At 32.5% G+C, this 70,546-nt stretch overlaps 7 protein-coding genes across 22 annotated transcripts in view; 4 read left to right on the top strand and 3 right to left on the bottom strand.

Annotated features, from left to right (window-relative positions):
* The window catches only part of LOC112755753 (homeobox protein knotted-1-like 3), a 3,769-nt gene extending 130 nt beyond the window's left edge, over nt 1–3,639 (top strand). Inside the window, exons 1-6 of one of the 5 annotated variants that reach the window (XM_025804047.3) lie at nt 1–840; nt 1,669–1,789; nt 2,167–2,360; nt 2,470–2,601; nt 2,742–2,878; nt 3,131–3,639. The exon at nt 1–840 is cut by the window's left edge and continues 130 nt beyond it. In XM_025804047.3, coding sequence (XP_025659832.1) covers nt 196–840; nt 1,669–1,789; nt 2,167–2,360; nt 2,470–2,601; nt 2,742–2,878; nt 3,131–3,134 — 1,233 coding nt within the window. In that variant the 5' untranslated portion in view covers nt 1–195 and the 3' untranslated portion in view covers nt 3,135–3,639. Of the gene's footprint in view, nt 874–1,668; nt 1,790–2,166; nt 2,361–2,469; nt 2,602–2,741; nt 2,910–3,119 lie in introns of those variants that run through there. The other 4 variants (XM_025804046.3, XM_072197703.1, XM_072197701.1 and 1 more) reach the window with 4 other exon arrangements.
* A 17,954-nt stretch (nt 3,640–21,593) lies between these two features.
* LOC112755752 (hydroxyproline O-arabinosyltransferase 1) lies at nt 21,594–25,291 on the top strand. 2 transcript variants are annotated; one of them, XM_025804045.3, is made up of 8 exons: nt 21,594–22,227; nt 23,055–23,122; nt 23,236–23,437; nt 23,689–23,786; nt 23,873–23,942; nt 24,222–24,293; nt 24,393–24,506; nt 24,897–25,291. In XM_025804045.3, exons 1-8 carry the CDS (start codon nt 21,817–21,819, stop codon nt 24,954–24,956), a joined length of 1,095 nt encoding a protein of 364 aa, XP_025659830.1. In that variant the 5' UTR covers nt 21,594–21,816; the 3' UTR covers nt 24,957–25,291. The 2 variants fall into 2 exon arrangements, with proteins under 2 accessions (XP_025659830.1, XP_025659829.1); XM_025804044.3 differs by having other exon boundaries at nt 21,688–22,233.
* Nucleotides 25,261–39,781, bottom strand: LOC112755751 (uncharacterized). Of its 4 annotated transcripts, none has more exons than XM_029293711.2 (19): nt 39,415–39,781; nt 37,693–38,313; nt 37,509–37,597; nt 37,271–37,369; nt 35,146–35,764; nt 33,984–34,994; nt 33,759–33,870; nt 30,875–32,406; nt 30,650–30,725; nt 30,415–30,535; nt 30,233–30,319; nt 29,457–29,909; nt 28,520–28,615; nt 27,375–27,536; nt 27,081–27,263; nt 26,600–26,713; nt 26,341–26,523; nt 25,974–26,018; nt 25,261–25,587 (listed from the first exon to the last, which is right to left on the bottom strand). In XM_029293711.2, the coding sequence occupies exons 2-19, from the start codon at nt 38,258–38,260 to the stop codon at nt 25,453–25,455; spliced, it is 5,685 nt and encodes a 1,894-aa protein (XP_029149544.1). In that variant the 5' UTR covers nt 38,261–38,313; nt 39,415–39,781; the 3' UTR covers nt 25,261–25,452. The 4 variants fall into 4 exon arrangements, 3 of the variants coding, with proteins under 3 accessions (XP_029149544.1, XP_029149547.1, XP_072053801.1); XM_029293714.2 differs by having other exon boundaries at nt 35,146–35,805; nt 39,415–39,748; XM_072197700.1 differs by having other exon boundaries at nt 35,146–35,759; nt 39,415–39,715.
* A 4,847-nt stretch (nt 39,782–44,628) lies between these two features.
* Nucleotides 44,629–51,743, bottom strand: LOC112755749 (FAD-linked sulfhydryl oxidase ERV1). The gene is made up of 7 exons (XM_025804037.3): nt 51,107–51,743; nt 48,544–48,773; nt 48,248–48,325; nt 47,360–47,407; nt 46,603–46,667; nt 45,528–45,605; nt 44,629–44,907 (listed from the first exon to the last, which is right to left on the bottom strand). Exons 2-7 carry the CDS (start codon nt 48,760–48,762, stop codon nt 44,799–44,801), a joined length of 597 nt encoding a protein of 198 aa, XP_025659822.1. The 5' UTR covers nt 48,763–48,773; nt 51,107–51,743; the 3' UTR covers nt 44,629–44,798.
* A 345-nt stretch (nt 51,744–52,088) lies between these two features.
* Nucleotides 52,089–56,121, top strand: LOC112755748 (calcium uptake protein, mitochondrial). The gene is made up of 7 exons (XM_025804035.3): nt 52,089–52,675; nt 52,879–52,946; nt 53,625–53,848; nt 54,101–54,184; nt 54,514–54,727; nt 54,872–55,168; nt 55,308–56,121. Exons 1-7 carry the CDS (start codon nt 52,252–52,254, stop codon nt 55,518–55,520), a joined length of 1,524 nt encoding a protein of 507 aa, XP_025659820.1. The 5' UTR covers nt 52,089–52,251; the 3' UTR covers nt 55,521–56,121.
* Nucleotides 56,122–56,449: 328 nt separating this feature from the next.
* LOC112755747 (protein PHOX1) lies at nt 56,450–60,995 on the top strand. 2 transcript variants are annotated; one of them, XM_072197697.1, is made up of 4 exons: nt 56,450–56,966; nt 57,186–59,270; nt 59,378–59,612; nt 60,590–60,995. In XM_072197697.1, exons 2-3 carry the CDS (start codon nt 57,230–57,232, stop codon nt 59,512–59,514), a joined length of 2,178 nt encoding a protein of 725 aa, XP_072053798.1. In that variant the 5' UTR covers nt 56,450–56,966; nt 57,186–57,229; the 3' UTR covers nt 59,515–59,612; nt 60,590–60,995. The 2 variants fall into 2 exon arrangements, with proteins under 2 accessions (XP_072053798.1, XP_072053799.1); XM_072197698.1 differs by having other exon boundaries at nt 56,651–56,960.
* Nucleotides 60,996–61,697: 702 nt separating this feature from the next.
* LOC112755745 (subtilisin-like protease SBT4.8) lies at nt 61,698–69,648 on the bottom strand. 7 transcript variants are annotated; one of them, XM_029294086.2, is made up of 7 exons: nt 69,352–69,627; nt 68,887–69,046; nt 67,872–68,012; nt 67,697–67,741; nt 63,169–65,662; nt 62,941–63,029; nt 61,698–62,090 (listed from the first exon to the last, which is right to left on the bottom strand). In XM_029294086.2, the coding sequence occupies exon 5, from the start codon at nt 65,641–65,643 to the stop codon at nt 63,823–63,825; it is 1,821 nt and encodes a 606-aa protein (XP_029149919.1). In that variant the 5' UTR covers nt 65,644–65,662; nt 67,697–67,741; nt 67,872–68,012; nt 68,887–69,046; nt 69,352–69,627; the 3' UTR covers nt 61,698–62,090; nt 62,941–63,029; nt 63,169–63,822. The 7 variants fall into 7 exon arrangements, with proteins under 7 accessions (XP_029149919.1, XP_029149917.1, XP_072053794.1 ...); XM_029294084.2 differs by having other exon boundaries at nt 67,930–68,012; nt 69,352–69,625; XM_072197693.1 differs by having other exon boundaries at nt 67,930–68,012; nt 68,887–69,081; nt 69,352–69,581.
* Nucleotides 69,649–70,546: the final 898 nt, after the last annotated feature.

The raw sequence follows: 70,546 nt of genomic DNA, 5'->3' as shown, positions 1-70,546 counted from the left end.
GTGAGTAGCAGAAGAAAATTAACGAGTCCGAGAAAAGCACTGTGACAAAGACAAAAGGGCAGTACCTCATCCATTTGTCTCTCCGGTGTCCTTATTCCAACCATTAAATATAAACGTTTATAGTAACCCTCACCAATTACATACACACACCATCATCATCATTTTCCTCTCTCTTTCTCTCTTTTCTCTCTCTCTATGGCTTACCACAACCACAACCCTCTCTCTGTCTCTGACTCACACGACGACCTTCCTCTTCACCATTTCACCCACCAATCCAACACCTTCCCTTCCTCTCCTCCCCACCCTAACTCCAAACCTAACTCCGATCCTCTCCAAACCACCGCTCCCAGCTGGCTCAACAACGCACTCCTCCGAACCAACTTCACCGACACCACCAACACCACCGCCACTTCCAACGCTAATAACACCAACGCCAACTCCAATTTCCTCAATCTCCACACGGCCTCCGACTCCGCCGCATCCCAGCCATCTCCGTGGCTCGACGCTACCGGTGTCAACTTCGAACCGGTCGATTTGAAGACCGGAATTGCCAACGCCAAGGGGGACGTGACGGCCGCCGTCGTCGGAGATGGTGGCGGAGGTGACGGCGGAGGAGGAGGGATGGTGAATTGGCAGGTTGGAAGATGGAAGGCGGAGATACTGGCGCACCCTCTGTACGAACAGCTGCTGTCGGCACACGTGGCGTGCCTGAGGATCGCCACGCCGGTGGACCAGCTGCCGAGGATCGACGCACAGCTGGCACAGTCACAGAATGTAGTCTCCAAGTACTCTGCCTTCGGCCATGGCGTTGGAGATGACAAAGAACTCGACCAGTTCATGGTAACTCTCCCTCTCACTGTTTTGAAGAGTACGGTAACTATGGACTCTGAACTTTCCAGAACATTTTCTTTTGCTTCTTTTGCTTCCAAAGTTTTGGAAAGCAAATTACGTGGTGAAGCTTTTATTTTTTTTTTCCTCCCTCTAAAGCTGTGTCCAGGCAAACACGCCCTTAACAGAAGTGCTCTCTTCTCTTCTCTTTCTAACTCACGTAATAACCGTATTTGTTTGTTTAGACTTTATGATACCGAATCTTATTTTTCTTAAATGCTTGTACAGTAAAACAGACTTCCAGTTTTTGCAGTTATTTGATTGGTTTATTAATTCGTACGGAATTCTTCCTCTTTTTTCGGATTTAATTGAGTTTATCGCGTTCAAATTAGTGACTTCATGGTTTTAATAATTATGATTGTTACTATTACTGTTTTGGCTTTGATTATGGGATCGGACGATGAAAGATATTTCAGATTGCAGCTGAAATGAATTACTTGCTATGATTTTAGGGCTTTTGGGAATTAAATTAGGGATTTGATCCAGAGGTTTTGTTTAGCCGAACAGAGGAAATGAAGAGAATGAAGTTTGCTTGTTTATAGGATGTAAAACTGACGGGTTATGGAAGCAAGTGGATCAAATTTGACTTTTAGAGATGATTTTTTAGTTTTGTTCGACGCCGAATTCAGCAATTGAATGAATACATGCAGTTTTGATGATTCATCTTTGAAGTGCTGCAATATGTTTGATTCTTGATTTATTCTTTGATGGCAATGGTAGTTTGCTTCTTTCTTGGTTTATTCTTACCGGGTGGGTGTTTTTTCGTGCTTCTTGTTGCAGTCGCACTACGTTTTGCTTCTTTGCTCCTTCAAAGAACAATTGCAGCAGCATGTCCGCGTCCACGCAATGGAAGCAGTAATGGCTTGTTGGGAGATCGAGCAATCCTTACAAAGTTTAACAGGTGCCAAAATCTGTCTCATAATACAAGTTAAATGTCTCTGGAAAAAGCTAAAATTTACTTACAAGAATGAAACCAAGTTATGCTTGTAAGACAGTTATTTCTCTCTAAGACAGTTATGGGTTTGGATTTCTTAATTCCACATGCATTACAGGTTTGTAACAGATAAATGACATTTTCATGTGTTTGAACTTTGACAAAAGTGTTAAACAATTCATAATTCATTGGCCAGTTGTCCAAATTCTTAGCATGTTCTTTGATCTTTTGATTTAATTAGCCAAAAGACTTCATTTGCAGAAAACAAGAAAATAAACAGCAAAAGTAAATGTTTTTTATGAGTACTAAACTGATAATTGTTCTCACTTGCTGTATGAGAACAGGAGTTTCACCCGGAGAAGGTACAGGGGCTACAATGTCCGACGACGAAGATGATCAAGTTGATAGTGAGGCCAATCTGTTTGACGGTAGTTTGGATGGAACAGATAGCATGGGGTTTGGCCCTCTTATTCCGACAGAGAACGAGAGGTCCCTCATGGAGCGTGTAAGACAAGAATTAAAGCATGAATTGAAAAATGTAAGGGAATGATTTTTGCTTTTTAATGTACCTTAATTTTAAATATCTTCACATATGGTTAAAATCCTTTTATTCTTTTTAGTATAATTTTTTGGATTTTGTTATGTAGGGTTACAAGGAGAAAATTGTTGACATAAGAGAAGAAATTTTGCGCAAGAGACGGGCAGGAAAACTCCCCGGCGACACGACCTCTGTCCTTAAAGCTTGGTGGCAATCCCATTCCAAATGGCCTTACCCCACAGTAAGTTTGATAAATGAGAACTTAATAATGCCATTACATCTTTTTCTGGGGGAAACTCTTAAATTATTGATATGTGTTTTTTCCCACCTTCACATTGGATATTCTATAAAGATTGCTGAACATTTATGTGATTTCTTCAGGAGGAAGATAAGGCAAGGCTGGTGCAGGAAACTGGTCTGCAATTAAAGCAGATTAATAATTGGTTTATCAATCAGAGGAAGAGGAATTGGCACAGCAATCCTTCTTCTTCTACTGTCTTGAAGAGCAAGCGCAAAAGGTATTTTCTTAATTAAAGTACTTCATTTTTATTTTATGGTAAATTACACTGACCTCTCCTGAAATTAAGCGAAATTACATATAGCATCCTTATATTTGTAAAAATACACGCCAAATCCTCTTTTATTTAATGTGTAATATCACCTAATTACCTCACTTTATGAAAGAGTAGGGTAATTTTCTCATTTATTTTTTATTAAAATTTTGCATGAGCTTTGGAACCAACCTTAGTTTTTAAAAAGAAACAATGCAGGTGATAACAATGCTGATCGGTATATGTAAATGGAGCAAAGTCAGAAAACATTTTCTGGCTAATAATGTTGCATTGAAAGGGATTCAAGAGAAGAAGACATTGAGGAAGAACCACATTTGTTTCTATTGAAGAATGGTAATTAATACAAAAGGTGCTAATATTGTGAATCATTTTAAGCTATATCTGCTTGAAGGCCTGATGAAGATGGGTTCTTTTAGGGCTTGTGAACCTATATAATTAGGAATTTTATATACCGAAACCATATGGGGTATATTGAATAGGATTTTGAATTTTGTTTACATTTGAATGCTTGTGAAATATATATACTGAGGGGTTGTCGTGGGTGTACAGTAATAAGCTGTGCATTTTTTTTTCTCTTATAAACATACTAATTTTTATATTTTTTCTTCTTAAAATTGTTATTTGGGATGTAGATGACAATTTGTTGTAGAAATGGTATATCATAAGTTTATGCTTTTTTTTTTTAGTTATTATGGTTTAGTTGTCAATGCGTTGGTGGTGCTTGTCTTAAAATTTCGACCATATTTATTTTTATATTTTTCCGAAATTAGAGGTATATTGTTTTATAATAAATGTATGCGGATTAAACATTTGAAATAAATCTTCTTATATATTTTATTTGAATGTAAAATATTATATATGAGTTAAATTCTAAATAATTAATTTATTGCATTATTTTTATTTTTATGATATTATAAATTTTGAAAAATAATTGTTTAATTTCACAATATATTTAATATATGCTTCAGAAATTTATTTTTATTCAAAATTTAACTATATGTTGAATTAGTTAAATGTATAACTATTTTATATTAAAAAATGTAAAAACAAATCTATTATGCAATAATATAAAGACAATAGTTTATTCTCTAATTTTAGAGAAATAAAAAGCAATTGTCAATAAATTATTTGTATTTATTTTTGTTTAATATTTTATATAAGAATGTTATTTGTCCACTAAAATCAGTTATCAATATATTTGTATATAAATATATTGTGTGTATGGTTTAATTTATTTTTAATGTATATTTATATTTTGATATATATTTTATATTATTTATTGATGGTTTATTTTGATGTACACATAGCATAGTCATATATATAGATATATATTATGTTTATATTTTATTCAAGTATTTAATTAATGTAATAAATTAAAGAATTTAATTAATATGTGTTTTAAAAATATAAATTAAAACATTTTTATTAAAAAAACGTAAAATTGAGTTTTTAAATGTATTTATTAATTTAAATATTTAAAATTTTTTGTTTAGTGATGATCTTAATATGTTACATGTGCTCTTAGGGATACACAACTGTTAAATCTTTAATTAAATCAATATTAGTATGTTGCTTTTATGATTTGACTTGCCGATGGATTCATAGTGTGGAAAATTTTAGGTGGAATAGACACCATATATGGGAAAAGTTAAGTGATATTTTATTTTCTATTTAACAATTAACAGAATCTTCGGTTTCTGTCCCTTTGGGATCTTTGTCAGGTATAGATATTTGAAGAGTGCGGGTAATAAACACCAATATAATATGCATTGCACATATTTTAATAAAAAATATATGAAAAAAAATCAATGATTATATATTTATATATATTATTTTATAGATTTTTAATGTTTATTTTATTTTATAGTATATATTTTAGAAAAAATTTTAAGTATATCAGGAATACCGATGTCTTAATTGTTTTAACCGTTGATTTTAATTAATATATATTATATATATTTTATAATTCAGATTAACATTTAAAACAACTGAAATATCGGTGTTTTGGCACATTTAAAACTCTTACTATATTTTATACAAATACTACATTATATTTGAGGTGTATATATCGTGGTTGGTTGTTATTTTAAATAAATGAAATCATATACCAACTTGTTTGAAAGACAACCATTGGGCCTTGGATTTAGGTTTTGGAACAATTTTTAAATTTAAAATTGAATATTTCATGGATCATTATTCATTATTACCTATCAACAAAATGATCCCATCGGCAAATGATTATTGATATTTTGATAATGGTGGTGGCTCACTTTGATATCCACAAGAAAATGTGTTATAATAATTTTTTCCCCCAAGATAAAATATACACATGTTTCAGCTTACATCATCATCATCATCATCATTATTATTATTATTATTATTATTATTATTATTATTATTATTATTATTATTATTATTAAATTGACCTCCTTAAGATGCAAACCTTTTTTACTTTAATTTTTTTTAAAATGTTATAATATATGTTACTAAAGTAGCACATGAGATTTGTATCATACCAAATAGTGAAACTGATAATCACGTTTTGGCCGCATGCATGCAAGGCACTTATAAATGAATTATTTATCATTATTTGACAGATCCATATGAAATAAAAAAAAAAATCAGAAATAGGGTGAGGAATTTCCACGTAAAACTAGGCGTACAATTGAAATTTAATGAAATCTGAATTAACCTCAGAAACGTGTTGCTTTGTAGTTGTTGGTGTTGTTTTTTACCTTTTCTTTTTTACTCTCTTCTTCTTCTTCTCATTTGGTTAAATATTCATCAAATTTTACTTGTTAGCATAACATTTCTCAGTTACAAAGAGTAGAGTTGAGGTGATTTATTTCTTATTATTGTTAGTTGCTTGGTCAAGTGCTTCCACATCTTAGCTGAAAATCATTCGTGATATATAGTTCAGTCAAAGAAAACATATTCACTTAAAATGAGCCATTTTTCTTTCCTAAATGAATTGTGAAACTGAAATGTTGAGCCTATATAATATATATAGACATATTATACTATAGGTATAGGTATACACACCAAAAGAAATACCATATATAGGTATAGTAGAGTTTAATTTTAATGTTTGACAGTGTAAAATATTTTATAGAGTTCCGCTAGGGAGCCAATGGAATAAGTATACAATATGTACAATAGGCTGATTCTTTGACCCAATAAAAAGAAGTAACCATCCGTTATCGTACAGGTTCGAACATCCAGGGTAAAATACTACTAATTTATCAAACACAATACATCCATACTATCCGGAATAACCATCCGAATATCAGGGATAATAAACATCTGATATCCTACTGAATCCCTTTAAATAAACATTCGATACTTTAATTTTAATTTGAAATTAACCCCATTGTATGCATTGTACGGAACATGTATTGACTCCATATACTTCCTCTATTTTATTTTGAGTTTTACACCGCAATCATATTTATTTTTTTAGATGACTATTTATGGGTCAACGTGAAAGATAATTATTTTTACTGATATGACATTATATAATTAGATGCACGTGTAATATAGGTACAGGTATAGGTATACCTTTTATTATACTGAGAGTGCATCAAAAATAAATTAATATAAGTATAGGCATACCTTTATTTCTTTTTTAATTGTTTTTGGTCTTGACTCCTTCCTTTTTATTGGGCTTTCTTATTTTAATGCAGCCCTGTTAAATATTTTTCGTCAAAATGGAAACCAGTTTTTGTTTTATCTGTCTCAACTCTTTTGGGCTTATTAGGCCTGATGTTAAATGGAAAAAAGAGAGAAACTAGATATAGGGATATATACAAGACAATACAAAAATAACGGATATATTACAGGAAAACAACCTTCTTTGAACAAAAACAAAAAAGGAAAAAAGAAAACAACCTTCTAGCCCCCCCACCCAAAATATATATAACTTAAAAAATAATTTGAAGGGCTAAAATTAAAACTTTAGCTAAGTGGAGAAATTCATCAAATACTCTATATATGGATAGAAAAATTGGGAGTAGAAGAAATAAACCCCCAAAAAAAAAGAAAAGAAAAGAAAAAGTATGCACAAGAGAATTCTAAGAAAACCAAAGGAGAGCTAGGCTGTATTGGAAATGGGGGACTTGAATTGCTTCTTTGTTGAACAACAGAAAATAATTATTCAAATAAAAATCTAGAGAGTCGAAAACAAATCAAACACAAATCATATAGAGTAGAAAAGAGTGCAACATGAATTTTAAACTATACTGTCACTAGCAAGGCTTGAGATTTTTCTTTACTTGTTAAATTTAGTATTTTGTCCTCTTAAATTTAGTTGCCATTTTTTTCAGGTTTTGCTATTATGCTTCACTTCAGATCGATTCCTAACTGGTCATACACTGTTCAAACAAATAAAGTCAAATCCAATAAGAATAAAAGGTCCAATCTAAAGAGGTGGCTTCTATAGTGTATCCGACTTCTTTGAAGAAGTCGGACACCACCAAAAGGAGCTCTGTTCTACTTGTTCAAGCAAATAACTGTCTCTGTGAATCTCGTCAATTATTTCTATCTCCGTTAAAAGATAAATCTTAACAAACTCCCAAAATAAAGGAAACAACTATCTATCAATAAAGATGGAATTGACTTTATTATAAGTACACTGATACCCCTCAAGTATATTCACGTTCTACTCTACTAAAATCTGCCTAAAATCCTTGCTAACTTAAATATTAGAATCTCTTGCAGGTACCACCCCCACCTACTCACGAGGAACTCGGATGGGGGCACCTTGGCGCAAGAACAAGTTGGACGCTATTCCAGAAGGGATCTAGACCTTACATTCAGCCCCAAATCAACGTTTGAGGTAACACTCGAAACATTGGAGGAAGAAATGAAATCAATAATTTGATGCAAACAATAAGTAATTAAATTATGTAATAAATTATTTAAATAATAATAATACTAATTATATTTTAAATAGTCTTAATATTCGTATATATAAAAATAGAATTATTATTAATTAATTATATATTTAAATTATATTTTAATCAACAAAATAAAAAAATACGTGTTAGTTATTAAAAAAGTATTAATATCAAAATAATATTTACTATAAATATAAACATGTAAGGAAATTGTTTAAATAATATCTGATGTAACCTAAGCTTTTTTATGAATAAGACTACATATGTTACTATGTTTTATCTTAATCTTTTATCTTAATCTTTTGATGGTTATTGCTCCATTAACGACTTAACGTGACTACTTTTGGTATAGGAGATCAGATAGAACAAAAGGGGAGTTCTTTTGTTCTTAAAGTATCCATGTCTGTGCGCTTTTGATGTTGATTTCACACGGTAATGTAGTTTCAAGAGACTTACATGAATGAAATTCACGTTTACAAAAGTTGACGTGTCTTTTCTTTGTTTGGCAAAGCCGAAAAAAATTCATGAGTTGCGTTCACAAATACATTTTATTCTTGATCTATATATAATATTATATCATCAGTGTTCTAATTTTTAATTAGATACAATAACATCTAACAAATTATGCTATAAGGTTAACACAATAATATTTCATAAAATAAAAGATTTATCAACAAATATTCTATATATCATGAGTCAAACGTGATTCAGATTCAGACTTTCTTTGGTACAGGTGGCTTAGCAAATATTTTTAATGGCTGTTTTTTAATGTATATAATATACAAAGTATAATTGTATAATTTTTTAGATAATAAAATAATTATTGACTACCTAAATTTTTTCATTTCAAAATTGTCTATTTTCAATTTTTTTTTTTAATCATTGTCCTTAGTTTATTCAATTAAATGTGCATTAGACTTTTAGACGTGAATACTTACCTGATATATTTTACCATATCAATATTTGATTATCACTTTAAAAAGACAAAAAAAGCATGTATTATTTTCAAAATAAAATTAAACAGTCCTGCTTTACATTTATTTAAAAATTTATTATTCTAGCATGTTTATTTTTCTTGATTTAAAGTACAAAAGCAATTATTTCTTTTTGTTGTAGCAGTGGCTAACCTTCAGTCTACTGCAAAAAGTACTAATCCTTCTAAACCAACTATTAATTAAGAATGATGAAAAAAACTCTCAACAAGCTAAGTCAACAAGCTACGTGCCACGTGCAAGTTAAAAAAAAAATCCAAAGTCCAAAGCCTATGAATAGCTTAGGCACACAAACAAGGCATCATAGAAACCCAAATAATAGAAGAATGATTATTCTAATATTATTATATTATTATAAGGTGAATGTTATCATACCTTCTTTAAAATAAAAGATAAATTATTCCCTGATATATATAGTGCTTATAATTATAATTAAGTTGAATGTTAACTATAATAATTAGGTATATATTCTCTATTTTTCTTTTTCTCTTTTGTGATTATTTAAATTTAGTTTAGTACGCCATTCTATGGTGGTGGTGGTGGCTGTCACCACCAAAAAAATCTCTTTGCGATGAACTCACAAACTCATCAACAAAGTTATGTATTCAGCTCGTTACACGTGGCAATATTTGTGCTACTAAAGTACGGAGTATCTCTGCTATATAGGCGTCACTCCTTCCTAACCTCAACGTAGCCTCCTCCACTTTAACAATGGCAAAAAATTCTTACTATGGAGAAAATCTTCACTATCCCTTAATTAGTTAATTTCCAAGTCAAATCATATTATTATTTCATATTTGTTATTAGTTCAAACACACTTTATAATCAATGAGCTATAAGTTAAATGACATAGTCTCTACATACTTATTTAGACGTCGCGAGTTTAAATTTCTCTGTTTTTGAAAAAAATAAAACACTTTATAATTAAGATATCACAACCATAGTTATCAAATTCGGACCAAACCGACTAATTCAATTAAAAATTCAATAAATCGAACTCTTAACCAATCAGAATAACATTCAAACCGTACAAATAATTGAACCGATCCGTACAAATAATTGAACTGATCAGCCGGTACCCATTTCAAAAAATTGGCATTGATGAGGTTCGAACTAGAATAAAAGAGTCCTTGCAACCACCAAATTAAGATGTTCTTTGATAATATATGTGCATCTTTATAAATATATTATAACTTATCAGACTATCCTAATTAATAATTTCATCTTATTAATTTTTTTTAACTATAAAAAATTTAAAATCTCTTTATTCTTTTTTCTTTTTATTCTAATGAGTAGTTTTTATATTTAATTTAATTGAATTTTTTATTTTATATTTACTCACTTAAGTTAATTATTTTTTTAATTTTACATTATTATTATTAAAAAAACATTAAATGTTGTTAAATTTTTTTAAATTAAAAAGATAAAAAAATATTTTTATTAATTATATCATATTTTTATTATTAATAATTATATAATATTTATTAATATTAACTTTTTTTAACATATATTTTATTAATATAATTAATTAATGAATTATTGAAATCTTAAAATAGGTTGATTTAATATAAAAAAAATTATTATAACAAAATTAAATTTTATATAATCATTTTATTATAACTGATTAACCGGTTTAATCTGTAATTCAACAATTAAACTAATAATCTGATGAACCAATAATCTAATCGAATTAATTATTGATTCGGTTCTGATAACTATAAAACTAATCGTCATTGTCATTTTGAGATAAATCCCTAATTCAAGGATCAATGATCTCATCGGTATCATGGAAATCGTGATCTAACATTCAAGAAACTAAACAGTGTAAGTTTGACTACATTTGACCAACCAACCCATGTTACATATACATACATAATTCTCCAACGACAAGGCCTCCAACAACATGCACAATTTTCCATTATGTATACGTATTCTTTCTTGGGGGATCCGGAGGGAATTGATGATGAATTAGGGTTCTTCAAAGTGTTATGCTGTGCATGCATTTATTTGAACCCCCATGATGATGATTTGGAACATCTGATATATTCTGATCAATTCAACTTAATTTGCAACACCCAGTGGCGGAACTTGAAACAAAATTTTGGGGGGCCAAATAGAAAATAATTGTCAAAATATTTTTTTATATGGACCTCATTTAAGATAAGCTCGTCTAATCTCATCTCTTTGATTTGGGTGATACTGCCAAATTTAAAGCCATTTTTCAAGATCTCGTTCCAAAAAGTTAAAGTTAAAGTCATCAGATATAACTTTTTGAACTTTTGAAGGTTATATCTCACTTTCTTCGTGATTCATTAAAGTAGAAGAACTATCTACATGTGTTGATATTGTAAAAGTTATATGTTCTCCTTCTTAAATATTAGCCTTCCTCTTAAAAAATGTATCAATTCTTTGATTTTTCATTATTATTTTATATAAAAATTTGAATATATATCCTGTAAAATATATAAAGAAGAAGTTAGAAGGACAAATATTAAAATTTATAATATTTATTGAATTTTTTTAATCAATTTATACAAATACAATAATATTAATACTTATTGAATATTCTATTATTTTTTATCATATAAAAAATTAAATTAAATAAATAGTAAAATATAAAATAATATTAAATTAAATAAATAAAAAATATCTAATTTTTTATATTTGAACCTAAAGATAGAGAGAGTATTGTTTATTGAACTTATTAGATACTTTAAATCATAGTAAAGTATTTAAGTAAAGTGAACTATTTTTTATCTTTTGAAAAAGTACTACTAAGTTTTTTATAAAAAGTTTGGGGGGGCCATGGCCACCCCTTGTCTGAACTAAGCTCCACCACTGGCAACACCCCTGCAACAACCATAACACCACCATTTTTGTAATTTAAAACCTTACTTAGAAATATAAACCTCATTCACGTCATTATATTCCTTTTATTATTATTATTATTATTATTATTATTATTATAAGTTGAATATATATATATGTGTGTGTGGAATTGAAATTCGAGATAGAAGATAATCTTTTATTGAAGCACTCATGTTTATTGTTTAGTTATGAGGAAAACATGCCTTTGAGGGGTTGAAACAAGACTATTTAATTATAAATGAGAAACGAAATGAAACCCTTAAAATTAATATTAACAAACTTGGATAAAAAATTAAGCATTACCCAGACAAAATAGAAAACTGGGGATATATATATATAAAACCAAAACAAAACTATTAATTAATGGACATTTTGTATATCTCAATAACATCAACATTGATAAAAAGAGAGTTATGCAATTATCTATTATGTTGGTTAATAAAAATTTCATTTGTCTTATTCAATAATAACAATATAATTGTGGTTTAACTATACCCAACAATTTCTTTTGGCGCCGCCGTGGACACAGCCAATTCATCAGGATACTTCAATGGTACGGACGGAGTTCTCGGCGAAACCGGCAACCGGGCACTAAAGTTCCTAAGCGGGAACTCTCCGGAATCCTCATTCTCAAAATTGAGAGCATAGCTGGAAGCATCGTAGCTAAAATCCGCAGATTGCGTTTGGCGATGGCCGTGGTGGTGGTGGTTGTTGTTGTTATTATTATTATGCCTACGTAAACGACTCCTTTGGCTATGTCCACGGACACGTGGCAGCAGCTCGGCAGTCACGTGCTCCCCGGCTGCCGTCCACGGTTTTTTGAACCACGATGCCGAGCTGGATGGGGTGGTGGGTGATGCCGAAGACTTTGGCGTCCTAGACGTGTTAATATTCAACTTATCATAATTACATAAATCACCATGGTCTAATGATTCATGTGCCGTGCCCATGAAGCAACATATTGAAGATTTGAATTTCTCTCTTAGGGTAGATTGATGATGCATCCCACCTTGCATTATTATCACTAATAATAATAATGATGATGATGATGATACTTTTATTGGTGAGATGAAGACAAAACAAGAATTTTGTGAGATTTTTGGGTGTGAGAAAGAGAGAGAATTATTATTGTTGGTGGGGAGGTGTGAATTGTGTGAATTAATATTAATATTAATATATAGTAATATTATTTTAGGAGATGAATGTGAGTTATTGAGTTGGAAAAGTCCTAAATATAATGAGTGTAATAAGCGTGGTTGCGAATTTTGCGTGAAAAAACGTGTTGCTATGTGTAAATTTAAGCATTGACGGATAAAATATCCAATCTACCACACGATTTAAATTGAATCTTTTGTTGTTGGGAAATAAGTCAATAACTAAAAAGTAATTTAGTTTAGTCCAATTAGTTTCTTAGCCCATGGGTATCTATTTTGTTTCTCTTCGTGGCTCGTGGGTTAATCTATGGATAAGGTTGGGGTGGCTATTTTAGTGTCATTAATTCTAAACAAGATATATACGCCTTTTTTTTTTTTTAATTTGTTCGTCTTCTTTCTCTCTCTTTTTTGTTCTTTCTTTTTGTTATTTAATTTTTACTTTTTTTCTTTTATTTTTTCATTATTATTATCATTATTTATTTATTTATTTATTTATTTTTAAAAATTTTATGAAAAAGAAGAATAAAAAAATAAAACATAAAAAATGATGATGATGATAATAGTGATAGTAGTAGTAATAATACTGATGAAAAAGAATGACACCAAAAATTTTTATATAACACAAAAATAAAAGAGAAATGATATCAGAATTTGTTATATAAAATACAAAAATTTTATCACAATAAATATAAAATTTAAATTGATCTCCAGTTCTCTACACTACATTGCAAGACAGTTTATAATTGTTTAGGATTTAAAAGTATATAATTCAATTTTAAAATAAATTTGTTTAAATAAAATTCACTAGCTATGTTTAAAGTAAAACATAAGAAAATACATAAAAAAAATGTTGTATCAATAAAAACAATAAAAAAGAAGTATAATATGTTGAGAGAAAAAAAAAAGAAAAAAAATATAACGAAAAAGAAGTAGAAGAAGAACACATGGTAAAAAAAATTTCGGTGTTAAGGTTGAGAAATTTTAGTGTTATTTTTTTTTGATAATTTTTAATTAGTTAAAAAATTTTCTATGTTACTGTTAAAAATTTTGGTGTCAAAATTTAGAAATTTCATGTGTCAAGTTTAAAAAATGTCCGTGCTATTTTTTCTGATAAATTATACACAATTTAAAATTCTATTCTTCCTCTTATTTACCATAGTCATCATCTTTTTCTTTTCTTTCTTATTTCACTTTTTAATATTTTTTTTTGTTTTTATCTTCTTAAAAAGAATAAAAATAAAATAAATATTATAATAACACCAAAAGAAGAAAAAACAGAAAAAAGTGGAGAAAAAATAAAAAAGTATAGCAACAACAATAATAATAGAAGAACGACAAAGAAAAAAAAACATACTAAAAAAATAAGAAAAAAGATATGTGATTTATATGCATCTTAAGTGAGTAATTTTTGTTTAATTTAAACTAACTTAATTATTAATTTTAATTGATAAAAATATTTAAATATATAATAAATTGCAAAACTTTTTTAACATAAGAATTTGTAATAGCGTTTAAAAATTGATACTTAATCATTAAAAAAATTAAATAATTAATATTTTATTTAAAATAAAAAAGTTAATAAATTTAAAATATTTAAAATTTATTATAAAAAATAAATTAGATAATAAATAAAAACATTATAACATAACATCGGCCTTTAATATATCTTTCCCTAATACAAGTAAGATGTTATTGTTTTGTTTAAATATAGAAAAAATACATTTCAATTATACTCCTAATATTTGTATTTAATTTTAGTTCTACACTTAAATTTTATTTTATTACGCCTAGACATTTCAAAAATTACCCTTTATTTATTCTATCTTTTTAAATTTTTTCTTTTTATTTTTATTCTATTTTTTAACACGATTACACTACTTCCTTCTCTCTTTTTCTTTCTCTTCATCTAGAGAAAAAATAAAAGAAAAATACAATTAAATTTAAAATAAACTATTATTTCTACACACCAAAATTTTAACAAATCTACCAAAAAAAAAAAAAATATCATTTTTATCCATAACAAATAATTTCGTACGATAAAATTATCCAAACACAGTAGAAAAATAACCTAAAAATTATAAATCATCATTTTTCTAACCCTAATCTCAACACCTCTTTTCCAAATCTCAATCTTTTTTTCATAGATTTCATCGTCTCCTTCATCAATACCACCATCTCCACCAACTGTAAGTCCCACCTTCCTATTTCAGCTTCAAGCTATGGTAGATGGCTCAAAAGATGGGAAACAAAGGAAGAGACATTCTATTAGAAATTCAGCGCCTTCTCGTTGAGATCAAGGACGGTTTCTACTTCGAATTTGACGACAGCGACGAGAGTAACCAGATCGGCTATACCATATTTTTTCCTCTCATTGAAGGAAGCTTCACAGCATGCCTTCAAGGCAACGACCGCGACGAGCTCAAGCTTTGCATCGAAAATAGCGATTTCCGACACAAATGTGTCCTCGCTTAGCCACGCACTCTTCATTAGGCTGTCACCGACTCCTTCAGGCCTTTGTCACCGTGCACGACGCATTCAAAGCTGTGAAGAATTGTGGATTTTTTCAGGTGGTGCACGTGACATGCTTGCTTTTTACCAGGAGGCGACGCAGGAAAGCATGGAAGACGGGATCTAGTCCCTGGCAGCAGGTGGTGCGCCGCCGAAGTTTCCTCTATCTCCAAAGGTGGAGCTTACGGTTGGTGATGGTGGTGGTGTTAGTAAAAGAGGTGGTGAAATCTATAAAAAGAATAAATAGAAGGTTGAGATTTGGGAGAAGGGGCGTTAAGATTAGGGTTAGGAAAAGAATAATTTAAAATTTTTAGGTCATTTTTTAGTGTTGGAATAATTTTGTCGTTCGGAATCATCTTTTATAAATAGAAATGATATTTTTTTTTATGGATAAATTTGTCAACATTCAAAACTTTTGTAGGTAGAAATGATAATTTACTCTTAAATTTATCTTATAATTATATAAAATAAGAAGTAGTTTATCTCCTAATATTTACAAAAACTAAAGCAATTACCATATTTTAATATCATCTTAGGTGTATACAAAACATTAATTATTAAAAAAATTATTTATATAAAATATATAAATATATAATACCTGATTTGATTATTAATTTTTTAAATACATAATATTTTTATTTAAATACTTTTAGATATTTTATCTACTGTTATGTTTATTTTTTTATTTTTGCGTTAGGTTTATGCGAAAATTGAGTTTAATAATATAATTAACATCTAATATGAAAAAAAAATAAAACATGTTGACAAGTTGAAATAAAATAAATTGACGACTTGAGGTAGTTTCATCTTTCAAGTTTCTACAACTGGAGACAATACGATCTGAGCCGCCACATTGTCCAAACTCCAACCACTCTCTCTCTATTCTATCTCATGGAATCTATACAATACTTTTTTTTTAAAAAAAAAAAGATAAACTGTAATTGTTCTCTTTAAAATTTATTAAAAAAATTTTAAAAATATTCTTAAATTTTATTTTATTTTAATTTTATTTTAAAAATTTAACACTAATTTAATAATAATTTTACAAAAATAATTTTTAACATAAACAAATTAAATATAGTTAATATGTATTATTACTAAACTAGTTCTAAATTTTTTAAAATTTAGCTATCAAAGATATATATTTGATATAAGTCGAAAACTTTAAAAATAAAATAAAAAATATACTTTATTCTTAAAAAAATTATAAAAGAATCTCATGTAAATCATCCATACCAAATGGCCAATCCTAATTATATTTTAAATAATTTGTTGGAGAACAAATGACTAAAAATAATTTTATAAACTTGATTTTTATGTAATTTTTTTAAAGTAAGAATGAGACTTAAATTTGCAACTTTTAAGTAAGTATAGAAAGACTACTTTACTATTTAAGCTATTATTTATTGGCTTAATTTATATGTAAACACTATAAGAGAAGAGTAACCTTTAATGTTCTATAATTTAGTGAACACCATAATATCTTCTATAATTTTAGTTTAAAATTATTTTTCCAAGTTTAAAAAATATATAATGTGATACTTTATAATTGTCGAATAACAATTAAAAATAGCTTTTACTAACTTTTAACAAACTTAAACGTAATTAGTGTTTGTGAGATAAGCCTCAATGTAGTTCATGAAGTTGCACTCGAGCCTCATAGTAGTCCCTGAACTTAAAAGTTCCTCAGAGTCATCCCCGAACTTGCACTTCGGGACTCAAAGTTGTCCTTCCGGCAATTTCTGGACACCTGGCGCAACTGAAAAGCTTAGCTGGCAGCGTTCGTGACACGTGGGACTTACTGAAACGACGCCGTTTTGGCTGTGGCGCCAAAATGAAATGAAACGACGTCGTTTCATGCTGAAATCCTCCTTCCCTCAACGTAACTCTACGTATGATCTCCCTCCTCTCAAAACACAAAACAAACACAATAGAGATTGAGGTTTCTTCTTCTCCGAGACAGTCACCAATGGTGCATGTGCGATTGCATTAACCGCACCGATTTCAGTCGAAAACTCAGGCCCTGGAGCATCGCTGTTGTCATCTCCTTCATACATAGAGTTGGGAAGGCTAGTTTCTCTGACACAGGTAAGCCGAAAATGAAAAAAAATGTGCTTTCTCTGTGTTTTGATGTTGTTATTAATTTAACATTCACCAAAGTTCAGGCCGTTTCTTTCGAATGTAATCTGTGGCTATGAACGCCTCTGTTTTGTGCTCTGTGCTAGGGTTTGATCAGTTACTAGGTTTGTTAGTGGTTTGACCAACAAAATTATAGACTGAGAGCGTTTCTTGTGTTTTGATGATATGAAAAGTTGTTCTTTATGTGTTAGGGTTTACTGCAGTTAGTACTAGAATTTTCAAATTGTTAATGTGTTTCAGGACAATGAATTTGATCAATGAACCTTTTTTTTCTTAAATTGCAGATGGGTGATCCGTTGATTACCATCATCTTTCACTATGGAGGGTCGTTTATGACAGAGGTTGATGGAAGTATGTCTTACCTCGGTGGAGAGATTTGTGAGTTGCCGGACATTGATACAGACACATTAGATGTATTTTTCGTCCGAGACTATCACAAGAAAATTAGGTATGACAAGGTTAGCCAAACTTAGTGGCTGGTGTCTAATAAGCCTCTACAAACTGGTTTAAGAGCAATAACAGATGATAAGGAGCTCATGGAGATGTGTTACTTGGCTTAGCAGAACAATGGGGTTATCCATGTGTACTACGAATATGGGGTATCTGAACCTGTGTATATTGAGGAAGCAGAACTAGTGATTTCTGGCAAGGAGCTGATGCTGATACCAACTATTTTTTCCACCCCAAAATCCACCACCAATGCCACAACTGAACCAATTCCTAGCACAACACCATGCACTTCAACTTCTGAACCAAAGAATGCTACTGAATCCGCAAAACTAAAGGAACCACCTACTTCATTTTCTGCTGGTAACTGAAACATACCAGAAAAAATTTCCCCCCAACCCACTGCAAGTCTTGGACCTAAGCCCAATCTACCACAAAAAATAATGGCCCAACTCAGTAAAAGCAAGCCCAAAATCCCACAAAAAAATGCCCCAACCCACTGCAATTCCGAAACCTTGGTCCAAAGGAAAAGAAACCAAGAAGGCTAAACCAAAGAGAGGCTATAAGAATGTAAAAATAGCAGCAGCATGTGGAAGGAGGCCACTGACAAGAGCTGCTGCTACTGAAAATATTGTAAGAACAATTGGTAAGGGAAAACAGCCCAAGATAGCCTTTGTTGCTTTGTCTAGTTCAGAGGAATCCTCAGACAGCCATGACAGTGATGATAGTGCAGAGAATGAAGCATATAGGCCTGGTGGTGATGAGGTGTCCAGTGAAGAAGACTTGCCTCTGGATAGATCAGCAGCAAAGACTAATGTGAAATTGAGAAGTAGGCCAGAGAAGAAACTTACAAAAGGAAAGAAGTTTGTTATGGTTGAAGATGATGGTCCTGTTTGTGCAGACTCAGATTCTGAGGATGATGAAATCATTTTTGGACCGATTCCTAAGTTTGGATCATCAGTTGCTCCTTATCATGATGTGCAGGATGATGCTTATAATGATTCTGATGGTGGAGACTCATGGCACTCGGAAGAAATGAAGACTCCTCCGAACTCGAAGGATGAATTGGAGGAAGTTGATTCAGATGACATCTTCCCTGCGTTTAGAGAAGGAGGGAGGTTTGGAGAGCTTAGGCTTGAGGTTGGAATGACCTTCACTACAAAGATAGAGTTCAAGGAGGCTATGCGTGAATATTGTATACAAGAGGGTAGAAGGATTTGGTTTAAGAAGAACGATAACGTGAGGATGAGAGCTGTGTGTAAGGATGAGAGTTGTGGCTGGCTTGTGTATGCTTCTAATAATACTAAGAACAATTGCTGGCAGATCAAGACATTCATGGATGACCACACTTGTGCAAGAGAGACCAAAAACAGACTAGCTAATAGGAAGTGGCTAGCCTACAAATTGGTGAAGAAGCTAAGAAAATATTCGAATCTGAGACACTCCGAGACTGCACAATATTTTAAGACTAAATGTGATCTGGAACTAAACAAGTCTTCACTGACTAGGGCCTTAGGAGATGTTAGATCTGTTGTGTACGGTGATGCAGCTGCCCAATATGGCATGGTGAGGGATTATGGGCTGACACTGCTGAAGAGCAATCCAGGATCCACTGTCACAGTTGGGGTTATACCTCAACCAAACCCTGATGATGATCCAATTTTTGAGAAGATGTATGTTTGTTTGGAGGGATGTAAAAAAGGATTTCTGGCTGGTTGCAGACCCCTCATAGGCTTGGATGGAGCTTTTCTGAAGATCCAGCATGGTGGTCAGATATTGTCTGCTATTAGTCAAGATGCAAACAACCATATATATGTTATTGCCTATGCAATTGTCCCTGTTGAGAACACTGAAAACTGGAGATGGTTCTTGGAATTACTTCATCAAGACCTGGGGGATTATAAGAAGAACAAGTTGTGTTTATCTCAGATATGCAGAAGGTATGCAATATTTATTGGTTGTGACTTAAAATGATGTTTATATACTGGGCTGCTGATTATATATGCTGAATTAATCTATTGTGACTTAAAATGATGTTTATACACTGGTTGTGACTTAATAGTTCTTACTTATAACAAGTCACTGGTTGTTACTTATTAGTTACCTATTGGGTGTGTTTCAATATGATGTTTATATACTGGGCTGCTGTCTATATATGCTGAATTAATCTATTGTGACTTATTTATACACTGGTTGTGACTTAATAGTTCTAAGTTATTTAGTGTCAATCTATCTATTATTACTTATTAGTTACCTATATGATGTTTATACACTGGGTTGCTGTCTATATATGCAGAATTAATCCTGGACTGATTACATGCTGCATAATGTTCTGTCAATCTATTATTACTTATTTATCCTGTTCTGCATAATGTTCTGTAACAGCTTCTAATTTACCAAATTTTTAAGCCATCTTCATCTTCTATTTTTTCATCATCAACTGAATGTCTTGTTCTATCATCACATGGCATGACATCTTCCAAAACTTTATCAACCCACAAAAACAATCCACATCATTTCTTACCCACAGTCTGCACATCCAAAAAAAATTCAATCAGCAAAATTTATATCCATAAATACAGCAATCAACAACAATAATACTTACATTGTAGTTTGGGCAACTCAAGAACGGTCTTCTTGGATTAGAATCCGTCCCTGACCACCGCAGCACCGGTCTCGACCCGCAGGCACACCATTCTGGCAAACGAGCTTCTCTGTTTCTGTTCATTCTCCTCATGATGCTTCCAAATGATCGTGGGTTGTTCGAGCTCCCAACTGCATTGCTCGTGCTTGCCATAACCGTCGGGTTTCAAAGAGGGAGAAGACAAGAACATAGCACCGACGAGAAGAGAATAGAGTGAGCAATGTGGCCTTCAAATTTGGGGATTAGAGTTTTAACTTCACCTGAGGGACCAAATTGATGCGGGAGAGTTTACTCTGCCACATCAGCTAGCCGTTGTAAGTCCCACGTGTCACGAACGCTGCCAGCTAAGTTTTCTGGTTGCGCCAGGTGTCCAGAAATTGCCAGAAGGACAACTTTGAGTCCCGGAGTGCAAGTTCGGGAATGACTCTGAAAAACTTTTAAATTTAGGGACTACTATAAGACTCAAGTGTAACTTCAGAGACTACATTGAGACTTATCTCATATATATTAATATCTCTCAAGTTACAACATAATTTTTCTTTATATGATACTATAAACAAGAAAAGTTATAACTCAATAATAACAATTTAATTTTCATAAATCGTTAATATAAAAAAGGTTATTACACCGATAACAAACGGTGTATATATTGTCACTTTAAAAAAAAAATCATTTAACTTTTAAATGTATTATTTAAAAATTATTTAAACACAAAAATTTATACACCGTTAACAAATTAAAATTAAATTCTAATAATAAATAATTAAAAAATTACGCTCGCTTCGGTACAATTATGAGTAATACTCCAAATTAATCTCAAAAAATTTTTAGTAGAATACTTTAATTTTTATAAATTTTAATTTTAAATTAATTTTTAAATTTTTATTTTATTAGATAAATCAGATTTCATATTAAAAATTAATATAAAAATTTTAAAAATTCTTAAAAACGGTTACGTTTTTAATTAAATCACGAGAGAAATGATAATTGTTTCTTTTTTGCTAAAAGTCAATTGAATATTAATATGTAAAATAAAATAAAAGATTAAGGAGGGTTTTGGTGATTATTGAAAGGATTATTGAGCTTATAAATTATAATAGTTATTTGGTGTTTCATCCTGTTGTATACTATTTTTCTTCACTGAGTGACCCAATCATTATTCTTGTTCTGCACATGGAGTGAAATAAAAAACCTGATTAGACTCAAAAGAGAAAGAAGAAGAGCGAAGAAGAAAAAAATGGGGTGTGGGAACATGTTCTTCACAATTCTAGTGACATTCTCAGTGGCACTGATCACATACAACATCCTAATCTCAGCAAATGCGCCATTGAAGCAAGACTTTCCAGGACCTTCTACAAGACTCCCTTCAATCTCCGTTGACCCGCTGATTAAGATGCCACTTCACAGATCAACACATTCCAATTCCAACAAGCGACTCTTCCACACTGCAGTAACTGCTTCGGATTCTGTGTATAACACGTGGCAGTGCAGAGTGATGTATTACTGGTTCAAGAAGTTGAGGGATCAGGGAGGACCTGAATCCGCCATGGGAGGCTTCACCAGGATTCTTCATTCTGGAAAGCCTGATCAGTTCATGGATGAGATCCCTACCTTCGTGGCTCAGCCTTTGCCAGCTGGCGTGGATCAGGTTCAGGTTTTTCCCTTTTTTTGGTTTAGTTTTAATTTTTTGGGGTTTTGAATTGTGTTTCTCTTATGAAAAGGAAATTGGTGTTGGGTGCTTTGGTTTTCTGGGAAAAACTGATGCTTTACATTTAGAATTCATGACATTATTGTGAGTGAGGATTTGAATTCTGAAGATTTTAAGTTGGTTATTAGGAGGAAAGAGTGTACACAAATGTTAATGCTATGATTTGGTTTTCATTCCTTCCTCCTATGAAGTGTGTGTGTTTGTTCTGTTACAAGTTACTATTAGGTTCTGTCCATTATGTTGTGTTATTATAGAATTAGATAACTAGGAAATGTGTGCTTCAATTTGTGAATAATTTGTATAAATGTTATGCCTTGCGCTTGTTCTTGAAGTATGGTATTTTAAGTGCTATGCCTTGCACTTTTTCTTTGGGTAAAATGCTTTGGATTTCATTCGTCCTGGTTACTATCTGATTTCAAAAAGAAAGTAAAGAAAATTGTAAATGCATATACTATTTTTCTTTTAAGGTATTTAAAAGTTATTGTAAAAAAATTAAGAATAAGTGATTGTAAATGTTCCTAAAGCGTTTTTCAAATGTTCTCCGAGAGCAAATACATGCTCCAAGAAGCAAGAGCATGCAAGTATGTCTCATAGTAAATGGAGGTTTGTTCTTGGAAATGTAGCCAATTTAGTTCCTGAATATGATTATGAACTTCTAGTACCTGCTTAACAATGTGCGATAATTCGAGGACTAAATTATAAGCAATGTTAATTTTCAGTGACCAAAGTTGTTTTATGTAATCTTACTTGACTCTTTTCTATGGCAGGGTTACATTGTCCTTAACAGGCCAGGGGCATTTGTGCAATGGCTACAGCAAGCAGATATCAAAGAAGAGTATGGGATTATTTTCAACTTCAAATTCTAAGTGCTATACTTTGATCATTATTTTGTTAAAAGAATTTTGGGTTTTGACTTTTGTTAGTGTCATTTGTGTTGCATATTTTCAGTTACATATTGATGTCAGAGCCAGATCATATAATTGTCAAGCCTATACCAAACTTAGCTAGAGATGGTCTTGGAGCTGCATTCCCTTTCTTTTATATTGAGCCAAAGAAGTATGAGAAGGTGCTAAGGAAGTACTTCCCTGAGGAGAAAGGACCAATAACCAATATAGACCCAATTGGCAATTCACCTGTTATTGTTGCCAAGGTATCTTTCAATTTGTTTCCGTCCAAAACTAAGTGTCTTCTAGGTTGTGTTTGATAAGTATATAGAGATAGATGACAGAGATAAGACAGAAATGTGTTGAGATAAGAGAGAAAAGTTGTGTTGAATACAATTTTTATTTTCTTTTTAAGTTTTGGTAAAAAGACACATATTCTTGGATGAAAGTAGTAGTATTTATGGAATAGTCTCTTGATTTTGGGCCACCCTTTAACTATATATGTAACGTATGTCAGGAATCCCTGAAGAAGATTGCTCCCACTTGGATGAATGTTTCCCTGGCAATGAAGAAGGATCCTGAAACAGATAAAGCTTTTGGATGGGTGCTTGAAATGTAATAATTGTCCTTCTCTACACTCATTATGCTTTCCAAATCTTTCTCCAACTAGGCTTGTAATGTTTTTTACATCACTGATACAGGTATGCTTATGCCGTTTCATCTGCACTTCATGGTGTTGGTAACATTCTACACAAGGAATTCATGATTCAGGTTCAACTTTTTTTTTTTAATGGATTTTCCCCTGTCATGAATTAATAAGGTTCCTCTGGTAATAATACCTAATATAATTATGATTTATGTGTGTGTGTATACATATATATGAAAAGTGCTTTTTGTTAAAAGAGCTGATTTTTTTGTCAAAAAAAGATTGAAATAAATGCATGCAAAAATGCCCATCGAGAAACACAAGTTCCATGCCATAACTCATAAGAATATAGTACATTAAGTAGTTTTCCTGCTTTATACTTATTCATCATTTATGTTTGGCAGCCTCCATGGGACAAAAAAATTGGGAATACATACATAATTCACTACACTTATGGATGTGACTATAATATGAAGGTACTGTGCTGAAAATTGAGCTCGAACACACCTTTCTTATGTCTATTGAAGTTAGAAAGGTAGATCTTTTTTCACTCAGAATAACATGTATATATTCAGGGTGAGCTGACGTATGGAAAGATTGGAGAGTGGAGATTTGACAAAAGATCTTATGATCATGTTGCTCCCCCCAAAAACTTGACATTGCCACCACCTGGTGTTCCCGAAAGTGTGGTACGTTTCCTCTCCCTTTGTAATTTTGATCATAAATTATTTAGAATAGAAAATAAGTTATTTTGGGGGAATTTACGCACACTATAAGATGGTCCAACGTATTAAAATTAGAAGAAACTGGAATTAAAATCACGTAATCAATGAACTAGTTATCTTTAGACAATTATTTAATTGCGCTTATGGTTTCAGTTAATAAGCTTAGGGTTTAGTGTTTTAACTTTTAAGAGCATTAGAGCTGAGGGCCTCCATTTTTTATGTTATATGCTTTGGTGTTTAATTGGACTTTCAACCTCCTAAACTACACCCCAAGAAATTTTCTTCATGAATAAATATGTTTAAGAACAAACCATTTGGAGGACCATGAACAATTCAGTTATCATTACTGTACAGGTGACCCTTGTCAAAATGGTAAATGAAGCCACAGCAAATATTCCGAACTGGTGGTCATAGAAGCCTCTCTGAAGGTGGTTCACAACTTGCCTATGCCAAATATGGGCAACGTACACATCACTCATAACTGTTGTGTAGTTTATACATAGCTGCTGTGTAATTTACATGTTTCGAAATACTAATTTAAGCCCGCTGTACCTTGAGATGTCATTAATCCTTGTGGACTTCTGGGGAAAAGGACATGTTAGTAAAAAAGAAAAATCTGTAACAAGGACCACGGATCTGATTCTCTAATGCCATGGGAACCTAGCATGGGTGCAAAGCTTGGGCACATACGTATGTGACTGCTAATGACATGCAATGGTTGTCATAAAATGGTTTCTTTAATTTCTTAACATTGCGATTGAAACTACTCTATCCTTTCAACCTTGAAAAAGAGAATATTTCTCCCCCAACCTTTCTCCCAGTACTAGCAATCCACAAACAAGTGACAATTTCAAGAGTCATAATTAAATACATTCTCACGAATCATACATGTTATCAACAATCGCTATAATCAGTTAAGATAGCGCCTGCAATTTTTGGAATTGCAATAACATGGAATCTTCTTTCCTTCATCTTCGTTGTTAAAGTGGTAATCATATGTTATTTCTTCACCAGGATATATGTCCCTCTCTGCAAAAAAGACAACCTTCAAAAACCAAAAGGCACATGGTTAAAACTCTACACTGTGTAACAAAATGAAACTCTTATAATATAAAAACCCTTTAAACATTGTAAATTAAAAATGACTAGCTGCAGATATTCTTAATTTCTTATACATTAAATGTATGTATTATATACATGCAAGTATTTATCTACTGTCAACCCAGCCAACGAAGGTCCAATATTATATCTTAAAATCATTTCTAAATAATACATTTTAATAAGACATATGCCGTATGCCGTATGCCTAAAGATACAACATAATAACCTTGTCATAATCATGTCCATCAACAATTAGTTTGTGCCGCCTCTATGTATCTTGGAGTATTTTATTTTAACTCTAAATTTAACGTGGAGTGAGTGGAAGATTACCTTCTTCTCATGCCTTATAGTAACCACTTTCGCCACGCAATTCGGCTGGCCATGTAAAGAAAAACATTAGTTACAATGCACAATTGTTGCAAGTAAAAAAAAGACGGATAAGATTTGTTATAACAATCACATTGATAATGGTCACAGTTCTTAGTTATCTCAAGCAAAAAGATAAATGAAATAAGTGTTCATAGAGAAGGGTAAGAAGGCCCGGATCTCCAGCTTGTTCATTCACATGAATTTTTGGGTATAACACCCAAGACATCAAAACTTGAGAGCCTGACCCAAAACTACTTTATAACTAATATCTAATGAACAAAACAGAAACTAAAAAAAAGAAGTCAAGTCAGTTTTTCAAAGGTAATACCAAGCACGAGTGATTAACAAAACGGGCTATGCCCCCTTTCTTTGTGGCATCAATAATATGTTCTTTGTCAATCCTGAAGAAGTAGCAAGCACCCTTGTACTGAAGTTTTCTTTCAGATTGATATTCAATCTCTCTCTTATCAGCTACCCGTGACCCCACAATTTCGCCAACATACTCAACAACCTATCCAAGCATCAGAAACATCATATATGCAACCACAGTAAAGAGAAAATATGAAAACTAAAGGCTAGCATCAAACCATTTCACCACGGGAAATGAATCGAGAAGTGTAAAGACCAAGGGCATGAATTCCAGATTTGTAAACAACAAGGTGTTTCCAGCCCTTTGCTAGCTTGTACCGAGCATATTCCTTCTGCATATACGAGTTAGATATTCAAGACAATAGGCTGAATTTTACCCAAAAAATAAGTATGGCAACTAGGTATGTAAATATATCTTTCCACTTAAAATTGCTTGTTTCTGAAAAGCTGAAGTCCCTGTCTAGGTCAAGTAAAAAGTCCATAATTAGCACAAGGTTGAGAAAACTATATAAAACTGATCTTCTTGACATAAACAAGGTGTCTTATACAAGCCACATAGATCAAAGGAAGGATAATCCAAAACATCAATCAACAAACAACTGACTGGTAAATATAATTTTAGTTCAGTTATTTCAAAACCAATTAGTAAACGTAATATCCACACAAAAATTGCGGGCTATAGATATAACTTGAACATACCCGACAATCATGCTCAATATCTGATGCGTGTTTAGGGAGTCTTTGTGGACACGATTTCTGCCCATTAATGTGAATCCAAGCATTTAACTGTTCTTCAGGAACAAGGCATCCACTTCCTCCCTTTCCCTTTAAGGCACTGTAACAATATCTATGGAAACCATCCCGTTTACAGCCCTTGTAACCCTAAAATGCTCCAAAGACATCAAATCACAAGAAACATATCAAACAACACTCAGATAACCATTCACTTAAACTAATTGTTAATCCGAAAATGTCAGGAAAGGAAGAAAATACCTCTGTCCTGGCACAGGTGAATTCCCTTTCTTCTAAGCTATCTATATCATCAACAGGATCATACTTGGACTGATATCTAGGGTCAACAGCATGAAGCATACATCTTCCATAAAATCCAACGTTCTCGTCATCATCGCCTTCAGTCTCACATTGCAACAGGTTCTGCAAAAAAAAAAAAAAAAAAAAAAAAAAAAAATTGAAAACAATGCTAGAGGGCATCTGATTGATCCACAACAGAAGTTGAAATTTAGCAAGATCAACAGAATGGAAACCAGAACCACCAGCCAGCCTGAGTTAAAAGCAAAGGAAAGGAAGAGGAAATAATTTGGCTTTGGTAAGTGTTTTTGCTAACAAGTTTCCTATTTTCTAATTATATGATAGTTTAGTGAATAACTTTCCTTAACTTCTCTCTTATTCATTTTGATATTTTGCAGTTTCTCGTAAATTCTCCAATTATTTAAGTAAAGGTATGTTGGAAATAAAAAATGTGACCAAAGTGGTAGTTACAATTATATATAAGTAAAGATATAAAATACAAATAAAATAACCTTTTCATACTGGTATGACGATTTCCTAATGGACTATTTTATACAAATGTCTATTTTTTATTAGAATAAATTATTGCAACAAATACTAAAAGAAGAAATCTTTTAACCACAAAAAAATTTAGTAATACGATGAAAATATATTTTATTGAAATTAGTAACTTTTTATGTCAATATTTGTAAGCAATCAGACCTTTTAGAATTTCACGGAGACAAGAAGCATAACAAAGCAAAATTCAATTGTTCAATTGGGATTTGAAGCAGCGTCACTTAGTAAGTGTCTATGCTACTAGTTTTATAGTCTTTGGTTTTTAGGGTTTTTTTTTTTGTGTGGGGGGGGGGGGGGAGGGGGGCCGGGGATGAAGCTCTGCCACTGTCAGAAAGGACAGATCTTTCAGGCGGATGGTACTCATTTTGTACTAGGCCAATATGACTAAATATCACAAATGCTTCAATTATTAGGATAGTAATAATTGCCACATAAGATGGAACTTTCTTAAAAGATAAAATCGATAAATAGAAGCATTTTTCAATTGAAGCTACCATATCAAAGCCAGAAAATTGTATGATGCAAACACCAACATATCTAACAAAAAATACCTTTTGATGAGCACACCAAGGATGAAACTTGACCAAACAATTGACAATCCTGCACTCTATACAAGAACCACCCCAGCGGTTGCAGATGGAACAAACCTGGAAAAGGTGACAATAGTCAACATTTGGGGAGTGTCACCTTGAATTTACATGTATCTTTTAACCAGAATTTATAACTGATAAAACAATTTCCTTTATACAGACCATAACATCACACTGAAAGGATTTGATGTCCAGTGTTAACCCCTTAAAGGATTACGATTTTCTAGCAGATACTAAGTCCATTCATTAGACCAAATACTCAACCAAGGCTTACTATATGCTTCCGAGTCCTGAATATAAAAATCAAAGAAACTTGGTCCAAATATGATTAGAACAAACAAATGCAACACAATTTGACTTCATGAAAGCATAGAAGAGAGATGCTTAACTTTATTCAACACCGGCTGAACTCAATCAAATGCAACAAAGAAAAATAATATAGAACTCCAATGTAATTATCCATTTTAAGAAAAAAGGACGCAAGTCCGTATTTCATTTCATCAGGTAATCATTGTAGGACCCATATATAAATATAGAACTTAAAACAGTAGCAATAATCCAATAGAAGCTATGCATAGTACCATATACAGACACTGCTATCATAGGAATAACAATGTCAGTATATCGAATATGCTGGACAGATTTGAGAATGTATTCAACATATAGAACGCCCAATAGACAATAGCATCTAGATGACAGTATATGTAAAGAACAATAATGTCAAGTTCTTCTGGTTTGTTTTGGCTCCTGTATAGGTGCAACTCTTATCTCTATATTGTATTATTCTTCTCTCTATGTTAACGAAATTATTTTGTCAAAAAATATATATTCTAGAGGTTGATGGATTGACATAAAAATTGATATAAAATGCAACCAAGTATTTCGGTTAGGAACTCACCACATCTTCTCTGGGAACTGCAACACCAGATACATCAAAAGCACTCATTGTATTAACATTCGGGCATCTTGTTCCAGGAGTCCAAAGCCCACAAACCATATGAATCCACTGCTTTACAGATGTATCATGAACTCCTGCTGTAATGCTGTTATGAACCTTTAAAATATTGTAAGGAACATTTTGCATTTGATTTGTTGACATCTCAACTTTCAACTGGTCTGATCTTGAGATCTCAACATTCCCAGACTTCAAACCACATGTTTGGTCAAATTTTAGTTCAGATTTTGTGGAATCAAATACATCTGTTTCCTTCTCAAAAAGTTCAGGTGTAGTACTATGCTTAGACATGCCACCTTTTTCAATACTCCACGCTTTTAAGAGGCTTTTCACCATTGTGCGATTCTGTGTTGCTCGAGTCATGGCTCCACCTCCATAACCACACAGGACACAAGCCTTGATGTTTGACCCGCAACATGCCAAAAGAAGAAAAGTAGTTTAAATTAAGCTCAAGTTGGGTAAGGCATATTGGAAAGTTTGTATCTCAAACTGCAAAATTGATAATAGCTAAGTAGAAGCAGTAATTAATTCCCAAAGGCAATAAATGATCAAGAGATGATTGAAATTATGGCATTTGGAGAGAGCCTATCAATGAGTCAAAATGACATTATGCGAAATTTCAAAGCAAAGATCATGAGCAACAGTACCAAAGATCAATACAGAAAAAAAAAAAAGGAAAAATGAAAAAGCTTATTCAACCAAAATATGAATAAACATACAATATCTTTTGAGTTTGTTCGGCATGGTCTACAACACCAACGGCCTTTTTTAGGTAATGTGGAGATTCCATAGCAAGCCTGATGAACCTGAAATAAAACAAAATGCAGACAGCATTAGACTTGTCTCATACAATATATATGAACAATTAAAATGATAAACCTTATTCGAAACATTTACATACTCTAATTAGACAGCGACTACACTCCAACAAACAGTTAATGTCATCATTGCTTGAGTTTTGGCACACAGAGCAGAATGCGTCTGAATTTTGGATGGAGATTCCCATGCATTCTTGAACAAAGCTGCAAGTGCATATGTACCATAAGAAAAATATGCACCCCTAGAGAAACCATGAGCACTTAAATGGACCTAGTAGGTTAGTACTAAATAAGCAACAGAACTTCAAATCTGCTCACTTTCTGCTTTTGGTGTTACACCAACCATGCTCCTTATCTTCACCATACTCCACCACAATATCCTTCACTTTGGTTTCTGCCATTCATTTCAAAACCATTGTAAGACGGAACTACTTAGAAAAATAATCCATCACACATAGATAGTAACTATAACAGAACAGACCAAGGCATCAAAAGCGTTAAACCATCAAAAGCATTCTTTAATAAAAAGAAAATCAGATTCACCTTTAGCAGTCAGTTCATTAATACTGCGTACTTTCCTAATTTCCTTGTTCTTCAGCTTCAATGGAGCTATGTTTACAATACTATTACCATGTATAGCTTTGGATTCTCTCTTTCCTTTGAAAATAACAAGTGACGTGTTGCCCCTCTCCAAACCGGGTTGACCACAGCAGTGTTCATTACTTCCAAAGCTCAATCTCTTCAATTTCTTTTTCGAAGTTAATCTAGGTACCTTACATCTTTTGGCACTTTTAAGAACCTTACTGAGAGAAACAAATTTTGGAATTTTTGGCAATTCTCCAGCCAATTGTTCACTGCATATTTCACCATATTCTCCACATACTATTGGCCTTGTGATTCTATTGGCATTTGTCCCCCTGGTAAACATTGACTCAACCTTGCCAATTTCAGTTTCCTCCAAATCTGGATCTTGCATTTGAAAATGCCCAACACAATCAGAAGGGAAATCTGCTCTTTGTTTCTTTCTTCTAGGAACGTCATGTAAGCTACGAAACTCGTCATCTGAACTTGATTCCGACACATAACTATCTTCTTTGTCACTATGACGTGCACTCAGAAAATGGTTACCTGGAAATTTGGGTGACAAAGCAGTGTGTTTATGCTTGGCATTAGCAGATGATTTTCGCTGGGTTGATGGAAAGTACATTTGCCTTTCATCGTTCTTGTTATGCAATAAGAAAGGTGAAGGCAATGAGGCATCTAAATTCTTCAGCCTATTTCTCCTTTTCTTTTTTCCTTTTAAGTCCTTGACATTTTGAGATTGATTGGCTTTAAAATGACCAGAAAGTATATGACTTTGGTCCTGGCTTTTTTTCCTTGTCATAGAATCTAACAGCTTAAGCTCATCAAGGAGACTACGACATGGTTTATCTTGATCATTTATGACTCTCAAATGACCTTTGTTCAAGTAACTCTCACATGTGGAGCCTAGAAACTCAGAACTTCTTTCACTTTCAACTGCATCAGGTGACCAACCTTTATTGATTACTGAGCCCTCATCAAGTACAAGATTGTTGGAATCAGTAGCGTCCCCACCATCAATAATGCAAGAATCAATCTTATTGAACTCCATGGAAGCTTGAGTGACCATAGGTGCACAAGACCCGGTCGAGACATTAGACTTTTCTTGCACTTTCAACAGGTCTTCCATATTAAAATTCCTTTTGAAGCGTTTAGCAGAAGTATTTACACTTTGAACATCATCTTGTCCTTCCGCTGCTATTGGATCTAAAGATTTTGCATCACAATCTGCTTTCCATAGCTTACTTGGTACACCTCTCCATTGATGAGTACTTTCATCCTTTGAAATTATCTTCAAAGGAGTTTCACCACTAGATTTTGCAAATTGTTTAAAATTATAAGTTGATCCATTTCCCAAAAAAAAATTGGTTCTAGAACGGTTTTGCCCTGCAGCAAAAGTGTATCTTCCCAAATTCGTATCCACTGGTTTCTCAGTGAAATTGTTGGATGCACTTGATCTCTGAAACAGTGTATTGTCATTGTTTATTCCAAGGCTGAAATATAAAATTGAGGAAGAGAAAAAGTAATTAGTTATGGAACTAAGAATTTTGATCATAAAATATAGAATAAATAATTTCTGCATCAGAAAATCAAGTGACAAGCATCATTGCAGAAACTGTAGCATCCAATTTCTTAGGTAAGAGAAAACCTGAAGCTTCATTACTCATTATTTCTTGAAATATAATTAAATGTTCAAACACATTCACTCATCCAACCTTTACCAGATGATTTCACCTGTAAAACTCTACATGTTTGGAAACATAATTTTTCATTCACTTTCTGTGACACGCTTAAAATAAACTTTTTCTAGAGACGTTGGAAACCAACATATACATGCTTTGGGATTGAGACAACTAATAAATATGCTTGAAAAAAGGAACTTCAAGTAAAACAAGACTGTAGTAGTTTCATCTAAAGTGTCAAGTAATAGGTAAAAAAACAACACTACAATTAAGACAACAAAACATAAAAATGTATCCAAAGTAAAGAATACAAAGTACACATGTCCTCTGGAAATAGAGATATCAGACAGTATCAATATCAAAGTATTTTCCCACAATGTGAAGTTGGCAACATGAATCAAACATCATTGCATCCCATTATAAATAATTTGACACTCTACTAAAGGCCATATAGCGTGTTGCTTAGGGAGAGAATCCAGTGCAGCCAGTATAAACACAATCAATATACACACCCATAAACTTTCAACAAAGTTTACATCAGTTCTCAACTATCAAATACAACCCATTTTCTTTTATCTAACTAACACAGGCTAAGTTTTTGGATACAGAACAAATGAGTGGATAAAAAATGACACCAGCCATCATGAACAGGTCCTCCCAAGACAGATGATACCACAATAACTAAAACTCCCATGGTTTTCTAACTTTGTCCCACTATTTTTGACAAAAAAAAAATATGTACATTAACTTTGAACTCAAAAACTAGGTCTCTGTTCAGTTCTAAGAGGCCACAAACATGCAACTACCATTTTAATAATTATACCTTGATTATGTCAATGGCTGATGTTCCTTCCTAACAGTCATGTACTCCTTTTCTTTTGTCCCTCCCAAAATTCTCACATGTTTGATTCACTAGGTTTAAAAATATTTGCAACTAGGTAACAGTTTTAGAGGGTATAATAGCCACCAATAACCCTGACCCTGAAGGCCTGAACTTGAAAAAAAAACTTAATAAAGGAAAACCAATACCTACAGATGCCTTAGAAATAAGCTGAACTGAATATGCTGCATGATTCTAATGGCAACAAGTCACAAAAGTTATCCCAAAGCAAAATGCAAGTAATATTATCCTTATAACGTAAGCTGATAATGGTCGCAATCACCTCAACGATTGGCCTTCATTTTGAAGATTGTAGGCCTGTTTACATTGCGATTTCTTTTCTTTAGAATGTAAAGGTAATTGTGTCAAGCCAGAGAAACAGTATCTATTCAAACCTGTATGAAAGATAACCACTATTGAGCATGCACATAGTACAAAGAATAAAGTTCCAGAATCCTTGCAAAATCAAAACAGTTAAAAGGGGAGATCAGATAGCCATTGTGCATGCCTGTGAGTGAAGCCAGCTTCTCTAAATCATCAATGGTATCAGGACTCCCACAAGGACCTCTTTTTTGTGGCAATTTAAATGTAGCGCCAAAAGAGAACTGTTCAGATGTCAAAGCCTCATATACGTCGGGCTGAACTTCTGAAGTGTTGCTGGATCTCTTGTGCTTTTGATTCATTTTATGAAAATGCAATGCATGTCGTTGCTTAGATAACTCCAGTATCTGTGTCACTGCAAGCAACCTCATATTTTCATCAAGCAAAGGTCTGTCCAAGTTAATGCCCTGTTGCTGTGGTGAAGTAGTAGTCTGATTTGATGTAGAATTTGGTACAAGAAAGGGAAAGCCCTTCAGAATTCCTTCTAATGGAATTGTCGTCCCTGAGGTGAAATGATTCTTTTGTCCAACAGAAGACACATTTTTAGAATCACAGAGAAAATTTACACCACCAGATGTATTGAACGGCAACCTTGATTCATTATATGACTCGTATATCTTTCCTTTAACAGTTGAAACACAACTACCATTGCCACCAACAGCTCCTCTGATGGAACTTGGATATTTCACTAGATTACTAATTCCAAATCCAGAGTTTAATTTAGCACAAGGATCTTTAGCAAAGTTAACACCTTTATCATTGTCCAAACCTTTAATAGATCCCACTGCTGAACAATCCAATTGCCTTCCCGTGTGACCATTATTTTTCCAGGGAACATTAATAGGAGCAAACTGCATGCCATTAAATTCATAATGTTTCTTGGATATGTCAGGTCCACTATCATTCATCAAAATTTCACTAGCTTTTGTCTTTCCCTCTGGCTGAAGATTTAACTGTGGAAGTGGTGAAAACAACAAACTGTTGGCTGCACTGTCAGGTTTTGATCTAGCTGCACCACCAAAAGCATTGCTAACACCAGGCATATAGTTCTTGATTTTAGGCTGAGGTTGATCAACCATTTTGAAGGAACCATAACCATGGCAAAAATTATTCTGCAATTTCCCCTCACTGCTATGCACTGCATCCAATTAACAAAATCCATTCTTATGAGTTTTTATTCAAAATGACAAGCGACATAAGTAAACACTGAATAACATCAATAAACAGTTGAATAAATAGCACTATAGCATTATCAACAATCAGCTAAGGTAAACATTAATTTAACGTACTATTAATCATTGGCTTTGCAAGATGCAAATTTGGAGGGCTGACAAGGGCATTAAACAATGGATGTCCTATAAATGATGGAACTGGATTTCCTTTCTGAGGTGGTTGTCCAAGCCTCAGCTCAATATTAGACGATGCTGCATCTTTGCCTATAAGCACATCTTTTTCATTATTGTTTTTTATGCATTCATGATCTATTGGAAGGCTTGTTGGAATTTGTGAAGGAGAGTGGGCAACTGAAAAATTGTCATTTTGTTTAAGGGAATCAAGGAAAGGTGGTACAGGTTGACAACCATCATCCCCTTGAATTCCAACAATGTTTGTTGTTGTACATGTTCCAACAAAACCTTTGAGCGGAATTTTGCCACTTTCCTGGATTGTATTTGGTTGTTCTTTGGGAAATACACCACTAAGTAAACTGGGGTCTGTGCTGGTGGCCTTTGGAAATGGAACATAATCACAAGGCTTTGCAGACCTTAATCTGACTGCAGATGAACTCAATATTTGAGATAAATCACTCTTTGACATACTGGATGAAGATGAATTGGATCTCATCAGACTTCCTGTTGTTGATAATACTTCTGGCCAGTCCCATTCACTCTCATTGCCCAGAGACCTAATCTAAAGCACCATAAAAGTATCACCATCCAAAGTTCTTGTTGCTTCGAAGTTCAAATACATGCAAATAAGAAATACAACTCTCAAGGCCAATAGTAAAGGTAGGACGCCAAAGAAGATTATACAATATATCGCAAGAGCAAATACACAAGTCAATAACATTTTTCTCTCCCTATAAGCTAGCTAGACCTCATAAATAAATGTCACTGTCAAAGGCAACAACATGTATGGCAATGCCCTGATGAATGAACTAATAATAATAACTTCATAGTTAATACGCTTGTAAAATGAGAATATTTGGAATGTCCGAAGTTAGGTTGGTTGTTTGTGGTTGCTACCCTCCAAGACAATGTACATGGCAGATATTCTCAGTAAGAGTAACCAAAGTCAAAAACTGCAGTGCAGGGACAAATAATTTTAAGATGAATTGTCAGAATATCCCCCAAAAACAGAAAACAAAAAAAAAAATTCAAATTCTTCATCTTTAGAAGCCGATAAAGAGTATCTCTGGAGAAAAGTCAGCTTTTAGCTATTTCATTTATATAAAAAATAGAAGTCATAAAAATCACTATTTTTTTTTTCTTCAAAATTTAAAGCAAACACGCTCTTAGAACATTATATTTGCAGCTTCACATTATTCATTGATAATCTTGCTCTTTTACAACTTGTATTATGATGCTTTGTCAAATTGTAACTAAATGCATGCAAGGAAGCGTCAGCTGACGAGCTGCCACAGCAAAGCACAGAGAGCAGCAACCTGAGCCACGTCGATCTGTTTCAACACTGATTTCTACCAAAACCATGTAGTTTATCCCCAATTCCAGTCAGTTTTCAGTAGTCAGGTTTTCAAGCCACAAACAAACCAAGCAGGCGATCAGCTCAACTGTCTTCTAGCCAAACAGAACAATATAGAATGGTTCTCAAAAGCATGGCCAAGACCACAGTTTACCATACCATCAGAGGAAGGCAAAAGTAAGATAGATGTTAATGCTCACCAAGTTTATTCTACATGATATTAAGTTCAGGATGTAAGGTAAAAAAGATATATGCTTCAAGCTAGTGAATAAAATTTTATGGAACAAAACATACAGCATTCACTTTTGTAAAAAAAAAATAAAGCAAAATGAAAGAGAGAAGAGAGATATGCAAAGTGAAAGGAAATAGCAGTAAAAAAGATGCATCAAATCAGGAGGCTACTGAAGCGACTGTTGTGAATAAGGGATATACAATTAGTTCTTTTGCATCATAGTAAAACGAAATTCAAGAAAGGAAGGAAGGGGGAACGACGAAAAAAGGGGGAAATAAAAACGTAAAACTATTATTTACTCATTTTCAGTCATTTAATATATGCAAAATATTCAAAACTGAAAAATCAAAACCAGCAAAGAAAGGACTGTTTTACTGAGAACCGAAAACTTATCCAACATTAATAAGCAAAAGATAGAGCAGGCCATATAAAAACTCTGCATAATGCCTCATCAACCATTAAATTGTATAACATCACCTTACCCCAAACTCTAATAGGTATAAATTCTTCCATTGTGCAATGGTCTCACCATTTTCCATATGAACAGCATCCCCTGGGTTGATGCCATATAACCCTGCATGCTGCAAAATTGGATCAAATGAACAAATTAAGTATAAAATTTGCATGATAGGAAACTAAGTTAACTCTTCAAGGAGGCCAATTGGCGAGGCTAATTTTAAACAAAATAGTGTAGCATATGCGGTAAAAGTATTTACCTACCTCACAAAACTTAAGAACTGACATGTGGCAAGAGTGGCATAAGCAAACAATACCAAGAAGCCCTGTATTGCTGAGAAGAAGATATCCACCTTTTAAGATAATATAAATACAAATGTGAGTTGTCAATATATGTATAATGGATATCCCTTAACCAATATGGAAAATATGTAACTCTAGTGCTCACTTTTTTCCATGCAGAACACACGAGGGCATCCACTCATTAAAAGAGAATTAAGGTTGGAAGAGCATTGTTCTGGAACCATATTTGGCGTAGTTTGATTATCTGTAGCACAAACATTTAGACTGGATGCAGGGTTTGTACTACACCATTGGCTCCTAGAAGAAAAAGGTTCCCTTGCCTTTTTGCCACCAGGGACTGTGGACTGTGCAGCAGTATTATTACTCTGAATATCATGAAATACAGAATGAACACTATCCCTCAGACCAACCATTGCCCTGGAAGAACTATCAAGAACCGTATCTTGCCTGCTTCGCAGGTTATGACTATTTAAATTTTCAATAAAGATTCCACCACTAGATGTTGGGAAGGTTCCACTATCACTACAATCAACAACAAAGTTCCCACTTGCAGCAGTACAACTACCAGATGGGGTACAAAGTTTCTGATCAGACAACTCTTTGAAATCATACTGCAACAGGGATGGAGGGCCATAAAGGAGAGCCACAAATGAGTTTCCAGCATCACCATGGTCAGCTGAATAACTGCAGCTGGGGTAAACAGAGTCTTGCATCTCTCCCACAAATTATCTTAAACAATGAGTAACTCCTCAGTAGGTACGTTGGCCTGCATTCAACTCCATCTATATTAACAAGCAGGGGGGAACGAATACTAACATAAAACATTGACTTTTGCATTCACTCTAAAACCATTCTTCGGAGACACAGCAACACAAGGTTCTAGAATATGAAATGATATATCAAAAAAGCAGAAATCATACGTCTGAAGTCACAGTTAATTGATAATCCCCAATATTTACCCCTATAATTTTATAATGACCAATATGAACCCAAGACTTTTGTGAATGTAGACATTAACCCATGTATTAAGTTTCCATTCATTTTTAACGGAAATTTAGTACATTTCACCCCAAACTAAGATTGTGATCCCTCTAGTCCTTGAACCCCCCCCCCCCCAAAAAAAAAAAAAAATCACCACCACCAAAAAACAAGTGCAACCCAGACAACAAACAATTTTTCATGTTAACCATTTTGTTAAGGTAAAACTTAACAAAATAGTTAAGTAATCAAATCGCAAATTTAAAAAGGATTAAGCGTTTGATTGTCATGCTTCAGTAAAATCTGAAGCTAAAGTACAGATGACCTATAATTCAGTGATAAAATGGATATTTCTCTAAAATAATTATCATGATGCTAATAAGAGTCTTTGAAGCTACTATTTTCTTATTACTAGCTGAATACTACTATACTAAACAACAGTCTCCACACAAGAAGCATATTAATATCATTATGCCACGGATGCGTATTCAAAGCACTCAAAACTCCGATAGATAACATGCACGAATGCATTTCCGCTGTATATCACACTCCTTAAGTCTTTTTAATAGCATTAATAATAAGAATAACAGTAATAAGAAATAACCATAAATGATTGATTCAAAGAAAACAAAACGTCGGAAGAAAGTTCCAATTACTTGCATTAAACTTCCTTTGCATTGAACCATGCAGCCATGCACTGCATGAACAACAATGCAGACTGAAAAAACCACCGACAAAATGCATTCCACATAAAGAAGATCCATGAAACAAACATTCGCACCGGAACACACAGATAGCAAAAGGCAAACCAAAAAGGGAAAAAAAGATGGAAGCAAAATTAAAAATCTGAAAAGAAAGAAAGCATGATCGAGTAATAGATCGTTGTTACCGTCAAAGATGTGGATGGCTGAAACGGAGCTCAAAACCCTAACATTAATCCAAGAGAGGAAGGAAAAAGAAAAGATAACAAGAAAGGGGGGAAGTCACCGAAGAAAAAGATTAAGCGAAAAATGGCAGCGATGAGAGTTGGAAACGAAACCACTGGGTGAAACAGTGAAGAGAGAGAAATCGAAGAAACGGAGTGTGGAGACTGCAAAAACTTTTTAAAAGGAGGGAAGAGAGAGTTGCAGAGCAGAGAGAGGAGTGAGGAGCAGCACAGCACCTGAGAGTACAGTATTCATGGGATGGGTAGTAAAGTTATTGCATGCTTACTCACTTTATCCACCACCTTCGTGATGTTGTAGCGCTAATATAATAAGTTTTCAATTCCGCTATATTTCATTATTTTGTTATTCACTTGCCATGAGGTAGTCAATTAAAACTAAGGGTAAAGTATTAAATTGGTCTTTATGTTTGGGCGTAATTCTGTTTTGATTCTTAAGGTTTAAAGTGTTCTATTTGAATCCAAAAAAGTTTTATTTAGCATCAATTTAGTTCCATTGTGAAGTCAAAGTTAAATAATTAACGAAATGTCCTACATAATAACAGTACAAGAACAAAATCAATAATTTGGAGAACAAGTACAAGCTCCAGAGGTACAAAATCAATCGTTAATGCATCAATATATTTATTTATCATTCTCTTTAGTTCTATAGAAAATATTTTATTTATTTATAAAAAAAATAAGAGTAATTACCCAAATCAGTCCCCGAGGATTTTAGAATCAGACATTTTAGTCCCCAAGAAAAATTAATACACAGATCAGTCCCCAAAGTTTTACTCCGGCAGACAAATCAATCCCCAATTTATTTTCCGGCAGAGTAATTACCCATATCAGTCCCCAAAGATTTTAAAAACGGACATTTTAGTCCCCAAAAAAAACTAATGTACAAATCAATCCCCAACGTTTCTCTCTGTTAGACATAATAGTCCTCCCTCCAAAAATAAAATAAAATAAAATAATTATTATTATTAATTGCACAATAATATTGTACTATATTTTTTGTATTTTTTAGACAAAAATAATGATAAATTTATTCATTAAATTCTTATATATATATAATGAATAAATTTATCATTATTTTTATCTAGAAAATACAAAAAATTATGGTATAATATTATTATGTATTAATAATAATAATAATAAATAAAATTATTAGAGATTATTTTATAAAAAAATCAAGGTTAAAATTATTTGATATTTTTGTATTTAATATAATCAAAAGATGTACTATTTTAAAAAATATGTTTGTATTAAAAAAATATATATTTAATATAAATTCAAATTAAAATATTTTGTTTTAATACATATTTTTTAATATAAACATATATAATTTTTTTTACCTAAGACATCTTTTGATTATATTAAATACAAAAATATCAAATGATTTTAACTTTAAATTTTTTGTAAAATAATCTCTAATTATTATTATTATTATTATTATTATTATTATTATTATTGAGTGACTATATATATATATATATATAAGAATTTAATGAATAAATTTATTATTATTTTTGTCTAAAAAATACAAAAAATATAGTACAATATTATTGTGCAATTAATAATAATAATTATTTTATTTTATTTATTTTTGGATGGGGGACTATTATGTCTACCAGAGAGAAATGTTGGGGATTGATTTGTACATTAGTTTTTCTTGGGGACTAAAATGTCCGTTTTTAAAATCTTTGGGGACTGATCTGGGTAATTACTCTGCCGGAAAATGAACTGGGGACTGATTTGTCTGCCGGAGTAAAACATTGGGGACTGATCCGTGTATTAATTTTCCTTAGGGACTAAAATGTCCAATTCTAAAATTCTCGGGGACTGATTTGGGTAATTACTCAAAAAATAATAAATAAATGTATTGATGCATTAATGGTTGATTTTGTGCCTTACTTGTTCTCCAGATGATCGATTTTGTTCTTGTATGTTGTTATGTAGGACATTCCATTAATTATTTAAGTTTGACCTCACTGGGGGACTAAATTGATGCTAAATGAAATTTTTTTGGATTCAAATAGAACACTTTAAACCTTAAGGATCAAAACAGAATTACGCCCAAACATAGAGGACCAATTTAGTACTTTACCCTAAAACTAACTAGCTAAAAAATAAAAAATTTGTTATAAAAAATATTTTTTTATTATCTTAATTTTTTAAAATTTAAAATTAGAAATACAAAAAATTGACTTAAATTAGTTTAAATTGTAATTAACTCCTTAGATATTTTTAATAAAAAATTATTATTTATACACTAAATTCAATAATAAAACTCAATTATAATATATATATATTATTTAGTTCATTTTTAACGTATATTTTATATTATAATATATATTTTATATTAATTATATTAGATGTATATTAAAATTAGTTATTAAAATTAATTATTAATATAAAATATACATAAAAATATAAAATATATATTAGATATAAGTTAAATTATACATATATTTATAAACAAATATATAGTGCCTAATTTTAATACGTAAATAATATTTTTAATTTTATATTAATAGTTATTTTTTGTGACTGATTTTAGTATATATTTAGTAAGTTTAATTTTGATGCACTCACAGTGGAAAACATTTTACACAGTTAAGCAATCTTATCGGTTATTTGGATGACAATTTATGTAATCAATATGAAAGATAGTTACTTTTATTGATGTGACGTTATATAATTGGATACACGTGTAAAACCATTTTACACTAATAATGCATCAAAATTAAATTTTATATTTAGCATGGTTATTTTTTATTTTGTTAATTAAAAAATTATTTATGTATAAATTTAATAATAATAATTTTGTATGAATATTAGAAATATTTACAATATGAATAATATTATTAAATATTTTTTATTTTTAAGATTTTATAATTTTTGCAATCCAATAATTGAACTATTTTAGGATAAAGTATTTTTTTACTCGTAATTTTTTTAAAAATTTTTTTATATCCAGTTTGTATTAGTTTTATTTTTAATATTTAATTTGTATTAATTTAAAAATGTGATTAAAATATCTAAATATTATATATATGTTATACTCAAAAAGATTTTTAAAATTAATTTGATGTAAGTTTTTGTGAATATGATTATTTTTGTTTTATTCATAAATTCTTTTAAGATTACATTTGTAGTATCAATGATATTCTTTGTCAGTATTTAAATTTTTAAATATCGTTTTGATAGTTTAATCAACTTTAAAATTAAAAAGCATAAAAATTAATAATAATAATAATAATAATAATAATAATAATAATAATAATAATAATAATAATAATAATAATAATAATAATAATAATAATAATAATAATAAAATATAGTTTTGTAAATCAAAAGACTTTTACATTTACCTATTTTTACATTTTATCAGTTTTATAAAAATATTTAAATAAATACTTTAAAGATACACAAAATTTGAACTCTAAATTTATTTTGTCATTTTCTAAAAACATTTTTTTATCTCTAGAAAAGTAAGATCGTAAAAAAAAAAATTCACAATCACTAAATTAAAAATAAAAAGTTTCATTTCTTAATTAAACCCATAAAGTAGATCGTTAAAATCTAATCTTCTAAAACTTTTTGATGATAATTATCTAACATTTTTTATGATCTTTAAATTTTAAAAAATGATTATTTTTTTTAAATTACTTTAATTAATAATACTACTAACTTTTGAATATAAGTAGGAAACTTATATGAAATTTTTATTTGTATTATTTGAGCTCTCCTTAGATCTGACATAACGGTGAGGGGTGGAAAGGACTCTGGAGTAATCCAAAGCCAAAAACTGACAGCAAACTGACACATAAAGTTGACGTCAGAGAGCTTTGAACCGTTGGATTTGGGATGAGATTGTCGTGAACCGTAGATTGTGAGTACAGCTGGTTGGCTCATTTTGGAAAAGCGAATGATACACAGTATTGTGTAGTCAATTAGCGTGACATGTTCATGTCAGAAATTCACAGGGTAATCAGTGTGAGGCACAGAACAATTTTTTCCTTTTTAAGTTGCGAGAGTTTTATATATCTAATTGTTTTCTTTTTTCGGGGTTGCGAAAGGATTTTTTTTTTTTTTTATTGCCAATGAGTTATAGTTCAAATTGCATAGACTCTCCATACTCAATTAAGAGATTGTGGGTTCAAGTCACATATCTTTCCAAGTCACCAAAAAAAAAAGGATTTTTTATTTATTTTTTACTCTTTTGCAAGTTGTAAAAAGATTTTGTTTTCATTTTGCGAAAAGCATATTATCTTCCGTAATAACATCTGTGTGACAGTGCATCTTTTTCTTTTTTAGGTTGCAATAATTATTAGATTTTTATAGGTACGAAAAGCTAAAGCAATCCACATATGTATAAAGTATGAAAAATAAACAAAATCTATGTCCGAAATTTCATATAAATCATCAAGATAAGTATAACAGGAGAGAATCTTACTATTGCATATACAATTTTTTTGAGTGAACACCCAATTCATTTTCGATCCCGGTATATTTTTTCAAAGGACAATGTATCTCTGTTAGATTAAAAATGAACAAAATTAACATTGACCATGTTAGATTGAATAGGAATCGAATTGTCATGTTCACTTAAAATAAAACAATGTCGTTTCATGTTGAACCATCTCTTAAAATTTAATTTGAGACAATTGAACTCTAATCATTTCCAACATGGGTAGCTAGATCTTTATTTTCAATCTACTAATATCTTAGAGAAATAAATATTTATCAAAAAAAAATAAAAATAAAAATTAACTACTTAACATGGCTAGCATTTTAAAATAATTAAGAGACTTTTTTGTCTCAAAAATAAATAGACGAAAAACGATTTAATATTTGATTATAACGTTTTAATTTGGACGAATAGAGACCATTAGATGCTTAACTATTCCAACATGGCTAGCGTGACACTTAAGAGCCAACTCAATAAGCTATTGTGCCACATCACTAACTTTTATCACAAATAATGACAGAGGAGAATATCATAACATCTCATAATGACAAAAGTTATAGACTGATTTGTTCCTCTTTTTCTTTAGACACAAATCGCATTGTCTTTCAAAAAATTGACAAAAACTATGTTGGATGTTTATAAATCTTTTTTATCAAAAGGTCTAAATTTGATATAACATGTAAAAAAATCACTGAAAACAATTGGTAAAATAATAAATTGAGTAATTAATCATCGTTGAATTTATCCATCATTTATGAATTCCATTAATTTGATTTAAAAACGATTAAACTATTTCTTACTTTATGAACCTTTTCGGATGCATCAAAATGTAGCTGTCATTTCTAAATAAATAAATAATTCTGCGCTATATCTATCCAAAAATTGATGTACTTCCAATAACTTCACATGCTTTCTGCTCACAGTCCAGTTTACCCCACCTTGCATCAACTCGTTCACATGGAAAAACTGGTTTACCCAGGCTGTAGAATTATAAAAATAAAAAAATAAAAATCTAAAAGATGTTAATCCTATGAAAACTAAATGATGGCATCTACAAAATGATTTTTAGAAGTGAAAGACTTTTACTTTCTGTCATTATCACTTTTAGAAATGTCTTTCTGGCTACGGTCTATTCTTGAATCCCAATCTAACAGTTTAAGCTTGCAGGATGGTTGATATTTATTTATCACAATGTTGTTCGTGCTTCATTTACTCTAAATTCTAATTAACTCTAGCAGAACCAGATACAACCTTAGTTTGCTAAGTCTAAAACAGCAGCTACTTTTACGTAAACTGTGTCTTAACTCTTAAGTTGCTATATGAAAGCTAAGTGTAAAACACTTGCTCATAAAAGCGCTAATCCAGCGCTAAAGACCAACTCTGATAAACTTAAGCAGATAGGTAGAGATTCAAGAATAGCTTCAAATCTAGCTTAGAAGTTTTATTTTTTAACAAGAGAAACTTATTAATAAACAAAAAGTGGTTCTCCCATCTAAGAAAAGAAGATGTCTGAAGTGAAATGTGATTTAGGATATTTGTTAACCAAAATTTTGATTTGAGTCTAAATCAAACATTAAAAAGCATAGCAGATAGAACTCACCTTCTATTAACAACATTATGCACATGACATAACCACTGTGAAAACTCCGCGTGTGACCCGGCCTGTACCGGATTTGCTCTGCTCATGTAAATGAATGCTAAAGTAGTGAGATAAAATGTTCTTCTGAAACATATGCATATCAAATGGTTCATTTACCAAAGTGCGTTTTGGAATTTGGTCCATGAGAACAACTATTTGGAGAATTAGAGATGATAAAGGAAATATACACTAATCAAACAGTCTGATCATGAGCCAGATCAAATAACTTCGAGTATACTCCCAATTTCATCCCTGACCAAAACAACTTAAGACAAAGTTGCCCTTCGAGATTTAAAAATGACAATCCATCCCTCAATATTTGTAAAAGATGACAGGTTAGTCTTTTTGTAGAAAATCTATACTATAGAAGGGACAACTAGTAAGAAACTAGTTCGATAAGAAAATGGCGAGGGACAAATATGTCACTTTCAAATCTTTAAAGCTACTTTATCCGTCATATTTTTTATCAGGGATGAAATTGGATGTTTACTCCAATTTTTATGGAAGACGGTATGGTAAGCTACTTTACATGAATAGAATCAGTATGCAACTTAGGATTTAGAAGATATTTCACATGAATCTAGATATGCACCTATCCTCATGTACACTTGGATTTGCAAAGTATCCTACTACATTTTTTAAATGTTCCAAAGAAAACTTGTAGGAAAGCAAGGATAAAGTAAAATCAACTTTGCAGGTCAATCTAATACACTTGCTAGATTTTTTTTTTTAGTTTACTCGAGGCAATAAACTATTTTGAAAGGTGAAGCGAAGACAAGAAGTCTATCTTCAATGTTGACAAACAAAAATTGCACTCTAACGGTAAACCAAAATATTGAACTTTCATTAGATTTATTAACATCCATCATGAATTAATAATTTCAATCCAATTTGGTACTTTGCTCGTATTCATAATAACATATAATTTGTCAAAGTAAAAGTCAAAGAAAGAGAAGGAAAGGAAATAAAAACTAAGCCTCGCACACAATTGTAATCACTGAGGAGCAAGTGCTTGATAATGAGAAAGATAATATACCTGATAACTTCTTTAAAATGATCTGCACATTCCTTGCAAGGGTATAATCGAGTTAAGATCTGTACCTGTGATCCAAATCACATATGGTTACAACTTCGTCATACTCTGAAATCAACACAAAGCCCTACTAGCATATGAAATGGAAATGTTGACACAGTATATTAGATCCTCCATTTTTAATTAACTGTCAACTTCTAAAATTTTATTTTTGTACAAAAATTGTCAGCTTAGCAAATCAAAATAACATCAATTATTTTTTTCCAGTCATAACCCTAATTAATGAATGAGAGAGAACAAATTAGTGAAGTAATTAAAGAGAATAATTATTGATATCAAGGATAATTTTGTAAACACCGTAAAATTTTTGAAATTCCTATCATTTTCTTAATCCAAGTGAAAATTTAAAAGCACAAAGTTAATTAAGAATGGAGGGAGTATATGCTTTAGGACATAAAACAGAGTTTATATGAATTCAGACTATTTTCATATAGATCGCTTTTTATTTGACTATATAATCAAAAGTCTTAGTTTAAGGACAGAAAAACAAATAGAAACTTGAACATTTATACCACACGATGTTTGTCAGCATCATTTAGCCTTATCAACATTATAATCAGATCATGATGTTATTTTTTCTACAAGACTTCGTCCTATCATTTACAGCAAAGGCTAAAATACAACTATAGAATGCCCTGACTTCTAATTTAGATGAATTCTACCAGTTATTTCAAGGAATAAAGGAGGGAAATAAAATTACCAGGTCTTTTACATCCTTCTTTTGCTGTCTTGTAGGATTATCTGGATACTGAAAAGAGAATTAGATCATTCAGAACAATATATTTCAGATTATCTTTCATTTTGCTTTAATGGTTTGATAAGATGACAAGCCTTTATCTACCATATAAATCAGATAAAGATTAACCACCTTATTCTTTGTGAAACAATCTTCATGTACAAAATGCATACTATGGAAAAACTAATATTTTGCAATGCATTTGGTTTATAGAAATATTAGGAGTATGACATGGTTAAATGCAAACAAAAACAACAACAAAGACATAGCCTTATCTCACTAGCCTTATCCTGAATCATATATGTATTAAACCCATTTATACTTGAATCTCTTTTGATAATTTCTTTCAGTTTTTTTAACACAATTAAAAAAGAAAATGCAGAATAAAAATAAAAATCTAGATAAAAGTAACAGCAGGCAAAGAATCAAGAAACTGAAAGGCAGCAACACAAAAACTACCAATCTGTTGTCCTAGTTGTGGCAATTCAAAAAGCAAAATATTTAAAGATAGGCATTTCAATATGGATAGGAGAAGACCAGGAGAAGCAAACAAGAGAAAAAGCCCACAAAACTGTTTCTTTATGGTGGATAATATTGCCTACACCATAACCATCTAGTAATTACTCCCTAGGCTCTGCGATATCTATCACTATGGAAATTCAACACACTTGTAGTCACATTGTCGAATGGAGATAGTACGAAATGTGCCAAATCTTCCAACACAAGAAACAATTTGACACTTAAGTGATAGGCAAGTAGAATTTGGTGCACACCAAAACCAAAAACCTAAAAACTCTGATAGCTGAAACAAATTGGGGATCAATGTTATCAGTACAATTACAGTGACAAAACCTGGGCAGCAAGAGTGTGAAGAAAAGTCCAAGTGGCCCTTCCAAGATCTTCTTTAGACACTGGGGAAGCAAGCTTTGCCTTACAGAAAGAAAAAAAAAACAAATTAACAAGTAAATCACAGCTCTAAAATATACATATGAATAAAACGCATTTTTTCCCTCTTTTTTTGGGTCAGGAAAAAGGAAAATTACTTAAATTCCAGTAGAACAAAAAATTACATATTCTAATTTTCCAACCTAGAAGCTGAAAGAAACAACATTGAAAATTTAACATTGCTAGGCGTTGAAGACCGATACCTCGAGAGCCGAATCACGTAGTTGTACAGGATTACTAGTTTTTGCCAGTGGATTTTTGGAGGAGGAAGAGATGGAGAAAAGGGGAGGTCTAACAAAGGGTGAGGGTCCTGATGATTGAGGATGAGGATGAAGGCCTATGAGATTAGAGAGATGGCGTTGAACGAAATTGGAGACATGCTCAAAGTTATGAAAGAGAGCCTGCAGTGGATTCTCAGACATGTTACCTGAGACTAAAGTTGAATACAGAACCAAGAAAAGCAGTCAGAAAAGCAAACAACTTTACCAAACATTCAAAATTAACGATAATCACTAATCAGAATAAATGGTACTACCTGAAATAATTAACGGTATCGTTTTACAGAAGACAACCTACACATAGATACGATTTATAGAAGCTACAGCTACATAGACATATTCTAGCCTTGAGAAATGAGGCAGAGCAGTAAGAAGCTACAACCACATATGGGAGCGGCGAGACTGACGGATTGAGTGGAGGATGGTGAGTGGTGACTGACTTTGTCTGAGGCGGCTGGCAACGGTTGAAAGGTGACTGTTGCGAGAGAGGAAGTGAGGGTTTCTACTTGCTAGATAGACAATGCCGAGAGGCGAGTGTGAGGGAGAGAGGAAGACAGTTAGGGCCTTAGGGGTGCCTTTGTATTTGAATATCAGATACAAAGCCACTGGAAACTCGGGGTGGAAGTGCGCCGAGCTACCGTCGGAGTTCGTGGCTCGGCTCATTTTATTAAAAGGGTTAGATTTAAATTTTTTGTAAAATTTATTAATTAAAAAATTAAATTATAGATAAAAAAGGCTATTAAATTTATTGGACCAATTTATTAAAGTATTTTTTATAAGAATAAATTACTCTTGGTTTATATTTTTAACTATTTATTTATATTAAACACAACAAAACTTAAAAAAATTCATTTAAGCAAGTGTTGAGAGTCCTGTTTTGTATATATAATAATCTAGGCCAACGATAAATTTTTAAATGGAGCTCAGATCTGCGACGAATTAGTCCTTAATTTGTCGGATTAAAAAATACTGTGAATAACCTAAAAAAATTAAGATTAGTTAATAAAAAATGAAAATAAAAAATATTTAAAACTCTAAATATAAGTTCACCAAAGAATTTTAAGGACTTTTTAAAAAATAAATTAAAATAAAAAAGTAATAAAAAATAAATTAAAATTTCAATTATTATATTAAATAAACGTCAAATTAAGAATTAAATTGACAAAATTAAAACCAAGGTTCTGAAAATCAAACCGATTATTGAATCACTCTAATCACTGATTTACTGGTTTATTAGTCCAACCAGTTTAACCGTGGTCTAACCGAAAAAATCGTTTTATAATAAATAACAAATAAATTATTAATAAACATCCTAAAACATAATTATAGCCTAATATAAACTTTAAAATATCTTCCAAATTTAAAACACACCAAAATCTAATATAACCTTTGATCTTATCAATTAATAACAATTTATCACTCATTCATCATTATATCCCCGTTACAAGAAATAAAAAAAATTCATTGAATTAATCAAACCAATAATAAATATTCAATCATCTACTTATCTAATTAATTGAGTTAATTTAATTCATATATTCTTTTATTGAATTAAAAACAAATTCAATTATGATAATTTTCATCAATACTAAGAATCAAATACTAAACTTACAGCAACAAATTCAACTTACTAATAATTTTTAACACCAAATTCAACTATCCTAATTTTCATCAACAAAAAATTTAGCTCTAAAGATAATTTACAATAATAAAAAATTTAGCCAAGTGATTCTTTCAGTAAGACAACAACAAATTCAAGGTCCACTAATGATAATTAGCAACAAATTCAACTCTATTGATAATTTCCATCAACCAACAAATTAGCTCAATGATATTTTCAACAATAAATTCAACTTACAGCAAGGTTGATTATCATTGAACTCATCAAAATAGTCATCATTGAATTAACCAATTTATTCTTTCCCTGATAAAAGACTGATTACATTGAACAAATCAGCATCATTTAACAAAACATAGTAATATTTTCAGTACACAGTATACCAATCACAATTTTAACAAAAATTAACAAACTTTTTCAAAGATTAACAAGGATTATCACTCAAGTAAATCCTCTTTTAGAAAACTTGAAAGTTGAAACCAAAAAATGATAGTCTAGCATAATGCTACTCAATGTAGTTAGACTGTTACAGAAGTCATAAAGTTTAGCAAATCATTATATCAGAAGGCACATCTTTAGACATGTACAATTCTCAGCAACAAAGTTCCAAGCAGTGAACAAATAGAAACCCAAAATGCACTATCCTTCTCTAATTTACTCTTTTTTTTTCTGGAATACCAAAAACGCTCCCGGCTTAATCCTCACCCCCTCTCTCTCACGCTCTCCTCTTCACAGATTAATTAACAATTATTCAACCCATAACAAGTTAATACATTATTCAACAATTATTATTCAACAATTATTGTCTAAAAAAATAAAACCTAGAACTAGAAGCATAAAACAGAGGGGGAACTGGTGAACAGAACTGACCTGTGGAACCGAGCTGAGGCCGGCGACGGTGGAACAGAGGTGCGCGACGGAGGCAGGAGGCGAGCCCGGCGATGGTGCTTCCAGAGCTAAAACGACGACGATGGTGGAGAGCTGCACGACCGCGACTGTAATCTTCGAAGCTCCAACTTGCGACGGCGACGGGAGCGGTCCAGTGGCTGGACGGAGGTGACGGAGACAGCTCGCCGGCGTTGACAGGAAGGACGAGCTCGAGGGTGAAGGGAGGGAGACAGCTACGCCGTTGCTGAGTTAGGGTTCCAGGTTTGGGTGGTTGGGTAATGGCGTAATGCACTAATGCTTGGGGAGTTGGGGAAATGGGGGTTCAGTGCATCCAAACAGCGGCGTTTTGATAAATTCTCAAAAATCAGCCGGTTTACAGTTCGGTTCGACCGACCGATTCTCGGCTGGTTTGGTAGTCCAACGGCGGTTTTTTATTCTTGCGATTTTGGTTACCCAGTTACAGCTGATCTTCAAAACCACTGCAAACTCAACCAAAAACATTCCTTCGCTGTTAAGTTTCCTTGTCCAGCACCACCATCTTTTCTTTTCTAAATAATAAGAGAGTAATTTTTTTAATTTAAATAATTTACGCTTTACTCATTAGAAAATGACAATCTGTATTTTATTTTTTTTCATGCATAACCCTTTTATAAGAATCTTCGACAAAAAATAATAGAAAATGCTTATATGTGAAATTAATTTGTATGATGTGATATTTGATCTTTATTTATTTTACATGCTTGATAATTATTTAATTGGAACAGTTTATTACTTATACAATTATCAAAATAACGTTAGAAAGGGATAATAACTATTTAATTGAAATATCGTGTTGATGATTATGTATCACACATCTGTTTTTGTCATCTTTTACCAAAAATCCAGACTCATACGTCTAACAAAAATAAAGGAGAAAGAAGGAATGGACATTTTATACTTCGTTGAGGGGTGTCCGGTCAAAATTGAAAAACAAAAAACAAAAAACAGGGGCCGAAAAAGATTTTACTGGTAATAAAAAGAAAAAGGAAAATTTTCCATTGCTGGCTTTCGCTCCTCTCAGGTCTCAGCTGGTTTGGTCATTTCTTGTGTCATTTTCCTCTCCGTCACTCAGCACACCATAACTTTCCATGTCGTCCTTCTTCACTCTCAGAAAATCCTCACCGTTAATCTACCGTTTCCCAATCCAACGGTCCTTCAAGATCCGCAACTCTTCAACAACCTCACCATCGTCCTCCTCCTCCCCTTCGGCACCGTCTCTCCTGAATCGTAGCAGCAGTAGCACCAACCCGCACTACACTCCTCCGCGGGGCTCCGGTCTCGGTCCTAATTGGGCTTGGGCCCTTGCCGCGGGCTCAGGCCTTGGGGTTCTCCTGCATTACCTCGCTAAGCCCAATTCCCAATTCGACTCTCCGTTCTTATCGAAATTACTGCCTTTTGTTGACTCGTGGTCAACTCCTCCTGGCAACGAAGTTGAGTCTGACCGTCGGTCCACACCGTCGTTGTTTACAAAACTGTCCCTTCCAGAAAGTTCTAGTTTCTTCCTTTTTGGAGGTAATTTTTTTAATAAATTTCTGTCCATAATTTTGTTTTATTTTTCTTTATTGATGTCGTAGGGTGGGTTGATATCTGTTTTTGCTAATGTTAGTGGATCAGATTATATTGATTGTTAGATGAGAAATGTTCTCTGAATATCTATCATTTCTTACACTGTGCTAACACTTACTTGATCACTATTTGATTTTGATTTGATTTAGATGCGTACAGAAGAAAGGTGTTTTTCAACTATGAGAAGCGGATACGGTTGCGAAGCCCACCCGAAAAGGTACATTACTATTTTTTGTTTTTTGGAAAGGCATATGAACTTGTTCATATTCAGTAACTAATCTGTAAAGTAATAGTATCTCTATTCACATTTATGATAAATTCAATGAATGGTTTTAATCCTTTGACTAAATCTACAATATTAAGCTTCCTTTTTAGTATCAGGATAGTAGCAATGAACACTGATAAAATTCGATCAAACTTTGATTGTTTTCTTCCTTTATTTATTTACCTATCTGGTTGAGTTTTGAGTGAAAGATTAAGTATGCTGATTACTGAACCGTGAACACTGAACACTGACATTACATATATTGCACATTCATCCATTGCATACGTTGTTAATGTTTGGGAGCCATAGTTTGGGAACCATAGGAAGCCATAACTTTTTTTTTTTTGGGCTTCTTTTAATGCATTCGTTTTCTTATTTTTTATTCCTTAATTATTGCTGAAATAAATGGATAATATTAGATGTAATAAACATGTAATTATAGATGTTAAGTTAAATAAAATAATTTTGTGTTATTGTCTCCCTAGCATTACTTTTGTTAACATGTCTTACTGGTACTTAAAATGTTAAATATCTCCCTGTTGTTAACCGTAGAGTAAATTTGGTTAAGGGTCTAAGTCCCTCCATTGGAGAGTGATCACTGCATTGACAATCTCTTCTCTCGTTTTTAAGGTTTTTGAATACTTTGCTTCTTATCGTACCCCAGAAGGAGAACTACTTATGAAACCAGCGGATCTAATGCGAGCAGTGGTTCCTGTTTTCCCCCCATCTGAATCCCATCTTGTAAGAGATGGGTACCTGAAAGGAGAAAGAAGTCCCGGTCATTTACGGTGTGCTCCTTCGGAATTTTTTATGCTTTTTGATGTAAATGGTGATGGGCTTATATCTTTCAAAGAGTGAGTCATCTGTATTCCTTATAACTATTATGTCATCTTTGAAGATTATTTTGATAGAGTAGGATGTATTAACTATTAGCTTCTCTTCTCTTTACTTTTCTTTTCTATTTGTTTATGACATTGTTTGCTCTTTACGGTGACTACGCGCCTAGTGGGAGAAGACATGTTATACTAACCTTCTATGCTTCTACTTCTAGAAGACTTGTCTGCTTTTATTTGTGTATAATGACTATTTATTGACTTCTGGAGCAGGTATATCTTTTTTGTAACACTACTCAGCATTCCAGAGTCGAGCTTTTCTATAGCATTTAAAATGTTTGATGTGGACAATAATGGGTGAGTGCTCATGCTACTTCTATGATGTGTTCTTATCTCTTGGTAGGTCCAATGTATTATGCTAGTGGAAGCTTGAGTCGCTACATTGTAAATGTGGATTTCTATCTTTCCCTAAAATCAATATGATTCATTATTTATTCTACCATATATTCTACTTTTACTTAATTTTAACCAATACAATAACTAGTCATCTTTGACCATGAAGACATCGCGAATAGTTTATTGCTAATAAAATTTGATTATACATTTTGAATTGGATTTGCCAACCTGTAGGTGCTTGCTCTAAGTATTTTTCTCTCTAGGTCATACTAATTATTCCCCGTCTACAGGGAGATAAACAAGGAAGAATTCAAAAAAGTGATGGCATTGATGCGATCTCATCATCGACAAGGTGTTCAGCACAGAGATGGATTGCGAATTGGCCTAAAGGTGATTGATTCTGTGGAAAATGGAGGGATGTTGGAGTATTTCTTTGGTAAAGATGGAAATGAATGTCTCCAGCATGACAAATTCGTACAGTTTTTGAGAGATTTACATGAGGAAGTAAGTTTCCAGTTGCTTCATTTTCTGCATAAGCCATTTTGAGTTTTGATCGAGTCTGTGGGAAGATTCCTCATTCTCCAAATGAACTGTATGCTCTTCTTTGTATTGGTGAGTTCTTTCTTAATTCCCCTTTTGTATATGCAGATCGTGAGGCTGGAGTTTTCTCATTATGACTACAAATCTCAAAAAACCATATCAGCCAAGGATTTTGGACTCTCCATGGTTGCTTCTGCTGACATAAGTCATCTAGACAAGTTGCTTGACCGGGTTGATCAGTTGGACAATGATCAACGTCTCAAGAATGTACGCATCACATTTGAAGAGTTTAAAAACTTTGCAGAGCTACGCAAAAAATTGTTACCATTTTCATTGGCGCTTTTCAGTTGTGGAAAAGTAAATGGTCTATTAACCAGAGATGATTTTCAGCGAGCTGCATCACAAGTACGGCATTTTTCTTTGATATTTTTGTTTGCTTAAGTAAATATTGATGGTTAAGGAGAACAATTAAGAATTTATGTTGACATATATTGTAAACCTTGGACTATGAAATCTAAATTTTGTTCCTCTGTTTTGATTTCAGGTATGTGGCATCTCTCTCTCTGACAACGTAGTTGACATTGTTTTCCATTTGTTTGATGCAAATTGGGACAGAAACCTAAGCGCAGATGAGTTTGTGAGAGTGTTACACAAGCGAGAAAGGGACATTGTACAGCCTGTGGAGGCAGGAATCTTTGGTTTCTTGTCTTGTTGCTGGAACTGTACGGATAATCTATCACGCTTTCGGTTGTTTTAGATAATCTGAGTTTGCGGTACCCTTATACAAGACAGATTGGGTACTAAACTAAACTTTAACCCCCTCTGTTTCTCTTTATTTGTCACCATGAAAATATGCGGTACACATTTTGATCAATGTTTTTGTTATGGTGTACCACATTTTCACAATAACAAATAAAAGAAGCAGAGAGAATATTTTGATAGCCTGGAAAATATCAAAACTAATATGTTGTAGAATCAATGTGTGGAATTGGCACTGAAATGGTCAGTGGCACTAAAAAAGAGTTCTGATTTTGGTGGAAAAATGAGGGAGGGAAGGGAAGGACTTAAAGTTTCAAAGTTTGGTTCATTTTTTTCCTTTTTTACCAAACCCTCCTCTTCTCTGCTTTTCCATATGAAATCATAACTCACACATCTTTATAGAGAGGTTTTTGGTTGTGGAAACCCGTGATATGTGGAACACCTTTTCCCCTGTAAATACTAAATAGTAACTGACCTGACCTCAGCTTTGTTAGTTGGTAACCATGCCAATTCTCTGTTTCTTGTTCCATAATATTTGTATTTGGAGAATTTTAATGTCAACAAATTTCACTATATTGGGAAAGAATACTTGCGAAAAATATGAGAATTTGTACTATTTAGAAACGAAAGTAGGATTCAGTGGGATTCTATTTTACTGGAACTCGTATGCACAAGAATATATGAGAAATGTGCATCATTTTCATTATATGTGTTGAGAGTGGTGTATTAGACAATATTTAGTCAATAATTGTATAAAGTTGTATAATAATAATAATTCTAATTAAGGACAGTATGAAATATTTTATTTTTAGAAGAATCATTAAAAAAGTTTTTGTCAAAATTATCAGAAATGGTTTAATTATTAATTAGTTTAAATATAATACTGTAAAAGGTATTATATGATTACCCTCACATCCTGTGTAGATTGTTTGTACTTTGTACCCTGACACAAATATAGAAAGATGCACCACGTGTTTGAGTGTTCCAAATGAAGAGCAATGGAAGGATAGAGAAGTAAAAGGAACCTTTTCTCCCCGAATATGCTTCCCACCCAGATGTTGGGGCCAGATTACACAGTAAATCCTAAATCCCCCTATTTTTTAGCCTCCATATTTGAACCCTGTCTTTGTCAACCCCACACACAACACTCCAACCTTTTTTTGTTCTTTTTTTTTCCTTCCTCTTTTACCTTCTCTGTTTCTTTTCCAATCACTCTCAATTAGAACAAATAATTACTTTAATTTTAGGTCACCCCATAATAAATTCTTCTTCTCCTTCATCCTCCTTCTTTCAACGTTGACCTGAGGGAAACACAACACAATCCCTTGGCCATAGGGGGAAAGAAGAAAACAAGAAAGACAGAAAGAGCCACAAAAATCAATATCACCACCAATCATCATCTTGTTGGAATCCAATCCAATTCAATTCAATATCACACGTAATTGTATATTCCTATCCCTAATCCTTTCTTAATTTTTACCCTTTTTCTGAATCAATTGTCATACGATTAAGCATCAGGAAATAAGAATTTCTATCCAAGTTCTCGTATTGCTTTGAAGTTATATATATATTTTTTTAGTTTGTTTCACTTATGTTGCTTTGTTGTGTTCTTTGATTGCAATAACAATTCACAACTTTTATTGGAAATTGGATTGATTTGTAGGGACCAATATTGGAAATTTTTTACTGGTTTTTGAGTGACCAATTATGGGGAAGCCAACAGGGAAAAAGAAAGATCATGAAAGTCCCAAGGCAAAAGATGCTAAGGTTCCTGCTACTACCAAGACTATGGACCGTAGCGCCTCAAAGGCCCTTGATGATGACACTGCCATGTTCATCAACATGGCACAAGAGCTCAAGGAAGAAGGCAACAGGCTATATCAGAAGAAGGATCATGAAGCTGCCATGTTGAAGTTTGAGAAGGCTTTGAAGCTCCTACCGAAGAATCACATTGATGCTGCACACCTTCACACAAGTATGGCCGTCTGTTACATGCAAATGGGACTAGGGGAGTACCCTCATGCCATCAACGAATGCAATATGGCGTTAGAAGTCTCGCCTAGATATAGCAGGGCTCTGTTGAAGAGGGCAAAGTGCTATGCGGCCTTGAATCGGTTGGATTTGGCGATGAGGGATGTTAGGATTGTTTTGAATTGGGAGCCTAATAACCTTACAGCATTGGAGATCCAGGATAGTCTGAGAATTACAATGGAAGAAAAGGGTATCACTATAGATGAGACTGAGATTGCTTTGGCTACAATTGCAGAGCCTCCAGGTGCCCGGTTGCGAAAAGTGGTGAGGGAGAAGCTAAAGAAGAAGAAAGGTCATCACCAGAAAAGTGACGAGAAGATGGAGGAGGATAAGGAGGTTGTGCACAAGGAGGTGGTGCAAAAGGATCATGTGCAGGAGAATGTGAAGAGTCATGTTAAGGATAAGGATAAGGAAGTGGTCAAGAACACAATCGAGAAAGACAATTTGGAAGCAAGACCTGTTAAGCGGCGAGAAAAGCCGGTTACAAGGACAGTGAAGTTCATATTTGGAGAGGATATAAGATGGGCGCAGCTGCCGGTGAATTGTAGTTTGAGGATGATAAGGGATACAATAAAGGATCGGTTTCCACAATTGAAGGGTGTTCTTGTGAAGTATAAGGATCGAGAAGGTGATTTTGTTACAATAACCAATGTTGCTGATTTAAGGCTAGCTGAAAGTTCCGGTAATGTGCTGGGATCAATTCGACTTTATATTACAGAAGTGGATCCTTCACAGGAACCATCTTATGATGATAAAACCATGGTGAGTGGGGTGCCAACTTATGTTAGCAAATCAGGTGAGGATATAGAGAATGTAGCTAGGCAAAGAGCCGAACCGGTAGCAAACCGGGTGATTACTGTGGAGGACTGGCTTGTCCAGTTTGCAAGGCTGTTCAAGAACCATGTTGGGTTTGACTCTGATGCATATCTAGATATTCACGAGGTTGGAATGAAGCTATATTCCGAAGCAATGGAGGATACTGCATCGGATGATGATGCTCAAGAACTGTTTGAAATTGCAGCAGATAAATTTCAAGAAATGGCAGCTTTGGCATTGTTTAATTGGGGGAATGTTCACATGTCTAGGGCGAGGAAGCGTGTATCCTCTGCAGAGGATGGATCAAGAGAGTCTTTGGAGAGTATCAAGTCTGCATATGACTGGGCTCAAAATGAGTACACAAAAGCAGAAACGAGATACGAAGAGGCCGTGAGAATCAAACCCGACTTCTATGAAGGACTTCTTGCACTCGGGTATCAGCAGTTTGAGCAAGCAAAGCTTCATTGGTGTTATTCGGTGGCAACCAATAAGGACCTGGACATTGGTGCTTCTGAAGAGGTTTTGCAGTACTATAACAAGGCAGAGGATAGCATGGAGAAAGGCATGTTGATGTGGGAAGAGATTGAGGAGCAGCGTTTGAATGGATTATCCAAATTCGACAAATATAAAGAACAGTTAGAGAAAATGGATTTGCATAATCTTTTCCGGGATGTTTCTCCGGAGGAAGCCGAAGAGCAGGCTTCAAAGATGAGGTTACAGGTATATCTTTTATGGGGAACGTTGTTGTATGAGCGCTCTGTTGTGGAATATAAGCTAGGCCTACCCACATGGGAGGAATGCTTGGAGGTTGCTGTTGAAAAGTTTGAACTAGCTGGAGCTTCTTCGACCGACATTGGTGTCATGATAAAGAATCACAGTTCTAATACAACAGCACTTGGAGGTATGTAATTGAAAAATATGATTCATCATGTTTACATCTCACATCCATTTTGAGTCTCAATTATTTCAGGGCACTAAGAACACATTTTTAAATTTTAATAATCACAGGGTTCAAAATTGACGAGATAGTGCAAGCATGGAATGAGATGTATGATGGGTGGCAATTTGATGTTCCATCATTTCGACTTGAACCGTTGTTTCGTCGGCGTGTTCCAAAACTACATGACATCTTGGAGCAATTTTGAGTGTTCTTACTTAGAGTTTGTTGTTCTTTAGAAGCATATATAATGCTTCTGTTTTGTCTATTACATATTTTTGAAGGCTTCCTCCTCCTCTAAGACAGGTAAGTAGACTGTGCTTATACTCCAGTTTCTTTGCATGATGCTTCTGATTTCATTAGTAATTAAATGCTAGATTTGCATTTTACTTTTGCTAGGAAAATTAAGTGTTTTTTGTCTCGACTCTTCCGACATGAATGATCCTTTATTCCTTTCTGTTGTTTGTCTTGCAAAGTTGAAATGATAATTTTCCCATTCATAACTTGAGAGCTGTTTTTACAAGTATTCTTGTGGTGGAAATGATAGTAACGAAGCTTTGGAGACGCATGTATGGAAACATGGGGTGCATGTGATTGACCTTAGAATAACTATTACTGACTGGATAATTGTGATTAGTTGACAAATGCTTAGGTTCATGTTTCCTTGTATTATAATTTGATGCTGCTGTCTTTAGTACTACTTGAGATTTCTTTGAAGAAGCAATATGAGTTATTGACAAGACTCCAGTTAGGTTAGGTCAGCTAAGACATGCTTAGTATTATTTATGGGAGAAGGATCATCATATTTCAAATCTGAATTGTTTTTATGTGGAGATTGTGTGAGAAATAGGCTTTGGTAAGATGTTAGGAAGTATTCCGCAACTAACTGAAAAGCTTCTTATGGGGAAAAATAGTATTATTTCTCCAACTGAAAACATTTTGAGGGATTTCATGGCCTTGTAATTGTTGTCTATATATTGAAAATTATAAGAGAATATCAATCACAAACAGAAAGAGTAAAGCAGAAACCAGGGATTGCATCTCATAGTTATGTGCAAAATAGGATTGGCTTCTGAAATGACATAATTCTTCATGATGATTTGATTTTTGGTCATTGTCAGATTCCATGATATAACTGACCTTGCCTAGTAGAATAAAACTTTGTTACTGCTGTTGGATTGCATGATAGTGCATATAATTCAATATTTTATTTTCTTCTAATCCTTTCAGTTAAGTTGTATTTATATAATGTCAATGATGACATTGTATCTCTTTGATTGCAGGGATTTTTTTCATTTTTTTTTTATTTTCTCCCCCTCCATGCTGCTTTGAATAGCTCATTGATGGTTGCTGAGATTGGATTATTTTTTCATTTCCATGTCAATTTTGAATGAAGTTGGGATGTCATTCTAGAAAGCATTGTTATATGTATATTTTTTAAATCTTTTATTAGGGTATTATAGTGTAAGGTTGTCATTCTTTTCGGTTGTAATAGCAGTATATGATTTCATTTATTGGCAAGGTAGTGAGGTGACTTGAATTTTTCAGTTGGAAAAAGGAAAAAACCAATAAAATGATTGTTCAGTGTGTTGGTCAGCTGAGGTTTGCTGATTATTTTGGTTGTCAAATTGCCATTTTGTAACATTATATGATTGTCATATAGCAAAAAGTATGTATTTTCATCCTGTATTCTTTTGTTACTAACTTATTATATACTCTCTTTTTCCACTTTTAAATTTACATATTGAGGAAACGTTAGTGTTATACTTATACGTAGTTATTGGCTCATTGTGTGTTATCTTGGGGTGTGAAATTTGAAAAACGGTTAGAAACAAATTAGACCATATGATCTAAGGAGGCCACAAATCGGAGGGTCTTTAAAACCTCAAAACTAACCCTCCAATTTTCCAACCTTAAAAATAAAGAAAAAAAAAAACCTCAAATCGGAGGTTCCAACTTTCAACCCATCAAATTTAAATTTGTCATTCCATAAATCGAAGCCTCAGGTTTTTATACTTTTGAAAAATTGTCTCCAATTTGTATTTTTAAATTAAAAAAAAATTATTTTCATATTATTTAAAAACACACTCATCATCCATATCTATACATAATACGTTCTTCAAAAGCATAACAAAAAAAAATAGCCGGACACTTATTTTGGATTGAATTTTTTTTCTCTCCTTCAAAATTATACTTATTTGAGACTTGACACAGTAATCAACAATGCTATAGCATATAAAATTATAAAAAATGTTAAATGAACAAGTATTTTTGTAGTTACATTTTAAGTTTTTAAAGAGTTATTTTCTAAAATAATAGAAATTTTTTTAAAACTTAGTCATTCTGAACATGAATATCTTTTTTAAAGAGAAATAGAATTATAGAAAAAAAAACGCAGAAAAGGAGTATCACCATAAAAGTATCACCATCCAAAGTTCTGCTTCGAAGTTCAAATACATGCAAATAAGAAATACAACTCTCAAGGCCAATAGTAAAGGTAGGATGCCAAAGAAGATTATACAATATATCGTAAGAGCAAATACACAACTCAATAACATTTTTCTCTCCCTATAAGCTAGCTAGACCTCATAAATAAATGTCACTGTCAAAGGTAACATGTACCTGATGAATGAACTAATAATAATAACTTCATAGTTAATAGTAGGCTTGTAAGATGAGAATATTTGGAATGTCCTAAGTTAGGTTGGTTGTTTGTGGTTGCTACCCTCCTCCAAGACAATGTACATGGCAGATATTCTCAGTAAGAGTAACCAAAGTCAAAAACTGCAGTGCAAGGACAAATAATTTTAAGATGAATTGTCAGAATATCCCCCAAAAACAGAAAACAAAAAAAAATAAAAAATTCAGATTCTTCATCTTTAGAAGCTGATAAAGAGTATCTCTGGAGAAAAGTCAGCTTTTACCTATTTCATTTATATAAAAAATAGAACTCATAAAAATCACTTTTTTTTTTCCTTTAGTAGTCAGGTTTTCAAGCCACAGAAAAACCAAGCAGGCGATAAGCTCAACTGTCTTCTAGCCAAACAGAACAATATAGAATGGTTCTCAAAAGCATGGCCAAAGAGGAAGGCAAAAGTAAGATAGATGTTAATGCTCACCAAGTTTATTATACATGATATTAAGTTCAGGATGTAAGGTAAAAAAGATATATGCTTCAAGCTAGTGAATAAAATTTTATGGAACAAATACAGCATTCACTTTTGTAAAAAAAAAAAAAAAAATAAAGCAAAATGAAAGAGAGAAGAGAGATATGCAAAGTGAAAGGAAATAGCAGTAAAAAAGATGCATCAAATCAGAAGGCTACTGAAGCGACTGTTGTAAATAAGGGATATACAATTAGTTCTTTTGCATCATAGTAAAACGAAATTCAAAAAGGAAGGAAGGGGGAACGACGAAAAAAGGGGGAAATAAAAACGTAAAACTTTATTTACTCATTTTCAGTCATGAATATGTGCAAAATATTCAAAACTGAAAAATCAAAACCAGCAAAGAAAGGACTGTTTTACTGAGAACCGAAAACTTATCCAACATTAATAAGCAAAAGATAGAGCAGGCCATATAAAAACTCTGCATAATGCCTCATCAACCATTAAATTGTATAACATCACCTTACCCCAAACTTTAATAGGTCCATTGTGCAATGGTCTCACCATTTTCCATATGAACAGCATCCCCTGGGTTGATGCCATATAACCCTGCATGCTGCAAAATTGGATCAAATGAACAAATTAAGTATAAAATTTGCGTGATAGGAAACTAAGTTAACTCTTCAAGGAGGCCAATTGGCGAGGCTAATTTTCAACAAAATAGTGTAGCATATGCGGTAAAAGTATTTACCTACCTCACAAAACTTAAGAACTGACATGTGGCAAGAGTGGCATAAGCAAACAATACCAAGAAGCCCTGTATTGTTAAGAAGATATCCACCTTTTAAGATAATATAAATAGAAATGTGAGTTGTCAATATATGTATAATGGATATCCCTTAACTGCAGCTGGGGTAAACAGAGTCTTGCATCTCTCCCACAAATTATCTTAAACAATGATTAACTCCTCAGTAGGTACGTTGGCCAGCATTCAACTCTTTTTAAAACTAACATAGTCATTCTGAACATGAATATCTTTTTTAAAGAGAAATAGAATTATAAAAATAAAAAACGCAGAAAAGGCAAGGGGAAAAGACATGGTAGTAACTGGTAAGTGGGCGACAGAGGGAAATAAAATTAAACAAAAAAAGTTAAATGCAGAACATAAGGCAAGAGTGAGAAAAAAAAAACGGAAAGGGAAATTTGGTTGGAAAGAAATTTGTTCATCACTGACTACCAATTAGCAATTACTTGACTAGTATTGGCTATTATTTTTGTACATGGAACAAGACCCTTTTTAATGAAATTGTGTTACTAACATGAACACCAAAAATCATTAATAAAATAGAAGAAAACCGTGTTATAGAGAAAGAGTAAAATAAAGAAACAATAACAAGACTGACCAAAGACTAAATCTTGTTGTACAAGTAGCATTTTCCTTTTATAACACGTAAAACAATTGGACTCCTTACACTATGTGTTCCATCGCTCCACAACAGTGACGATGAAACTACACTGTTGTCACTAAATTTCCCTCCAACAACATGAACAACAAAAGATTGTTTCTCCTTGAGAGATTTAAACTCGAGTATGTTAGGCACAACAGTGATGTTGATGCCAGAATGTTGTTGGATGTAAGCCTTATAGGTAGAGTTAGCGAATCCAACATTTGTAACTGTTCTTGTGAAATTAATCCTAAATGGTTTATTTGGTTCAATCTCAGCCGCAATTGCAGGATAATTAAAATCTTTTGCCATTGGTAGATGATGATGAGACGATGATGAAGGGCAAACACTTTTGTCTCCTGAGATTTTTCGAACTTCCATTGTATCATACCCAATTCTGCAAAGCAAATTCACATAGTCCTTTTTGGAAGCATCAAAAACTAGACCAGGATTTATGGCTCTAACTGGGTCCAAAAACCCTGATCCATAGGAGAATTCTGCGAGTTCACTTCCATTCATTGGTTTTGCAGTGGTCATAAGAGAAGACTTTATAGCTGCCGGAGACCAATCAGGATGAAAAGTCTTAACATATGCAGCTGCACCAGCAACATGGGGGCATGCCATTGAGGTTCCAGAGAGTATGTTGTATTTCACAGATCTTTCATCTCTTTTATCAGGAGAAGGTGGTGCAAGAGGTGAGTAAGCAGCCAAAATTTCTACACCAGGAGCACTAACATCTGGCTTCATGATTTCTCTGATTTGCATATTGGGTCCTACAGAAGAGAATTCAGCAACAATTGGAGCACTATTGTTTATGAAGCCTGCACTACTCAGTATTTCAGCACTATTTGATGCAGACCCATTTATTGACTTCCCCGAAGGCATTAATCCATTGCCAAGCAAAACGTTATCAATGTTTCTACGATCCATAGTGGTAGCTGCAACAGTGAACAACCAAGGTGATACACTAGATGTTGCATTGTTAGGACCATCGTTACCTGTAGAGTTTATAGTGAGGATTCCTTTTTTCATTGCATGAAACGATCCAATTGCTATGGTGTCTTTATCAAAGGTCATTTGCGCAGGTTGCCCAATTGAAATTGTGATAAGATCCACACCATCGGCAATGGCATCATCAAAAGCAGCCAATATGGCATCAGGTCTGCACCCTTGTTCTTCATTACACACATTATAAGCAGCAATTCTTGCTGATGGGACACCTCCTCTTGCAACTCCTTCGGCGATTCCATTGAAGCTTGCTCCCACAACTTTATTCCCTGCTGCAACTGATGCTGTGTGAGTTCCATGCCCAATAATGTCTCTTGCGGAAGGTTGATCTTTTAGATAGTATCTTGCACCGATTATTTTATTGTTGCATCTGAAGTTTTTACCACCTTTGCATGCGCCTTTCCACTTTTTGGGAATTGGACCGAAACCATGATCGTTGAAGCTCTCTGACTCCGGCCAGATTCCGGTGTCTATAACTCCGATTATAACATCACTCTCAGCGGTTTTGTTTCTCTGTATCGATTCTTTGAATCCCATGAAGTCCCAAGACCTTGTAGTTTGTGGTTTGAGTGATTTGCTTGGAAAAACAGAAACCACTCCTTCCATCTTTTTCAGCTTCTCTCTTTCTTGGTTAGTGATCATTGCAGCAAAACCATTAAAGCTCTTATAATAACTTCTAACCATGTGATTTGTTGCATCGTTATCATTAGTAATTTGTTGCAGCATACTAAGATGGTGAGATGTTGGAGAATAATTATGCTTTGGGAGTGATCCCATGTATACAATGTGAAGATTCCTATCAGCATCATCAGCACTACTTACTAAGGATTTCATGATAAAATAGGCGTATAAGAAAAGAAGAAAATTATACTTGCCCATTGTTCAACTATGTTAGATACATGTATCCAATGGCTTGATTAATATAATCGATGTCTTAAGAGAGAATGTAAGTTGATTGATAAGATCAAAATAATTAAAATGAGATTTTGAACCTTTTCTCCTTCTGTCGTAAATAAATTTTGATAAAATTGTGAAAGAATAGAAAAAGGAAAAAAAAAAAAAGAGAAGAGGAAGAAATTTTTATTTATTGTTGATTGATTGAATTGTGAAGGTAAAACTAAATATATATAGAGCATTGTTTACCAAAGATAAAAATAAAGATAAGATAAGAAGATAATATAAAGATAAGATAAAATAATAAATACTAAAATTAGAACTAAATTCATGTATTTTATTGGGCTGAATTATGAGTCACGAGACTTTTTTTATTGTTGTCATGGACTAAGGCCTAAGATAAAAGAGTAATTTAATAAATTTTCTTATATATAATTGCTTTTAATTATTATGCATCATTAAAATTGAAGAAAAATATTAGCCATTCATCAAACACTTTTAATCCTCGTAAAAAAATATGGTTGTTATTAATTATTTATATATTTTAATGGTGTTTACTTTGGTATGATGATAAATTTTTATGTATCGATACAATAAAAATATGGACAAATTAAAACACCATACATAAATTATATTTTTCACGTCAGTAATTAAATTTTTTTTTAAATACATATCAATCAATACTTTTACTAAATCACCCTTATAATTTAGTAAAAATAAAAAACAATTTTTATTTAATATTACAGAAAGACCTAAATATTGTAAGACCCAGAAATTATTTTATTAAAAATAATTATTAAGAACTAATTTGATTTATTCATTCATTAAGTACTTTAAACTCAAAAATTATTTTATTAAAAATAATTATAGCAAATTTCGATTAATTGAGTTTAAAATAATTTAAGATTTTATCTGATTTTATAATTTTCAACTTATTTTTTATATTTAAATTATAAAAGTTTAGCAAATATAAAATAATAAAAAATTTATATGATTTGGTTTAAATAATTGAGATTTTGAAATTTAATACTTTAATTTTTATAAACAAAAAAATTTATTATATTATCTCTAATTTTAAATTAAAATACTTTATTAAAAATTAATTAATAAATTAATAATCAAATAATATTTTTAAAATAATTTTAAAGAATTAAATTAGAACACTAATTAATACTTTATATCCTAATTTAATTAAAATGACTAAATTTTAATTTATCCGAAAATACTTAATTTCATATTTTTCTCAAAAATAAATCCTAATTTTCAAATGGAAAACCCTAACCCTTTTTAGCCTAACAGCCATTCCCTTAAAAAAAAAGAAAACAACACAACACAACACACGGACACGGGAAAGAAAGGGAGAACAGAGCGGGGGGAATCAAGGAAGAAGGAAGGGAAAAAAAAGGGAAGCAGAGTGCAGGGAAAAGAAAGGGAGACTGAATCTGTTGCTGCTGTTGGATAGCAGAACCGTCGTTGGTATTATTAACTAATAAATTATTATATACACGAAATTAAAATAGATACAAATATTCATTAATGTATAATGTTATAAATTCATTAAGATATAAGATTAGGTTAGACTTTTTAACTTTCAAAAACACATGCTAGTTTGGGAAAGTATTTTTATAATTAATTTCAAAAGCACCAACAGCCTTTCAAGGCTAAAATTACAATCTCATATCCTTTTTACTATCAAACACAAGGTGAAGTACTCTCAAAAGATTTACCAAACTGGATTTTATTGACTGTCAGTCTTAATCTCTTTATTTTTGCTTTTTCTTTTTGTTCACAAAATTCTTTTGTTTATTTTTAATTGTGCATATAAAAATAATATTTATAATTCATAAGAGTAATATAGTAGAATAAATTGCTACATATAGTTTTAAAACATGGTTGGAAAAGGCGGCCTTTGTTAAAATAAGATAGCTTCACATACCTGTAACCTGAACACAAATAATAGATCCCTTTGTTTGATGCATTCCTGCAATATACAGCAGAGCACTTGTTATCAATGTTTAACCACTTAGATAAACATCCAACTAAAAGCTAAAAGTTGTTCTAAAACTAAAACTAATGTAAGTATTTGCATAGCACAATTTCATTCAACTCACTCATGGAAGGGGTTCACTCAATGGACCATAATTGAAGCCAAAAATACTGAAACCTAACCTCCAATATTCCAGGGAAGCAAAAAGAGAGAAGATCCATGCATTTAAGAGGCCACTTTTTTATGGAGGATAGAAAAATAAGACCTGGAAAAATTTGAATATGAGTGTTAAAAGGTACTCAGAATCTTAGATAGTTGATGAAAAAAATTGGAGTTCAAAGACAGCAAACAAACTAAAGTGTTGAAAAGATTTCAACATTGAGGGGCAAATTAGTGAGAAATTGAGAGCACTTGCATGAAACAACCATGATATCTAGCACTACCCATTAAATGCATCTATATGCATACAATTTTCAAAATCTCGAAGAAAAATATAAAAAATAAAATAAAATAGCCAGTGACCTGGAATCCAAGAGTGAATCATACATGACAGTGAATTGAACTGATTCCAGGGAAAAATACTCTGTGGTTGGAAACTACTAAGTTTTATGTTGCTACTCTTTTGTTATTTTGTTCATTAAGAAGAAAATCCAGAGAAAAAAAAAGGGAAAGATAGCAGTTAACAAGTGGTAAAATAGATATACTCTTGTATCCCCAAAACCATGATCAATATCTATGTCAAAAATTAGAGTGTTGAATAATAAAATTGATGAAGCCCTGTAGTCAAAACTTTTACAAAAACAATCTAGGTGATACGAAATGATGAACAATAATATATATTTTTTTTAATTAAAAAAAAAAGGCATATTCCTTACACTTGAAATCACTAAAAGTCTATAAAAGAAAAAACCAAGGTTCTTTGCAGCAGTAACTAAAAGATAATGACATAAATTCCTAAACATGTGTTACAATTAGATCGAGATAAAACGCCAATGAACATAAGTTATTGTGATTTCCATTTCTTACTAAACACTACATAACATGCAAGAAGTGTTACTTTAAACAATTTGACAAAGGAATTGCAGCAGCACTCAATGGCATGAAAGGGAAAACATTTAATAAAAGCCCCACCACCTTACCGTTATACCAGATGTACTCGCTATCCCAGCACTTCCATTTGTTCTGAATTCAAGTGACTTCTAATTGGATTACCCATTGATATTGGAAAAGCCAGAAAATGCCCAAAAACAATAAAGAGGAGGAGGAGGAGGAGGTGGGTTCAGGCTCTAAATGAGAATGCTACAACTCATGCACAAGCCAGTCACACACAAACACTATTATTTCAGCAAAATCAAACAAAACACAAAACCAAATATTATTACTGAACTAGCAAATCAGAAACCCTAAATCAGAAAAATAGAGAACAACTGCCTGACATAAAAGCACAACACAAGAAAAAGAAAAAGAAAACATAAACATGGTAAAAGAATTCAAATATCTCACCTATATTATCATCAGATGCTTAATTGTGACAAGAACTACTATTATTAATAATAGACACAGTCTATCATGTAATGAACCTTACAATAACAGGGACTAATTACCTGGTGTTATTATATTCTGAAACGATAAGAAGGAGTGTACGAGTTTTCGTGCAATGTACAAACAAATAGCTTTGTTGCATAAATGAATAAAAGGTGGTCATTAAAGAAGGACAGGGAATTTCAATCAGAACAGATGCTCAATCAAGTGGAAGACGTGTATTTTACTGAGATTAGATAGTAGTATTTTAATGGATTATTCATAGTATAGGGAAAAGATGTTAGACTTTCTCATTGTTTCTCCTGTGGATAAGCTAATATATTGAACAAAGTTTTTTCAGGTTTCTAATTACACTGCATAGGCTTTATTTTAGACAAATTGTCAATACTTAACATATAAAACAAAGCATTATATATCTTGCACAATTGTAATCCTAAAGGAAAGTATATTATGGATAGAACACGATGATAAATTTACCGATATAAATTAATGTAAACCACGAACTATAAATGGTGTGTATTTAGTACCTGCCATCCTGAGAGCTTTGGGGGAGTAAACTGGTGAATTATAATTGATGTATAGTGCAGGTCAGTTTTGAATAATCCAACTCTGCCAATAATCCAACTCTGCTAACCAATAACTCACCTCTGCCAGTGAAGAAAGGATATGAAAAAGGTGACAAATTTAAGAAATAGAATATCATATATCAAGAATATTAGTAGAGAAAAAATCAATTCATAAGTGATTATCTAGGAATAATGTTACATTAAAAGGATCCCATTATAGTTCACGACACTAATTATATACCAGTAAAGTAGCATTAGTAAAATAAGGAGAAAGAAGGACAAAATGCATCAAAAAAATATCATAGTAAAACAAGGAGAAAGCAGGACAAAATGCATCAAGAAAATATCTTTTGTCTATCAATTGAGTTGTTAAACTATAATGGAATTCACAAGCTAAATAGCTAGATGTGGTTAAATTCTTGGCGACTCAAGTTATCTCTCAACACAAAAATAAAATAAAAAACTACTAATAGATGCATGATTTATCAATTAGGATTAAGTAGAGAGAATAACACATTAGAGAAGTCTGCACTTATTATCTAAGTTTGCACTTATAAAACACATTTACAATATAATTCAATGAAATAGGGCTGACCATTTTTTGTTAGCAACCAAGAAACACAACACAAACAACACGATCAATAAAATCAGAAAAGTAGAAAAAAAAAACATGGCATTTTAATCCTATTGC

Source organism: Arachis hypogaea, chromosome 6 (assembly GCF_003086295.3).
Source record: "Arachis hypogaea cultivar Tifrunner chromosome 6, arahy.Tifrunner.gnm2.J5K5, whole genome shotgun sequence".
NCBI classification, from domain to species: domain Eukaryota; kingdom Viridiplantae; phylum Streptophyta; class Magnoliopsida; order Fabales; family Fabaceae; genus Arachis; species Arachis hypogaea.
Note: the sequence above shows the minus strand (reverse complement) of the source record. Positions and strands in the feature narration are given on the sequence as shown.

Excerpts from the sequence above, each read along its gene's own strand:
- LOC112755747 (XM_072197697.1), top strand. The coding sequence starts at position 57,230 with ATGGGGAAGCCAACAGGGAAAAAGAAAGATCATGAAAGTCCCAAGGCA. Across the intron at positions 59,271-59,377 it reads TAATACAACAGCACTTGGAG|GGTTCAAAATTGACGAGATA; the intron begins GTATGTAATTGA and ends TAATAATCACAG.
- LOC112755749 (XM_025804037.3), bottom strand. The coding sequence starts at position 48,762 with ATGTCTGAGAATCCACTGCAGGCTCTCTTTCATAACTTTGAGCATGTC. Across the intron at positions 47,408-48,247 it reads TTCACACTCTTGCTGCCCAG|TATCCAGATAATCCTACAAG; the intron begins GTTTTGTCACTG and ends TTCTCTTTTCAG. Across the intron at positions 46,668-47,359 it reads AGAAGGATGTAAAAGACCTG|GTACAGATCTTAACTCGATT; the intron begins GTAATTTTATTT and ends TTTGGATCACAG.
- LOC112755752 (XM_025804044.3), top strand. The coding sequence starts at position 21,817 with ATGGGGTGTGGGAACATGTTCTTCACAATTCTAGTGACATTCTCAGTG. Across the intron at positions 22,234-23,054 it reads CTGGCGTGGATCAGGTTCAG|GGTTACATTGTCCTTAACAG; the intron begins GTTTTTCCCTTT and ends TTTCTATGGCAG. Across the intron at positions 24,507-24,896 it reads CTGGTGTTCCCGAAAGTGTG|GTGACCCTTGTCAAAATGGT; the intron begins GTACGTTTCCTC and ends ATTACTGTACAG.
- LOC112755748 (XM_025804035.3), top strand. The coding sequence starts at position 52,252 with ATGTCGTCCTTCTTCACTCTCAGAAAATCCTCACCGTTAATCTACCGT. Across the intron at positions 52,676-52,878 it reads TAGTTTCTTCCTTTTTGGAG|ATGCGTACAGAAGAAAGGTG; the intron begins GTAATTTTTTTA and ends GATTTGATTTAG. Across the intron at positions 53,849-54,100 it reads GGGCTTATATCTTTCAAAGA|GTATATCTTTTTTGTAACAC; the intron begins GTGAGTCATCTG and ends CTTCTGGAGCAG.
- LOC112755751 (XM_029293711.2), bottom strand. The coding sequence starts at position 38,260 with ATGCAAGACTCTGTTTACCCCAGCTGCAGTTATTCAGCTGACCATGGT. Across the intron at positions 37,598-37,692 it reads TGTGTTCTGCATGGAAAAAA|GTGGATATCTTCTTCTCAGC; the intron begins GTGAGCACTAGA and ends TTATCTTAAAAG. Across the intron at positions 30,536-30,649 it reads TGTAACACCAAAAGCAGAAA|CTTTGTTCAAGAATGCATGG; the intron begins GTGAGCAGATTT and ends ATGCACTTGCAG.
- LOC112755745 (XM_029294082.2), bottom strand. The coding sequence starts at position 69,452 with ATGACCACCTTTTATTCATTTATGCAACAAAGCTATTTGTTTGTACAT. Across the intron at positions 67,742-69,351 it reads TCAGAATATAATAACACCAG|GAATGCATCAAACAAAGGGA; the intron begins GTAATTAGTCCC and ends TGTATATTGCAG. Across the intron at positions 65,663-67,696 it reads TATTTGTGTTCAGGTTACAG|GAATCTTCACATTGTATACA; the intron begins GTATGTGAAGCT and ends TGATGCTGATAG.